This window comes from Hemicordylus capensis, chromosome 5 (assembly GCF_027244095.1).
Source record: "Hemicordylus capensis ecotype Gifberg chromosome 5, rHemCap1.1.pri, whole genome shotgun sequence".
Taxonomy (NCBI): domain Eukaryota; kingdom Metazoa; phylum Chordata; class Lepidosauria; order Squamata; family Cordylidae; genus Hemicordylus; species Hemicordylus capensis.
Window position 1 is genome coordinate 222,230,421 of NC_069661.1, and position 72,089 is coordinate 222,302,509.

Genomic DNA, 72,089 nt, shown 5'->3' on the forward strand with positions numbered 1-72,089 from the left:
AAAGGACTATAGAATGGAGAATACAGAGCATTTCTGATTTACAGGATGTTGACTGTATCTAAAATTTAATCAAGAAAACGTTTGTACTGAGGCAGAAAATGGCCTGTCAAGTGCTGTTTGATGACTTCTTAATTAAAAAACAATTATAAATCTTGGTATGGGAGGCGGAGCTCACTCATTAAGAAACCAGAGGAGGAATAAATATACATAAAAAGCAGTCCTGAAAGAAAGTTAACACACAAACAAATCACCGCTGCCCAATTAAAAAGACTATCAGACAAAAACAGCATAAATGCTAGATTTTCAAAGTCAAGTTTATTACCAAATCCTCAACTTCATCTGTTCTTGTATAACTTCAACAATGACTTCGCTTAACCTTGCTGTCTTGATCTTTTTTATTGTAAGTGATTCCATGGCTATCCACCCACAAATGATCACTTTCGAGCCTTTTAGAAAGTTCACCAATAAGGCCTAGTTCCAAGGGTTCAGATCTGCTCTACATATTTGAGGAGCTCCTCCCTCATGTTACTTAACTCTTCCTGCCAAACCTAATAAACCATGTCTCCCTCCCAGGGGCTTAACTATAGGGGGGGCAGGGGGGGCACGTGCCCTGGGCGCCACCCTGGCAGGCCACGTGGGGGGTGCCAAAAAGTGGCTCCCCCCTGCCGCCCCCCCTGGATTGCCCGCCGAGTGTGGCGGTGGGCATGCGGGCGGCAATTCAGCAGCGGGTCGCCCGCCGTGCCGAGTGCGGCGGTGGCTGGTGTGGTGGCTGGCCTGGCGGCGATGGGATGGCCTCCTAAGGATAGCTGTAGCAGCCGAGTGGTGGCGCGGAGTGCAGGCAGCGACGCCGAGCCTGCCTTCTGGCCCGGCGTCGCTTCTGCGCAGGTGCGCCTGGCACAATCAGTACTCTCCTCTCCTGTGATTTGCCACAGTGGCAGATCTGCATATGGTACAATGCCAGCCAGCACCTGGGGCTTTTGAAAGGGAGTAAAGATCCATCACCGCACCTGGTGTTTCCCCCTTCTGCACATGCAGTTGGGTTCTGACACATGGAGTGTCACAATCCCCTGGGGGTCCATGCAAGGCTTCCCAAGGGAGGAGGGCTTTGTGGTGCAAAATTTCTATCTTTAACCAGAGAGAGTGGGGGCCCACGCAAGCAGGGTCCCCTTGGTTGGATTAGCTCAACTCATGAACACGTAGTCTGATGGAAGACCTAGGGTGCTTGTCCCAATGGTCCTCCCCAGTAGGTTGGCTGTCTCATGAGAGTGCTAGTCCAGCAGCAGTAAGATGCCAACAGAGCAGGAGTGTGATTTGGTCTGCATGGACTGCTTTGCTGGGGTGAGCCCTAGCAAGAGCATCCTAGATCATGGCGGGACAGAGACTCCCCAAGATCCTTTGCCCTCCCTCATATACATATTCACTCCTAGGAAGTCAATATGTCCCCTTCCCTTTACTGAGTAACAAGGAAATATTGACTCCCCCAACGCACCTTAACACCCCACCCCCTACACCCAGAATCGTGCATGTTCAGGACAGATTTGTTGCTGGGTTCTTAGGAGGCAGGCGGTGCAATTGCTGTCAGAAGAAGCACGGCATGGCATGGGTTTTAAAGGGTTTTAAATGCCCTTTTGATGCTGTGGGTGGGCAGACCATTCCGAAAAGGCACTATCATGCTCAGTCCGCTCCCTTCAAGATCGTGGCCCATCACTGCCACTCTGGTGATGTGCTGACACTTTGCCCATAGTCTGGCTATAGAGCTTGCTGGGCTATGGCCTTGGTGGCCAAGAGCAAGGAGAGGCCAACCTGCTTTAAAACTAGAGGCTGCTGAACCCTGGTTGGATGAACGTCTGTGATGCAATTCATGGTTTCAAACTGAAACTGCGAGCTCATCAACCTCATGTTACATGCGAATTCAGCCACTGTCAGAGACCACCCAGACCTGGGGTTCAGGTCAGATGCTGAACTGAGCAGGGAGTCAGGTTCTTCAGATGAGGACCCTGAAGATGAGGCCCTAGTGGAAGAAGATGACAAGATCCTGGCCTCAGGGCCAGTGACCATAGAGCCTCTATCAGATTCTGCAGAGTCCACAGACCCTGAGGAGAAGGGCCTGGTCCAAATCATGGCTTCTATCATGGCCCCACCAACAGATTAGACTCCCACAGCAGGGTCTGACCTTGACACAGAGTAACCAGGACCCTCAGACCCCCTACAAACAGGGGTTCCTCAAACCCCAGAACCAGATCTCCAGCTTCCCAGAGAAACCCCTCCATGATCCTTGAGACGATGATGCAGCAAGGCTTGAGTGACCCTGCAAGCCTGATACTGCCAGGCATATGCCTCCCAATGGGTCTCTCAATGGGTCTACATAGGTAGTAGCTTCAGCTTCAGGGAAGTCTTTATAAGCTGCTCATTTCCCCAGGAACATTGCTGGTGACAACAGCTCAACACAGGGAGCTCTCTCTCTCTGTTGCTGCTGCTTGACTCAGGTCTTAGGGGCTGTATCTAGGATCCAACTGCAATTCCAGTTGAATTTAAGTTAAATGGGCCAGAGGTTCTGTGAGCATTATGTCCGAATGTGTAAAAATGGGGTTTGGCATGGTGACGAACCCAAAGTTTCAGATTTGTGACTCCAGTCTGAACCCACGAGTTGTAGTGAGTTTTGTCGCTGCAACCTAAGGTTAGATGCAGCCTGCATTGCATCTGAATGCGGAAATGCAGGCTGCATCCCCTGGAACCGGAGTTGCGGGAGGAAGGTCCTCAACTCTGGCAATGATTAGCTGTGTCGGCTGTCTTTCATGGAAGAAGGAATCCCACAAGGAGGGGAAAGAAGGAGTTCCCCCTCTGTTCTGCAATCTCACTGACTGCAGAGAGGGAGCTCTTTGTTACGTCCAAATTCGGATGGGAGAGCAGGGGGAGGAGGGGACCAGAGCCATGGGTCCATTGGACCTGCAGTTCTGCATTACTTGAAATGCAGCCAGACTCTGCTGCCTGGCTCCTTTGGATACCAAGTGGGGAAGAACTTTCTTCAGTGCTGTGCTCCTTGCTGCTTAACCTCCTGACCTACAACTTTGGAGTATATTGACTGGCCTGTCTGCTTGCTCCTACTGTAGCTCTTGTTGTCCTGTGCTCACCCTAGCCTGGTGTGCTCCACCTCTGCTCCTGATTAAGTCTACTATTGCTGCTTGGCATCTTGCCCTCATGTGCCCCCCCTCCCCGGCAGTATGACATTAACTTAGGCATGGATCACCCTGGACTGGAGCCAATGAATAAACCACTTTTTTCCAGCCACCAGATCACAAGGGCTGCGGCTGTTTCCATGTATGCTTATTTCCAGTGTGATCATTCGCTCTACTAGACAAATGGAAGGTCCCCTTGTGCCATCTGGTATAGCAGTTAAAGAGGGCCATGCAGAGGGAAAGGGCTGGCTTCTGTATAGACAAGTAACACCCCATGTATACAAAATTGTTTTTAGGAAAAGCTAAGGCAACTGAGACCTGTTCATTCATGCTGCCCTTCTGCTGCCATGGAACTCTGGCAAAATGAAGATTGTGCTCAAGTATAACTCTTTAAGTGTGGCAGGAGGCTGGTAGGCAGAAGAGAAGCAAGAAATCTGCCTCGTGAGTGGAGGGGAAATTGGGTGAGGGTAGTGCATGGGCATCCGGGGGGGAGGTGGAGCAGTTGACATTCTGATTGAGAAATTCCCATTGAATTCAATGGGGCTTACTCCCACTTGAGTGTATCTAGGATTGCAGCTCCCCGTCCCCCCACAATCAGAACAAACCATTCCTCTCCATTTATTTAAACTGTAAAGATGGCAGACTTCCTATCAATTTAAAGGATCCTGGAGAGGGTGGAATTGGGTTTTCAGATGGAGGCTGTTAAGTGTACATCCTGGACTTCCATTCCCTACCCCCAAATCCTTCCATATAGCACAGAGAGGAGCCCATCTACCAGAGTATTCAGGGATGGATGCTCCAGCCTCTCTCATAGCACTATTGCCCTATGTAGCGTGTACAGGCCCAGCCCTAGAGTTTTTGGTGCCCTAGCCAAAGTATGACTTTGGTGCTCCCTCCCCAGCTGAGAAGTGCAGAGTATGACTGGCAGCTAGAAATAATACCCACACAAATAAGCTCCTTCTTCTCCCCAGTTCTCAAGCCCTTTCTGTTTGCTTATTTGAAAGGCATAGTAGAACTTCCCGGGAATTGTTAGAAGCAGGAGTGGGCCAGAATGACCCCTTAAAAATCAAACTGGATCCCAAAACCAGTGGGATGTGTTAGAGATGCCAGAGAACAGATGTTCAGAAGTCACTGTAATGGCAGCGGTGTGTGCACAGGGGCCAAAAGGCCTGTCATTTGTGAGGTCGGAGAGGAGTGGAATGAGCCCCCACTGCTGCCGCCCCTGCTGCCACCGCGTCCCCACCACCAGCTTGTTTTTAAAGGTAAAAGAAGGAATACCTCCCCCCACCGCCGGCAGCATCTAGCCCAGGGATTCTCAAAGTTGGGTCCCCAGATGTTTTGGACTTCAACTCCCATAATCCCTAGTCCCAGTGGCCTTTGGTTGGGAATTATGGGAGTTGAAGTCCAATAACATCTGGGGACCCAACGTTGAGAATCCCTGATCTAGCCCTTTACTTGTAAAAGGGGATCCTTGCCAGATTCCCCTTTACAAATATACCTGCCAAGCCCCTCAAGCTGGCTCATGAGGCAGCTCAACAGCAGACCAGACTCAGCCCCGGCTCAATTGAGCAGCTCGAATCTGGTCTGGATTCAAGCCAAACTGGGCAAACCAGTTCCATGCACATGCATAACACTCAGCAGTATTCTCACAGAACTCTTCTCCCACATGCAGCCCTCCTCCTGGTTGTCCAACCCTCCCTTTTATCCAGTTCCAAAGGGATATATTTAACCAATCAGAGAGTTTCTTCCTTCAGGCAGCCAGAACCTTCTGTTTCTGCCTGGAGACAACCAATCACAACACATTCTAACTTTCCCTCCAAAACTCTGCAGCAGACAACTTTTACCTCAAACTTGGCTGTAAGAGATTGCTACCTTTTAACCCCTGCAGAGCCTGGAGGGGACACAGAACAAAGTAACCAAACTATAAAACATAATGGGAAGGAGTCATTCCCAGTTGGCAACTACTTTTTTTTGTGCTGAAGAAAATCTTTACACTTAGCATTTAAAAAAAGCATTTCTAATTATCTTCTGTTAGCATCACTATTAACCTCCATCATAATGAAGGCTGTGTTAAGAAAAAGAGTGTAGCCTTCTTTTTCCTTTTGTCATGTCTGTCAGTCACAACATTTTGGACATTTGTATATTCCACGAAGAGCTTCAGTTATCTCAAGACAGGACAGATGCTACCAGTCCAGGCATATACCTTGGCAAAGGTCCATTGTGTCCTCCTTCCATTAAGCACAAGGACCAAGAAGACCTGTAATACTCTTCTACTGCTGAAGACAGGAATTTGATAATAGATGATGACCCTTGAGGTGCATTTCTGGAAACGGCTGTCTTGAAATGAGTTCTGACTTTCTCCCTTATTTCCTTCATTGTTTTCTGTGGCTTTCCCTGTGAAATACTTGGCTGTGGAGGAAATGATTTGTGTCAGAGCACCTCAGTAGCAATCCATTGTCGTAGAGGAGTCATGTCTGCTGGGAATGGTACTGCTGACCCACTGCATAACACATGTGCAAATAAACGTACCAAAAATCCACAGTTGAATGAGTTATTCTGTACTGGTATATCAAGTGGTGCATGAATTATCCACTCTGAGCAATTAATTGCTGAAGATGCCTGTATCTCTATAAATGTTTGCAGCATGTCAGTATAATTGTTGGAGAAGCCTTGTTGTGAATCCAGGTACAGAATAATTTTCCACTTAAAAAACACAAACAACAGTATTCAGTGAGAGCTATGTACATCGGTGGAAAGTAACCAGATGTCCTTCACATGTGAGTTTATGCCAAAATTATGAATGTTACTAGTATATTCACGTAGTTGCATGGCACGCATTATATGTGGGCTGAATACACTCAGAGCAGCATTTGTGTTGGTAATGGTCTCTAAGTTGGTTCTAGTAATTAGGAAGCTCTCAGTGACAGAATCAACTAGCCAGTTCTTATTCAAAAGAGACTTCATGTCTTCAGCATTAATTTGCACCCTTTGTATTGCAGTATTTCTAATGTGTGGATAGCTTTTTATGGATTCCCATGGAATATGCTGAGTAACTTCCATTCGGTTGGATTGCTGAGGTTTTTGAGGTGTACTTGACAAATGTGGGGCTTCATGTCTTTTTTTTTTTTTTCAAATTCAGTTTTTATTAATTTTAACAGTAGTAATATTATCATTCATTGCAAATACACACAAAAAGGTGGACTTTCCGCACACATCTCTTCGTGAATCATCAACTATAAAATTTACCCTTGCTATAATAATAATTCAAAACATAAATTCAAACCCTTACAAACATAGCTAATCTACCCAACCTGCAGCTTTTTTACTAAATTTCAAACCCTGCTGTAAAGTCCATAGTAGGAAAGTAATTCTTTAGATACAACTAGAATGGTTTCCAATCTTCTTTAAATTTCCAATCTTCTTTAAAGGGCTTCATATCTTCACCATTCAGGTGGACCTCAATATTTACGGGGGTTCCATTCCTGGCTACAGCTACGGATACCAAAACCATGAATATCAAGCATTGGGGGCTATGGGATCGCGGGGGTTAGGTTCCCCGTTGGATTGAAAATTGCTGAAAATTGTCAAAGATCAGCCAAATTATGTGGGGAAATGTGGTGGGAGCTTCTTACCATGTTTTGCTTCTCCCCCCTGAGTCGTGCTGTGCCCCAAAATGCCCACAAATTGGCCAAAAACCAGCAAAAAATGGCCAGTTCTTTCCCTTAATTTGAGTAATTTTGAGGCTCCAAGAAACAAAATGGGGGCCAGAAATGATCTCTGTGATCTTTTCCAGCCACTCCCAACCTGCAGATAGTAACATAGGAAACCTAGGAAGCTGCCATATACTGAGTCAGACTATAGGTCCATGGAGGGAATTTGGAACCTTCTGATCTTCCCAGAGCAGCTCCATCCCCTGTTACAGTGCTCAGACATCATCTCCCATATGCAACCAGGGCAGACCCTGCTTAGCTAAAGGGACAAGTCATGCTTGCTACCACAAGACCAGCTCTCCTCTCCATGATATGTGAGGTCAGTGCGTTTCCCCTCCTTTTCCTGTGTATGCCGAGATTGGGTGTCTTTTCCCCAGCTGCAGATATGCGAATCCACAGATAATGAATCCACGGATAACAAGGTTTCCCTGTAAGTTGCACCCTTTGTAGTACAGTATTTCTAATGTGTGGATAGCTTTTTATGGATTCCCATGTAATAAGCTGAATAACTTCCATTCAGTTGGATTGCTGAGGTTTTGGAGGTGTACCCTGCTAACTTGGCAAAGAGGCACCTTTTAACATGGCGATTCTCTTTATTTAGCAGGGGGAGAGTAACTGGCCCTATCCACTCCCAGGACAGTACCTCCAGTGACTGTTGCTGGTGTCTATCTTGTGTTTCTTTTGAGATTGTGAGCCCTTTGGGGACAGGGATCCATCTTATTTATTTATTATTTCTCTGTGTAAACCGCCCTGAGCCATTTTTGCAAGGGCGGTATAGAAATCGAATGAATAAAATAAATAAATAATACTTGACAAATGTGGAGCTTCTGCTTCACAATCAAGGCTGGAGGAGGAGGACTGCCTATCCTTGACAGCAGTTTGATTTTTGTTTCCTTCCTCTCCCAGGTGTAAGACATCAGTTGTGGTACAAGCACACAACAGGAGTGTTTGATGCAGCCAGGATGGTGACTTCATCTTTTTGTCTTGGTTTCTTTCTTCCTGATTTTTCTTTTCATCTGTTGATCCGGAGTTTTTTCAAAGAGTATATCACCTTTGTCCGATGCAAGCTTTTTCCAACAGACATCTGTACTGCCATTATATGGTAACATATCTGGGTCTGTTTTCAGAGCATGTTTCTGCTGGGGATAATTTTACCACATATTCCTTTTCACGCAACCCTCTGATAATGAAACAGCAGGATTGTGCTTGTAGAAATATACAATTTTGCTTTACTATTAAATCGGCCAAGATCTTCCATTGTCTTTGACTTGTGAGCTCCTCTTTGCAAGTCAGATGTATGTTCTGTCTTTATCTTTCCCTGCTTTATTAAATGTACAGTGTCATCTAAAGGAACACAAGTCCACTGGAAATGTTGTACTATAAATACTCAACTTCTTGGTCTTGTGATCTGCTAAAAGGTGATAGTTCCCAAATCCACACAATCCTCTAATAATTTCATTCAGGTAGAATGTCTGAAGAATGTAAATAGCCAGGACCAGGCGCGTGGGAACAATTGAGCAGGGGGGACGAGCATCCTTGGGCCACCTATCCCTGAGGATTCGATTCAGATTGAATTGGGGATGATTCCCTTCAACCCCAATTCGGGCCCTTTATTTTGAGGGCAATTTGATTTGGTGTTGAATTTGTGGATTACCCTCAATTTGACTTGAATTGATTTGACAGTGAATTGAATGGAATACCCCTAGTCTGCAGTCCATTCCACTATTTTGGGGGTGCTGCTTGTCAGTTGGGGGGCCATTCCAGGCTATTCTAGGCAGTTGCACCATTCCGATACATTTTTGGAGTGGAAGGAATTAAGAAAAGTGTAATAATGGAAATATTTCAGTGCTAAAATATTGTTCTCTATTGTCTCTAACACATCCCTCTGGTTTTTTGGATCTAGTTTAATTTTTAAGGGGTCTTCCCAGCCCTACAGCAAGTTACAGCTTTCACCCAGACTCGAACTTCCCCACTGTTTATTCCCACCCCCATTATTTCTCAGATGAAGGTTCTGATTCTCTATCAGCAGATTAAAAAGATGAGCTACTGCATATTAGAGAAATCTGTGGAACACAAGTTATTCAGAGTACACAGGGAGGCAATGCATGAAAGACATAAAGCAATAACTTATCATAAACAGCAAAAACAAAATTCAGCCTCAACTAATGCAAATCAAACATATATTCAAATTGCAATGAAACAAACATTTTAGGATAAATAAGCTGCAGAAACAGATTACAAGCCAGAGAGGTAAAGATTTTAAAATAAAATATATACAAAAAATTTCAAGGCACATTATCTTGGAAAAGTCTTCCAAAATAAATAGGTGTTAAAACAAGGTGTAAAAGACAGAGGGGAAATGATGTGTTGTAATCATTCTAGGCATCTGGAAGAATATTCTAATAATGGCTAAAGGCGACAAAAACACTGAGAGATAACCCAATGCAACAGAATTTGGAAAGTTTAAACACTGATCCCTACCCGATCTGCTGTCACCATTTCTTTTTACATGATTTTCAGAAAGAAGATGAAATGTTACAAAAAGAGACATACTGCGACAGAGCCTGGATTTCTTCTGCTTCCTCCAGAGCTGCAAGGAGGATCAAACAGACTTATCTCATGTTATCACTTTCCTCAGATTGCAGGGGTTGATGGACCTTAGTCCTATCTGTCACTTATTTCTATGGTTACCTGAAGATATCTGATCTTTAAGAAAGCCTCCGTTATAGAGAAGGAGACTTGTGAGTCCTTTTTTATTTCTGACCCTCCTGTTTTGCTGTGCTCCTTCTCTTCCTGTTCAGATCCACAGAAGGGCAAGAGGTGAGCAAGAACGCTGAAATCAACCTCCCAGCCCATCGTTAAGGGAAGTAGCAGTAAACTATTAAGATTTGAAGATCAGTTGCCAAAATCTCCCAGTTATCCAAATTGACTGTGACATTTCTCCATCAATCTGTTGCTCTGTGACAATATAATAATACCTTTATTAGGACATACCAATGTTCACAGTGTGCTTTATGAGCATTGTTACTGTCTGGCGTGGCCGGCTGTCCTTGCCTCCGAAGATGGAGTGGTGAGAGGGCCCAAGGAGACAGGGACGGGTGGCAGCCAGGGAGAGGCGGAGGAAAGACTACCATCGGGCAGGGACTCAGCTCCAGTGGAGGAGGAGCAGAGCCCTGATAAGACCGAAGGGGAGGCGTTGCGTGTGCAAGGATAATATTAGCAGCATGCCTCCCGAAGGGAGGCGGTCTGAGCAGGAGAAGGTGGAGAGGCATTGGCAAGAGCTGTAAGGGGTAATCAATTACAGGTAATAAAGAGGGGTGTTGGCCCCATAATTGAGGGTGGGCGATGCATAGCCTGTGAGGAGGCATATAAGGGGCTGGCCAGGGATGAGAGGCTGGCTGGTGGAGAGTGTCAGCGCTCCTGTAGAGGGGCAGAAACAAGGTGCAAGCAGCCTGGGATGGAGGAGGCACAGGGTGATGCACAACCCCCTCCTTGTCCCTGCTCTGAGGCTGGACCCAATAAGCCTAACCAGGCTGGCTAAAGGAGACAGGAACATGTAGCCGGACAGTTACACAGGTTGGATGTTAGAAAGTTAAAAAGTAGGAAGTGTAAAAAAAAGAAAGTGTTAAGTCTTGTCTGAAGTAGGCTTCAGAATTCTGATAGAGGAAGCCCTTGCAGACTAATTAGGTTACACCTGTGCCCTACACATGTTGCAGATACTGGCCAGAGAATAACCTGGTTAGCTGTCTGCATAGCAAACAGATTTTAAAAATTAGTTTTCTTCCAACAGAATCCATTCCTTCTCTGCACCACACCTATTTGGGAAGCCACTTTTGCAATTAGCTGAATCCCTCTTTAAGAAGGCACAGTTCCAGCCTCTGCGCATCCATGGAGGCCGGAACTGTGCCGCTGCCACATGTACAGCCTGCTTAAAGAGGGATAGGAACATAGGAAGCTGCCATATACTGAATCAGACCATAGGTCCATCTTGCTCAGTATTGTCTACACAGACTGGCAGCAGCGTCTCCAAGGCTGCAGGCAGGAATCTCTCTCAGCCCTATCTTGGAGAGGCCAGGGAGGGAACTTGGAGCCTAGATGCTCATCCCAGAGCGACTCCATCCCCTAAGGCAAGTATCTTACAATGCTCACACTTCTAGTCTTCCTTTCGTATGCAACCAGGGCAGATCCTGCTTAGCTTAAGGGGACAAGTCATGCTTGCTACCACAAGACCAGCTCTCTTAGCCAGCACATGGGCTGTACTGGGGGGTGGCAAGCAGCAGCACCGGCAGTCACACTGGACTGGTAATTACCATAGACTACCTTTATAATCTCTCCCCCACCATTGCCCTTCGATTTTGAACTGGTAAACTTGTACCGGGCTTCATTTGGTTCATTCACTGACTAAAACAGCTCCAGTTTGGTTCACGATTGAGCCGTCGAAACGGTTTGCCATTTAATTGTTCGTGCACACCCCAACACACATGGATGGACACACGCACCGCAAGGTGATCTCTCAAGGGTACTAATCCCTGCTAACTGAGCAAAGAGATGCTTTTTAAAGTGGTGATTCTCTTTTATTTAGCAGGGGGAGAGCAACTGACCCTATCCAACCCCAGCACAGCATCCCTCCATCCAGTGGCTGTTGCTGGTGTCTGCCTTATGCTTCCTTTTTATTTTGTGAGCCCTTTGGGGACAGGGGACCATCTTATTTATGTATTATTTATTTTTCTATGTAAACTGCCTTGTTAACTTTGGTTGAAGAGAAGTATATAAATATTCATAGTAGTAGTAGTTGTAGTAGTAGTACTTTCCATGTGGTGTGTAGGATAAAAATGGGCAGAGAGTTGAACAGAGGGAGGATTTGCCGCACCAATGGAGCAGTGGAGAGAAGATACCAAAGCTCCTGAAGCTGGGAACGTTGGTGTTAGCCTGCCAGCCACCTGAAGCAGCAGCACAGGTGGTCAAAGTTGTTCATACCTGATTAGACACATGATAAGCTGTTTGCCCCGCTTCTCTAGTCCCTGAAATGACTTTGAACACTGGAAATGATTCCAAGGTAACAAGCAGGATATAAGGCAATCTGCCAGTAGGTTTCTGAGGGCCTCTCCAAAGTCCAGGTGAAAAAGTTCCCGAGGCGGTGAATCTGATCTTCATCAGGATGCTTGAATTAGACTGCTTCCCACTGAGCTTGCAACACACCTGGCATCTGAAAGGGAGATTCATGGGTCCTGGGAGAAAAGCAGAGTGGGGGGAAGAAACACAGAAAATGCTTTCTGGGCCTGTACAACTCTTGGGAAAATAATAGCTTTGTTCAAGCCAGATGGAGTGGATTTCATGTGCCATTAAATGCCAATCCTCCCTTCTGTCAGAGAACAAAGCTTCCCAATAATTTTTTCCCATCTAAACTCCTGATGTCCCACTAGATCATAAGTCATTGGCAATTCCATTAGAAAGTAAGAGAAATGGAAGATTGGGCCCATCTGCTCCCTCCTTTACTCCTCCTTTATGGACCTGTTGATAAAATGTCACTCTGCAAATTCTTCCCCCTCCACCCGCCATTTCTGTGGCAGAAATACTGATGTGCCGGCACTATATATTAAGTTTGCCGGCATCTTCTTGACTGCAAAGATAGCCCTTCTCAATCAGGAAACATGGCTAGGGTCAAAGGTTGTGTCTTCCAGTCTCAGCAATCATTTCTTCCTGACAGGGTATTGCAGTTCTCACCTATTCATTGTTTTGACTTTGAACATGCCCAGAGCTTTCCTGCCAAAAATAACTGCATCAATATCCATGGCAACATTTGCTAATTGTGTTAATAAGATTTTCAACTGTGCTGTCCCTTCCAGCCCACACCCATGTGATGTTTAAATTGTCAGTTAAAGGCATTCATTTAAAAAAAATGAAACTTCAAAATGAATATAGAAACAGCTCTATATTCCAGCTGGACTTGTGACATCACTCTACCCCAAAATACACCACCCCTTGTTACAGAAGGGATTTTCAATGACTCAAGTTTGGCAGTGCTTGCCAATGGAAATTGCTCAGCGGACAGTCCCTGCGAATGGGATGTAACTATACTACATATTTAAATGGGTTTAATTGTGATTTCCTCTGCCCTGTGACCTCTGGAACTGCAGTTGTATCTCTAATAAAGAACTCTTCATCAAACTGTAATACTCATGATTCTTTGAGAGAAGCTACAAGAGTTAAACTGGTTAACAAATGATAGACATTTGTAGTATAAGCAGGGGTGAAGAAATGTTGGCTCAGTTTCTCAGCCAGATAAAACATTTTACTCACCAACCTATGTTGGTACATTGCTCATCAGGACTTTTTTCACTCGTCACAGACTAGTAGACTAGTGGATTTCTGCAGCCCTGAGTATAGCTATTGTAACCAAAATATGGAATGCATATCTTATGCATTTCCAGCGGCAGGCCTTAGCAGGTGGGATGTTTGTGAAGATACTGTTCAAAGAGTGTTCTAGAAACCTGAGGGCCTAGAGGTGTGTGTGTGTGTAGGAATATTCTGAAGACAAGGTCCATGATGAGAGTTACAGAAAGAGTAGTCTAGTATTTGTAGTTCATATGAATTGGATCACTGTTTTCTAGGGATGTTTAGGGAACCAGTTCAGAGGCCCTTTATGGGCCTTTGAACCAGTCTGAAGAACCGGCAGTTCTGCCGGTTCAACGGTAGGGGGTGTCTAACTTTAAGAGCGGAGGAGGGTGAGCTTACCCTTGCCGGAGTCCATTTTATTCCAAGCCCATCGGGGTGGCCCTGATGCCCCATTGCCCCCGTGGTCCGAATATGACCGGAAGTCTCCAGTGCAAATGTGCGTGCCTCTGCCAGCACACGCAGGCGCATCGGGGACTTCCGGTCATATCCGGACAATGGGGGCAATGGGGCAGCAGGGAGGTATGCTGCTGCCCCAATGGGATTGGAATAAAATGGACGCCGGTGGAGGGAAAGCAGTGGGAGGGGAGGGTGCCCCTCCCACTGCTCTTAAAGCAGTACCCCCACCGCCTTCAAGACTCCCTGCTGTGGTTCCGTGCACATCCCTACTGTTCTCTAGAGCAGGCTTCCCCAACCTGCGGCCCTCCAGATGTTGCTGAACTACAACTCCCAGCATCCCTAGCCACAATTTATTGTGGCTGGGTATGCTGGGAGTTGTAGTTCAGCAACATCTGGAGGGCCGCAGGTTGGGGAAGCCTGCTCTAGTGGAATAATCTGCTTGAATGAGCTGCTGGTGTAGATCACAACACTATATAAGATGTCCATAGGCTCTGCTAAGCTAAGGAAAATATTTGTTCCTTCTCTCAAAGAGCCTGGATACACAGGTGTGGTCCTTTAATGAGGTGAGGTAAAGCAGTTACCCAAGTGGTGGATTACTGGGTGTGCTGTGGGAAAATTCCCCATCACCTCACCTGCCTCCCTCTGCTGCCTGCTACCCTCTGCAGCAAAGGGCCACTCCGAAATGGTCCTCTTCCTCTTCGCTGTAGCAGCACCTGCTGTCACTTCGCTTAGCATGCATTCTTCTGCACCTTCCTTCTGTGCTGCTGGTATGGTTAAGAAAAGGGGGATGGAACACAAGAGGAAATGCTAAAAGGTAAATAGAGTACTGGAGACACTCTAAACACTCCATATCCCTTTTCCCAACCAGCCCAGTGGTGTGGGAGGGAGGCACTGAAGGGCATGCATCGAGTCAAGAGGTTGTACCACAAAGGAGGCAATGGAGGAGGTGAGGTGAAGGTGGGAACCTGCTAGTGGGGGCAGTGGCATTTGCCTCAGGCATGTTGTGGTCTTGGGCTGCCACTGTGCCTACATGTTACACTCATCATGGGAAAAGTAGGCAAGTGTCAGTGAGAGACTGAATCACAGATTCTGAAAGCTCTCCCAGAGACAAATGGAGAATGCTGGAGATTATTTAGAGCAGCATTTTCCCCCTCTATTTTTTAAATCTGTGCTTATCTTATCTAGCAGCTAACTCTTCCGAGGGGATTGGAAGGTGGAGGAAAGAGATCTTCCATGTTTTCCTGTGTTATGCTACAGTTGGGGAACCAATGCAACATAGTACTGCAAAACAGGGAGCTGCAGCAAAGTTGTCTCAACAGTCGGGCCACACATACCCTTCTTCCACTTCTTCAGGCTGAGGGCAATGCAGCTGGCTTTGCTTTCCCTCAATGATGTAGTCAAATATCAAATCCAACTTGTTACATGGCACAACAACATGACACAACGTAATGTCACTCAACAAGATCCCTGGGAATGATGTGAGAAAGAAGAGAGTCTGTGAACAAAATGAAAGTGAATGAGCAATAGAGAAGGGGAACACAGTGGCTGTAATATGGCCAAACAAATGTGAAAAAGGTACACATGGTTTTTTTTCAGTGGATGCTCCATGTTCCTGGAAGCTTTTTGCCCCTCAAATTTCCAGGGATGAAAATTCAGCATAGCACAAATCTACAATCTTATAGAAATACATATTCACTAGCAAATCAGAATGCTTCCCCAAACTTGATGATAAAGTTTCTTTTTCTACAGGCCTGTCTAAGGAACAGTTTCACCTGTCTTCTCAAACTAAACAGGGTTGGGCTTTGGTGGGCCATATGGAGGAAAGTCTCACTCCAAGAGACAATACCTCTTGCCTCTTGGAGTGACCATTTGGCCTCAATGTTTATACCAGAGGTACTCCAGATGATGCTAAACTACAACTCCCATCATCCTCAGCCACAATAAACTACAGCTGGGGTGATGGGAGTTGTAGTTCAGCAACATCTGGAGTACCACAGGTTGGGAATCCCTGATTTATACAGTAAATGTGTCAGTATTTAAAGTACTACAAGACTTTGTGTTTTCTATAACTAGTAGAAGCCCCTAGGAATTTGGGGAAAGGATTGAATTGAATTCACTCAGGCCATTGGTGGTCTCTTCAGGACCAATGACATCAGCTCCCTTGCCTGGGCTTCTCTTCCCAATTGTCCTCATCTCAATGGCATTGCAAGTAATATTCTGCTGAAAAAACATCACACGATTGATCATGTGACCGGAGGTACTTCCTCAGACAACACAAAAAACCGGGGGATCAAAGCAGCTGCAACCCAGAACATGACACAGAAGAAAAGGATCAGCTGCTAAGTCTGATATGACTGACAAACAAATGGGTTAGAAGTCTTCAGAACTGGTCTGGCAAGAAGCACAGTAAGCATTCACTTGAAAGAGATTTTCATTTGAAGTACATCAGGAATATCAATAACGGAGGCATACCAGTCATGGCAGCTGTTCTTCCTCAGGCCTCTTTCAGTACAGGTCAGAGAGAACATGTCATATTTATTCAAACAGTTGCTGCTTTCTGGTGATAGCTTCACTTGATCTGATAGCAGATGTCATATAGCAGAGGTGGCTGGCCTGTGGCTTTCTAACTGTTGGACTACAAAGCCCATCATCTCCAGACACAATGGCCATTGAGACTGGGGGTGATGAGAATTGTCATCCAACAACAGCTGGAGAGGCTCAGGCTTGCCAGCCCTGTGTTATAAAGTGAAAGCTACTCAGTCAAGAGTCAAGACACCTGAAGGTGATTCACATACCACTGGGAATGGGGGTGGGGAGGCCTGGGGGGAAGGCAGGATACTACCTACCTCCTCCCACATGATCTGGAACCAGACCAAGGATCTGCCATTTATGCACCAACATGAGTGGTGGGGCGGTGAGGCGCATAGCAGGCAACTGGCGGAGGGAGCGAAGCCTGGCCGCCAGTTATCCCAGATAGGAACATCTCCCAGTTGCCAGGCTGCTCCTTCCTCCTGGCTCTATGGTGAGTATGGCTGCTGGCAGCCCACTTGTCCACATGATTGGGCAGTGGAATAGGAGGTGGTCCCACTGAGAAGGTGAGGCAGTGGGATAGGAGGTGGTTACATTGAGGAGAGCTGGTCTTGTGGTAGCAAGCATGACTTGTCCCCTTAGCTAAGCAGGGTCTGCCCTGGTTGCATCTGAATGGGAGACTTAATGTGTGAGCACTGTAAGATATTCCCCTCAGGGGATGAAGCCACTCTGGGAAGAGCAAAAGGTTCCAAGTTCCCTCCCTGGCAGCATCTCCAAGATAGGGCTGAGAGAGATTCCTGCCTGCAACCTTGGAGAAGCTCCTGCCAATTTGTGAAGACAATACTGAGCTAGCTAGACCAATGGCCTGACTCAATATATGGCAGCTTCCTATGTTCCTATGTTCCTATGAGGTGTGCACACATCCTCCTACCTCACTTTTAGCCCAGATTTCAGACATAGTCTACCCAGTGGAGAAGTGTCAGGATCGGGGGTGATCCTGACAGTTCTCACAATCAGCCCTACCTGGCACTGCTCTATCACGGGCTGATCGTGATAATTACCTCATTGAGTACTGGTTGGTAAACCAGGGTATGACTCTCTAGCTTGGTTTCCAGACAACTTGTGTGAGCAAACTTCGGTTAGTGACTTGCTGACTGATTAAGTGCAGGTTTTAACACAGGCATCCTCAGCAATAGTACAAGTGAAGAGATAAGCTGAACTGCTACAAGCTTGATCTTAAAACCTGGCAAATGAATTGATGTTGTTTGCAAAAGATGAGCTATTATCTCTTAATATAAAAGCAAATACCCCAGTTTAAAAACAAAGAATAGCTTGTCATTTAAAAATCATGGGTCAGCTGCTTATTTGATTAATTCCTCCCCACCCACAAACACACACACACACACACACACACACACACACACACACACACATATTTTGATAGCTCAACCAACCCCATCATTTTTTAAACAAACACAGGAATTGAAGTCCTTCAAATGGTCCTCCTGTTCTCAGAAGTGTGCACAGAAAGAAACATGGCAGCAGCCCCCAACTATTCCTGAACCCCAGATTTGGCTTGGATTTGTTGAGGCTAAAGTACAAGAGGGTAGGGGACAGGAGAGTGTCATTTGCACAAACATGCCCTGAACTGCTGTGTCAAAGTTAAAGATCTGGCCCTTCGTCAGTAGCAGCAAAAAGACTTCGAACATTTAGTTCCACAGTGGCCAAGGGTGGCTTGGGAAGAGGGGAACACAAGCGACCCCTCAGAAAAGCAGTTGCCCTCTAGCTGCCTCCCACCATTTCTGTTTCAGGGATCTAACATGTGGGACACAGCTTTAGTGCTGCTGTGCACACAACGGTTTTCCTGGGCTATTTGCTAGTGCTGCAATAATCTGCTGATTGAAGCCACTGCCTCACCTTGCCTCATGAAAGGACTGCCGCTGAGCCTTACTGAGCAGTGATCTCCCCATTCAGCAATCCAGAAGCTGTGTCTTAAACTTCCCCCCGCAATCTGAAATAGAATTTCTCTTTTCATAGAGGAAAGAAGAGAGAAGTATTATCTCCATCATTTGCTCAAATGAGCACACCTCTTTGAAGTGTTCACACATGAACACATGTGTGTTCAGTCCTCACATACACAAACACACAGCTCAGAGCTTTTGTTCCAAACAATAAGGTCATTCACACGACCAACACTTATTTTATTATATATTTATTTAACACATTTATATACTTCCCCAAACCAAAGTCTTCCAGAATAGCGGGCAGTAAATGCAATTCCCCAGGCTCTTGTGGAGCTGTAGAACCTCCACCTACCCTGCTGCCCCAGACCAGGGTTACCCGACATTTATATCCTGGCCTTTACCAAGGCAAATGAGGAAAAGCCCCTCCTACCACACAGTCTCAATCTTCTGCATGATTGGGCTGTTCGCAGTAGCTCCCAGCAGCCTGGTGCAATCTCCACCAGGGAGCAGTATTCCCTCTAACAGGGATTCCCAGATGTTGTTGACTACAACTCCCAGAATCCCCAAGCAAAAGCCATTGCATCTGGGGAGTCTGGGAGCTGTAGTCAACAACATCTGGGAATCCCTGTTAGAAGGAACACTGCCAGGGAGTGCTGCATACTAGGGATGTGCAAACAGGATCGACATCCAAGTGTTTGGGGTCAAACCGAACCACTCCCTATTCAGTCTGACCCCAGACCAAAACCCACTCTGCCAGCTGTTTGGGGAGTTTGTGAGTCATTTTTTTTTTTTTAAATAGTACTTTAGTCATGACCCAGGCCATGCAAGGGCCCATTGCGCAAGTGCAGTGGCCTCCAAAATGGAGGGGGAAAGGCCAAGAAAAGGCCTGAACTGGGCGATTTTTGGCATGAGGAACGGCAGGGGGAGTGAGAACCACTACTGGTCTGGTTTGGACTCAAACAGTTTTGTGCACACCCCTACTGCATCCAGAGGGGGCAGGAAACTGGGAGCTTCTACATTGACACGGGCAGCCTGTGCAATGCATTCTGGGACTCTGGAGGATTTCTTTCTCCGGATCTCTGCTCAAGACATAGCTGTTGTGCTGCTCCTGCTGGCACGCTAGTGGCAACAGCAGGAACAGGCTTAGGTTGACTGGTGTGGGAAGGTAGGATCCTGCTTCCCCCCAGCCAATCTGAGTTTGGTCATGTGCATGACCTTAATATTTAATCAAGTCCTGCAATGCCAACAACTGAATACTGTAGCTTTAAACTAGAATCCAGGGTCCTGTCTAACTCCAGGGTGAGTTATTAATATATCACTGCAATGCAATAATCTAGTCATATCAACATAGAAAGTTTTTTTTTTTTTTAAAGGACAGAGACCAATTATTCTCATTAGCCAACAAGGACAGAACAAGATGTAATAGGCTTAGAGGGACACTGTCAACTTGAATTTCTAAAGCTAATTAAAGAAATTCCATTTTCTGTTCTGATAGATCACTCTTTAAATAGCATGACCTGATTCTAAAACAGTTATTTGTTTAAAAAAAAATTAGCAGTTTTCCCTGGCTTTTATTCATGTCCTTTTGAGGATCTTTCAAACAAAAGAGGAAGAGTGGCACGGCACACTGCGGATCAGTGGCAATTAGTGAAAAACAAACACGCTGCCACAAGCCTAGAGATAATAGATTCTAAAACAGAATGGTATTTCTTCTTGTTTAAAATGGAAACAGCCAGGAAATCTGCTAATGCTGAACTCATTTAGCTCCCATTAGAACCTGAAGCTGAAAGTTACCATTCTAAACAACCTTATTTAGGAGGGAGGTCAGTTTGAGACTTAGGATGGGTTTAGCAATAGCAATAGCACTTACATTTATATACCGCTTTATAGCCGGAGCTCTCTATGTGGTTTACAATGGTTTAGCATATTGCCCCCAACATTCTGGGTACTCATTTAGAGAGGCAAAAGAATGGAATGGAATGGTAGCATGGACTAGACCAGAGGTTCCCAACCTCTGATCCTCCAGATTAGGAATTCTCAACGTTGGGTCCCCAGATGTTATTGGACTTCAACTCCCATAATCCCCCACCAACCACTGGGGCTTGGGATTATGGGAGTTGAAGTCCAATAACATCTGGGGACCCAACGTTGAGAATCCTTGCTCCAGATGTTGTTGACTACAACTCCCATCATCCCCAGCCACAACTTATGGTGGCTGAGGATGGTGGGAGTTGTTGTTCAGCAGCATTCGAAGGACCACAGGTTGGGAACTCCTGGACTAGACCACTTCAGACTTCAGGTGCAGAGAGGCAAATTATTGAACTCTCATCTGTTCACTCCTTACATCTAGACAACCGGCATAGCAGGCTAAGGCTGCCCTAGAGTTTTTCTGCCTGATGGGTTAGTTTTCTGCTTGCATGTTTATTTTTAGTTTTCTGTTTTCAGGTTTCTCTGTTTTGCACAAGAGAGCATTCAGCAGTGGTAGACCTGTGGTCTGAAGTAGTGCGGTCCAGCCTACCGGCTCAGGATTCTACCAACTCATTCTTATCCCATGCAGGTGTATGTGTAAACCAGGTGTTCTTTATTTTATTTTTATTCATTTTTATTATTGTTTTATTTATTTCATTTATATACTGCTCATCCAAAAATGAGTTCTGAGTATGTGTGTTTTAGGACTAGAGTGCAAACAGAGGCAGCTCCCTAATGAGGTGAGGTGAGGTGATGACCTCAGGTGGTACTCACACTTTGGGGTGGCAAGTATGGGCCTCTTGGCCCACTGCCACTGCCCACAGGAATTGTCTAACACTCCCAGTACAACCCACCATCTTCCCTTTCTCCCTTCTCCCAGCACCGTAGTTTCTGAGCACATTCAGCAATGGATTGAGTTTTAACCCCATCCATCCACATGCATGCTCAGAAGTTACAGTGTTGTGAGAAGAGGTAGGGGCAGTGCCTCACGTGTCTCCTTCTGCCACCACTGTAGGCTTTGAGTGAATGCAGAGATGGATGGATTTAAAATCCCATCCATCCCCACACTTGCTCAAAAGCTACAACAACGGAAGCCGGGGGGAGGCGGGGACGGAGGTGAGATGGAAGTGGCCCAGTTGGCCCAATCCATTGACACTGGTACCTGCATCAGGGGACATGGCCAGTAAAAGGGGTGTGGTGGTGTTGTGCTCTCTTCAGTCACTGCTGAATTTTGCACTCAGTGCTATTAAGTGGGATTGCTTCCTACTACCTTACAAAAATAAAGTTATCTGTGTGCCTGCATGGGTAAAAGCTGAGGCGGGGCAGGGGGTGGTGGAAAGCTCTTTCTTTAATATCACATTTGTAATGTTATAATATTATGACACTGTAGAGGATCCACTGATTTGTGTTCTAATTAAGAAAAGAAGAAAGACCCTGCAGGAACAGAATAAAGGTCCGTTTCATACAGTATCCTGTTTCATACACACAGTGGCCAATGAGATCAACATTAAGTTACAGGAAGGTAGATTTTGATTGTTCATTAAGAGATTCTTTGTAATGCGAAGAGCAGTTCAACAGTTGAACCAATCATCTGGAGTTGGGTCTACCTCACCGTAGGTCTTCCAGTAGAGTGTAGACAGCCATCCTTTGGGAGCGCAGAGAGCCATCCAGAAAACTATATTGCTGCAGCGGCCATTGTGGCCACCAAAGGTCAACAGACAGACATTTCCAAATCCTTCCACTTGTGCACTCGTTCCATTTATTCCTCCTCCTCCTCCTCCTCTTCCTCCTCCTCCCAGAATCAGGATTATTGAAAACAATTTTTAAAAAACCAATTATACGTACCACTGCCTATTGAACAAGCTTCATTAAAAGAGATCTCTTTTCATGTTTTCTCCTCCACTCTTAGCCATTGTGATTTTTTAAATAGTCTGCAGTTTTCATAGTTTGCATTTTTTTTTAATGGAGATGTCTTTTCAAAGTCACCTTACACTGTTCTTCTGATTTTGTAAACAAACGGCAAATTCTACAGAGTACTAAAGATGCTGTGTGCATATCTAGTGTGAATAAAAGAAAAATACTAAAACTGTACCCAAGGGGGTACAATCTAGTTCTTGCAGGAGGAGGAAGTCCATAGGAACATATGAAGCTGCCTTATACAGAATAAGACCATTGGTCCATCTAGCTCAGTATTATCTACACTGACAATACTCTCCAAGGTTTCAGGCAGGAGTTTTTCCCAGGCCTATCTGGAGATGGCAGGGAGTGAACTTGGGACCTACTTGGGGTCCAAGCAGGCAGATGCTTTCCCACTGAGCAATGACCCCATAAGGGGAATATCTTACAGCACTCACACGTTGTATCCCATCCAAATGCAAACTAAGGCAGATTCTGCTTAGCAAAGGGGACAATGCATGCTCCTTACCACACCACTACCTACAGACCCACCTCTCCCATCCAGTTACATCTCATCCAGTTAGATAATCTCAGATGGCCCTTTTGTCGGTCCCTGATTTTCGGGAGGTTCGGGGTGCTGGGACCCGTGAAAAGGCCTTTTCGGTTGCTGCCCCACTTATTTGGAACTCTCTTCCCCTTCAGCTTCGTTTAGCCCCTTCCTTACTGATTTTCAAATCTCTATTGAAGACTTTTCTTTTTTGCCAGGCTTTTGCCCTGTAGTTTACCTATTTGTTTCCACCCCCCTTTGTTGTTAGTTACTTTAGTTTTTAATTTGGAATGTAATTTTTAATGTTGTCTTGTTTTGCAAGTTTTTGTGCACTGTCCAGAGTCTTCGGAGGGGGCGGTATATTAAATGTTTCAAATAAATACATAAATACATAAATAAGACCAGCTCTCCTCTTCAAAATGGTTTTGAGAAAGAGCTTGTACTAAGTCCACATGTACCGTAAACAGCAGGATGCAACACCCATCACTCACAACATATACATAGCGGCTGACATGATGTGCAGGCCTCCATTAGTGGTAGATACCTGCTGTGCAACCTAAAAGGCAGCCCTGATGGCATAGCTATGAGTCTGCTGCAGAAAGACTATAAACTATTTCTGGGCTCCAGCACCGTGTTCCTCCTTGGGAAACAATGGCAGGAGTGCTGTGCTGCTGCCTGGAAATGGTTTATTCTCACAATAGATCTGGTTGTACGTACAGAATAGCTGCAGCTCATCAACTCAAACATATTCAACAACAAATTCCAAAGGGGCAGGCATGCTGCAGGAGAAAAAGAGTTTTGCAGCACCTTAAAGACTAGCAGATTTATTGTGCATCTGATGGTGTGGACACTAGTCCAAAAAACCTTATGCCATAATAAATCTGTTAGTCTTTAAAGTGTCACAAGACTCTTTGTTATATTTACATTCAACAACATTTACTATTTTGATAGGCAGCTCGGGAGAGATGAAAGGGAAGCAGGACACTGGTGTGTTTTTTGTGTCTATGTGGATCCAGTAATATGTATATATAACGTAGCCTAGGCACATTCACCAACACTAACACCAATCAGAGATTTAAGACTTATGCAGAGGAAGAATCCCAAAGAATAGCAAAACTACCAAACACACTAAGGGGGGGGGAAAGAGAGGCAGAATTTCTACAGAAAACTCAGAGATAATAATTTTATAATTTTTCAGGCAGGTGCCAGAAATAGGGGCTGTAAAGCAGGGACAGTTGGGGTGTTTGATGCTTACTAAGGGTGTGCAAGAAGTATTTTGTGATGTGTTTCAATCTGTCCATTGTTAACAGGAATTCACCTAAGTAGTACCAAAAATGTGTAAAAGAGTACCCCAAACATTCAAAAAATGCCCACATGAGTGTCAACTGGGGTCCCCTTGCTAGCCTGGCCCCTCCTTCCACCACCCGCCTTCACCGCCACTCCCTTGCCACCTTCACTGCCATGCTGCCACTTGCTGGTGGTTCTTCACACCTTTCAGAAGCAAAAAAGACCCAATTCTTCTCTGCAGACTTGAACAGGGCCCTACCCTTTTTGAGTGGCTGGTAAGCCATTGGGAATGGACAGCACACAGTTCATTCCCTGTGGCTTTCTGGCCACTCAGAATAGAAAAGGCATCGTTCTTGTCTGCAGACAGGAATGGGGCCTTTTCTGCTTCTGAAAGGCCCAGGGAACCACTGGCAGGCCCTGAGAACTGCTGGCAGGCCCCCAGGGCGGCGGCAGCACTGAGGGTGGTAGGAGCATTGGCAAGGGCTGCCCATGGTGAGTGAAGGTCTGTGCCATGCAAGTGGTGGAGGAAGAGGAGCTAGTGAGATGTCTGATATTTGTGAGTACCAAACCCTTTCCTCTGGTACTCACTTGTTAACCTAGTCTTAAAAATTATGTGAACTCCTGATTATTAAACCCTTTATTTGGTTTTATTTCTTTCAGAACCATTTCCATTTCAACCTTTTTCTTCATACCATTTTCATAATGCAGAGGCTCATATGTTTTTTTCCTACAAAGCCTCAATGTTGAATTAATCCCAAGAACTGAGGTGGGGGAAGAAACATGGCAGCTGCCAAGTGGCAACCATTAGGAATAGCTTTTACACTTTATAGTGCTGATCCAAAATGTCCCTCTCATTTTCTACACCATATTTACAGGCAGCAAAAATGTGGGAAAGAATTTTGACCATTTCTTGGGATGACCTGAAAAGCCTGGAGACATTTCTCTGCTGGCTGTCAGCTACTATTGTTTCTTTGAGAATCTCTCAGAATGACACGTGACATCACCACTGCTTGTAGATGTGCAAGTGTGAACTGTAAAAAGGAATGACACCCACTGCTGCTGCTGACACCACCACCACCACCACCACCACCAAAGAACGGTAAGCTGTCCCCTTTAAATTTCACAAAAAAATTACAAGAAAGGAGGGTAGGGCTTCTGAGCCATAGTTCAGTGGTAGAGCACCTCAGTTTCAGTCCCTGACATCTCCAGGTAGGAGAGAAACCTCTTTCTGAAGCCTTGGAGAGTCATTGCCAGTTCGTGTAAACAATGCTGAGCCAGATGGACCAGTGGTCTGACTCAATATAAGGTGGCATCCTATGTTCCTATGGGCTTCCCAGAAGCATCTGGTTGGAAACAGGTTACTGGACTAGATGGGTCATTGGTCTAATCCCAAAGGATTCTTCTGCAGCTATATCTGTTGGGTATTTGTTTGTTTGTTTGTTTGTTTATGTAAATGGCAATTTTACTCTAACTTTTAACTTTCAGCTTTTAAATCTGGATTTAACTGGGTCCTGTTCTTATTTATTTTATTACTGTTATGCTCTGTGATTGTTTTCTCGTTTTTTGTGAGCCACCCCAAGCAGTATTGCACTGGAGTGGCAGGATATAAATATTTTAGATAGATAGATAGATAGATAGATAGATAGATAGATAGATAGATAGATAGATAATTGTGTTCCTTTTGCACCCATAAGCCTTACTATTAGGAGTATGCACAAACCAAAAATCATGGTTCAGCTCAAATTTGAATTGAATTTGAGCTGAACTGCATGCCGCCGAAATGGTTTGGTCAAACCAACTGGCCAATCTGGCCCATTTGACTGAATTGGTTTGATGCTTCAGGTGGTGGCTGGTCAAGTACAGCCAGAGAGGTACCGGGGCTTTTATCTGGCTGGAGCTGCTTCCAGCACTGCCACTTGCCCCACTGGTGCGGCCCCAAGTGCATGTTTTGTCTTGCTTAGGAAAATGCTCATGAGGCAGTGGCACAGTTCTGGCCTCCATGGATGCACGGAGGCTGGAACCATGCCACTGTCTCATGGGCAGCCTTCCTAAACAAGGCATTGTGTGCACTTGGGGCTGTACCGGGGAGCAAACAGTGGCTGGAGTTGCCAAGCTGGAAGGATAAGAACCTTACTACCTCTCTCACTGCCCCCACCCAGCCACCTGCCGCTGCCGAACCGGTTTGCCCAAACTGGGCTTGGTTCCGTTCGGTTTCCAATTGAGCCGCCGAACCAGCCCAGTTTGAGGCGAACCAGTTTGGCAGCAAATGGTTGGTGCACACCCCTACTTACTATCAGCCATGAAATGGCTCTAGGCTTAGTCTAGCATTCCTTAGTTCCTGATTCAGCAGGGTTCTTCATACATTCTGGTGTCCTGGTTAGAGAAGAAGAATTCAGAGGACAAACCCACGGTGAAGCAGATAGAGAGGAGATTTAAGGAGGAGCGAAATTCCTCCATTCTTGTAAAATGTATTATCTTTGATATTTGAAGAAGGCAGCGTCCTTTCCTCTAATTATTCTTCCCTGCCACATGACAACTATGCCTATTACAGGAAAGAATCCTTTGGCCATGGAGATCCTCAGTGAATTACAGATGCTGTAGATCTTTTCCATTTATAATTTCTCTGAGAGCACTAACAAATAGCCACACCTGGGAACATTAATCACATTTGGGGTGCAATCTTAAATTAGCAAAGGAGGTAATGGATTGTGCATGCTCAGCGGGCAGTTTTCTAATGTTTATAACACAGTAATTTCCAAACCAAATTTCTTCACACAAGGCCGTTTATCACACAGGGATGAGAGGCACTCCACAGATGGAGTTTTGAAATAAAGTTGTTTCGAGTTAAGGTGGGTCTAAAGTGGTAAAATTAAATATCTCCTCTCCTTTATTTATTAGACAACTTTTACAGATAAAATCAAAACCCAAGCCAATTTATGTCTGGACTGAGGACCAAGCATGAGGAATTGCACCCCTAAAGGTTATAATTTGGGAGGGGAACATAAATTAAGGTAATTTAAAACAGAAAAGCCAATTCAGCCTTGGGAAGGTCTGCATGACCACAGGGCAACATTAATTTGCATTGAGTGAAATAGTGAGAGTGAGATTAAGTAGAAAGCTAAATGAGAAATGAAAGATTAATCCAAAATTTTAAAGTTAAAGCTCTTCCTAATCCACACAGACCCCCATTATGGTTGCCAATGTTCAAAACTGACCAATCTGGCAATTTGCCATCATATTCTGGATTTTAAGAACACACCCCTTTCTGGACAAGTAGATACCTTGTACTTTTGAGGATAAGCACAGTGGTTAAATTCCTTCAACGTCATTATGAACCACCTAAACAATTTAAACCAAATTTGGAACAGTTGTAGTGAGTGACATGTAGGGACACCTTGATGATGTAGTTTGTAATGATATCATCCACCCCGATCCAAGATGGTGGATGCGTGAACATTTGAGGCACAAGACGGCTAACTTGTGGACTGCCTAATAGGGATGTGCATGAACTGGTTCAGAGGTCCTTTTACGGACCGCTGAACTGGTCCGGAGATCTGGCATTTGGACCAGTTCGGAGGCGGCGGACTTACTTTTAAGAAGCAGGAAGGATGCCCTTAGCCCTGCCCCCCAGCTGCATTCCCCCCACTGGCACTGTATCAAAAAATGCTGGTGTGGGGCTGCTGCGTACCTCCTTGCAGCCCCGGTCAGCATCGTACCGGAAGTGGCTGGTGTACATGCGTGACGTGTACATACACACCAGCCACTTCCAGTACAATGCTGACCGAGGCTACAAGGAGGTACACAGCAGCACTGCACCAGCATTTTTGGAGACAGCGCCGGCAGAGGAAACACGGCTGGGGGGAGGGGTAAAAGGCACCTTCTCTGCTTCTTAAAAGTAACCCCCACCTCCCGGGAGTGCACAAACCCGTTCATGCACATCCTTACCACCTAACTGATTTGAAACAAATTTGGCACAGTTGTAGTGAGTGACACACAGGGACACCTCAATGGCATGGTTTGTGATGATGCCATACACCCCAGTTCACGATGGTGGACATGTGCACATCTGAGGTGCAACTGGGCTAACTTGTGAAACGCTAACTGATTTGAACCAAATTTGCTAAAGGTGTAGGGACACATAGGGGTGGCTCGAGGGGGTAGTTTGTAATGATGTCATCCACTCTGATTCAAGATGGTGGACATGTGAACATCTGAGGTGCAAGTAGAAACCAATTTGAACCAAATTTGGTACAGTTGTAGGGACACATAGGGACACCTCAAAGCATAGTTTGTGGTGATGTCCTCCACCCCAATTCAAGATGGCAGATGCATGAACATCTGAGGTGCAAGTAGGCTAATTTGTGAATTGCCTAACAGTTCTGGACCAAATTTAGTCCAGTTGTGGGGATAGTGAAGGGAAGGCTGGCAGTTTGTTTATTTGTTTGTTTGTTTGTTTAACATATTTATATACCGCCCAAAATGCAAGTCTTATGACAAGATCAACTTGTGTCTAGATTGTTATCCTTCCTAAATGTTGCCACTCCATATTGAGCCGGTACTGTGTTTCAGGACAGAGTGGCTCTCCAACTCTTATTCCTCCCATCCAGTTACAATAATGCCACTGATGAAGAATCAAGAAAGTATACCTCAGCAGATCCTGTGAATGAAAAGGTACTGGTGAAAGTAACCTTAAAGAAAGTACTTTCTCTCTCTCATATAATAGGCATGAGAGGGCTTAATAAATTAGAAGGATAAATACGTGCTGGACTATTTAATCTCTTGTACAAGGCTCATATAATCTTAGTTAAGAACTGAAAGCAGCACTTAACGTCACAGAGGAATGGAGCAGAAGATGCTCATTCCTTGAGAGGAGTAGCAGATGTAACGGCAAGAGGAAATGACATCAGGATAAGAGCAAAGGAAGAGCACAAGGTGGAAAAGAAGAGGAAAGAAAATTGGGGGTGGGGGTGGAAACCATTCTTTGCTCCATCTCCAATTACAAAGGCCAAACTTTGCCTTCAGATTCCGAGAATGTGATCTCCCGCAGAGGCCAAGATTTGTCTCAGTGTGTCACTCTAATTGAAATACATAATTGTTGTCTCTCTTACATTGCCCAGGATGCCCTTAGCTCTTTGAATCAGCTTGGTAATAACAGACAGAACTGCTGCCCAAGTTCCGTGAAATGCTCTTGGCTTCCTGCCACTAGGAGATACTGCACTGAGCAAGCAGGCAGGTTAAAGGCTGGACAGCTCCCCAGCCACTGTCATCAGCTGCTCCCCTCCCCTCCTGTCGGCATCTGGTTTCATGGCCTAACAAAGAAGAGAAAGGAAAGAGCCAGGAGAGCTTCAGCCATCAGTTGCCGTTCAGCATCAACTTCGGGCATCAGATTCCTGCACTGAGCAGGGAGTTGGCGCAAAAGTCCTCCATACTCCCTTCCAGTTCTAACATTCTATGGTTCCCACATGACAAGAAGACCAGAAGATCATGGATGAGCCATGGCAGTAATCTTTTCCTTCACTATGAGTTCAGATGAATAATCATTTCAGTACCCTTATCCCCTAGACCCGTGTCCTTCACTGCAAGGCCCAAGAGCCAGTGGTGTCTCCCATCAACCCTAAGTGCGGCTCTCCGTAAAATTGTTTATTAGGCCTGTGCAAAACTTCAGCCAGAGCCAAATACACCACACTGCCCACTGACTACCCCGCCAGCATCTTGCAAAGGTGAATGTTCCAAACACATAGTCAAGTGCTTTTCCTAAAGCGGGGAGAGGGAAAGCCTTTAAGCCAGTGATTCCTCCCCTCCTGTTGGCATCTGGTTTCATGGCCTAGCAAAGAAGAGTTGAGAAAAAAGGAAGAGCCAGGAGAGCTTCAATCATCAGTTGCCGTTCAGCATCAACTTCAGTCATCAGATTCCTGCACTGAGCAGGGAGTTGGAGCAGAAGTCCTGCATAGTCCCTTCCAGTTCTAACGTTCTATGGTTCCCACATGGAGCCATAGAATGGTTCTGGAAAATGCTGGAATGGTCTAGCACTTTCCCTAGAGCTGTGGTTCAACAGGAATCTGTTTCTCTTAAAGGGCACTTCTGGCCCTGGTGAAAGTGCAGCACTACATGGAGAACATAAGAACAGCCCTGCTGGATCAGACCCAAGGCCTTTCTAGTCCAGCATCCTGTTTCACAGAGTGGCCCACCAGATGCCTCAGTGAAGTGGGAAATTCTCTTGCACTGAAGATTTATTTATTTTTGGCAAAGTGGCTCTCAGTTGAAAAATCATGAAGATCATTGCCCTAGAGCAGTGGTTCCCAACCTAAGGGCCTCCAGATGTTGCCGAACTACAACTCCCATCAGCCTCAGCTACAAACTATTGTGGCTAGGGATGATGAGAAATGTAGTTCAACTGCATCTGGAAGCTCCCAGCTTGCGAACCACTGCCCTAGAGCATAGGTTCTCTAGCTTGGGAATCCAATACACAGCAGTCTCTGAACCTGGGCCATGACAACATATCAGGCTGGGTGTCTAACAACCCTTGAAACTGCACACTAACATTGAACTCTGGCATGGAGGAAAGAGTTGTGTTGCTAATCATGTCCTATGACACACATTCAGACAGATGCTCCAGGTCATAATGGTTCCAGACTAGCTGGGGAAAGAACTGCATTTTTCCTATAACAATATAGTATGTATGGTTTGAGTGCTGGGAAAAGGAGGTACCCCAAGAAGAAGAGCTTCCTTGAGATGAGATCTCTGGATCCCAAGCCAAGAAGCTTATTTATTTTATTTATTTAAAAAAAATTGTATCCCACCTTCATTAGAATTCTAAAGCAGCTTACACAGTGACGAGATTTTAAAAACACAATAAAATACACATCAGCAAACAAATTTCAGTGTAAAGCATCAGCTAAAAATTGCATTCTATGAGTGGCAACTGTGGCAATTGTTACCCTAGAAGCTGGTCAGCTGGAAAGTCCCTTCATAAAATGTAGAATGTTAATTCCATTTGCAAAACTACCTGTACTCACAAGGTCCATTTGGTTCCAGCCACTCTCCAGATGGTTCATACCAGGCTCTCTGCCACATCTGCTCCCTGCTGTCTTGTGTGCAGAAGGGGGTGTGGTCAGGGTGCTTCATCACCCTGGCTACCATCACCCACTACTTGAGCCAAATGAAGCTGTGAGCAGCTGGCCGCAAATTAGAGCAGCCTTTTGGGCTGTTCCAATTTATACCGAAAGTTTGATCGAGACCGCCGCTGACCCCAAAATGGAATAATCAGGAATAATTAGGCCACCTCTACACACCTCTTGGGCCCTGTGCCAAATTCGACTCAGCTGAGTTGCAAATGAGGTTAAGAAGCATAATTTTGAACATACATGCATTCCCAGAGATGGTAATGTACTGAAGGTTTCATAAGAAACACATAAGCAATCATATAGGAAATTTTTATTATAAAGTTCTGGACTTCACCCAGGAACCTATATTATATGCCAAAGTTCTGTTCTGGAACTTATGAAACAATAGCCTTGGTAAAGGAGCAATCTTTTGGAAGCAAGCATGACTTGTCCTCTTAGCTAAGCAGGGTCTGCTCTGGTTGCATATGAATGGGAGACTTGATGTATGAGCACTGTAAGATATTCCCCTTAAGGGATGGAGCCACTCTGGGAATTGCATCTAGGTTCCAAGTTCCCTCCCTGGCATCTCCAAGACAGGGCTGAGAGAGATTCCTGCCTGCAACCTTGGAGAAGCCACTGCCAGCCTGTGTAGACAATGCTGAGCTAGATGGACCTATGGTCTGATTCAGTATATGGCAGCTTCCTATGTTCTTATGACATGTGCAGAATGCCTTTCTCGTATCAATCATTGGCAGGCCTTTCATACTTGGAAGAGGTCATCAAAGTCTGAAGATCTAGTTTTTAGGTATAGATAAGTGGGTTTCACTTGTTTGTTTATGATGTCATAGGTCCACCTCTAGCCAGCACTCTTCTGTTAAAAGTCAATCACCTCTCTCATAATTCAGACTATGTAATTCTTAAATCCCTTCATTGCCATCCTGTCTGCCCCTTGTCCTTAATCTCTCCGTCCTGACTGCTTGCAGTCCTTCTTCCACCACTGGAAAGCTGTGGGTCATGTGTTCAGTAATAATAATATAAATAAACACTGTATGCAAAGCAATTTGCACAAAGTTTGAAAATACAAATGCACCAGAATAATAGGGTGCATCTGTTTCACTTTGGAAAGCAGACTAGGTAATCCAAAATTCCAAAATGTGGGGGGGAATTTGGTTAGGGAGAATTTTGGAAGCACCCATACATTTCAGTATGCTTGAGAGTACTGCTTCAGAAATTAATGGCTGACACGCTATGCAGTGTTACGTGCACATTGTAATGTTGTGTTCATGCTGTAGAGCAAGAGCGTTCCTGCACAAGTGCAAGAATTGTGCAAATGCAGTTGAGCAATATTACAACCATTATTTCTAATGGCCATACTGTCGCACAACACCATTAGCACTATTTTTTGCACTCGCACAAGAATGCTCTTGAACAATTGTGAGAACACAACATTACAATGCACAAGTAACACTGTGCAGTGTGTCAGCCAATGAGCTGAGTCTCACGATCAGTGAGACCCGGTTTGGGAAGCTCAGCGGGGAGAGAGGGCTAAGCCCGCTCTCCCTGCAGACTATCAGGGCGGGAGCCCTGGGCAGCTGGATCGGCTGCCCACACAATTGCTGGCTCCATGACGGAGCCAGCGGGGGCTGGGGAGTTTGGGGGCTGCACGGCCCCCAGAAGCATCAGTATGCCCTGAGCGAATGCGAGACCCCTGAGCGGGGAGGCTGCTTTTCAGCTTCCCGCCGGGGGTCTATTCATGAGTAACCATGGCACAGAGCCGTGCTGCGGCTACTCACAATTTTTTTTAAGTGCTCGCTCCGCAAACCCGGTTTAAGGGGTGGGCTACTTGAGTGGGTTACCCGTTCAAGAACCACCGGGCTCGCAGCAGCCGAGCCCGGTGGTTCTCACGGTTGTAGAAAATAGGACTAGCGGAGGCATGTGAATAGCCCCAATGAGTGGTAATAGATCCATTAACACCAGCCTTATGACCTTCTCCTCTGCTCTTTCTCATCAGCTGTCTGTAATATGCTGAAGAGCTGGTCATGAGCGGGTTGCCATGTTTGGTGGTTCCAGCTCCCACTCCTGTCCTGCTTTCACAGACACTAATTTTGCTACTTCAAGCAGTCCCACATGTAGTCATAGGCACAGTCTGCTTTTCTAGAAATACAAATTAGAGCAGCCTTATCCCTCTGGCCCTGCAGTCTAATTCTACATGATTTCATGGCCCCCACTTGCTGATGTTTCAAGCTGACCACCTATCCTCATGTGACAACATCAGAACAAATGTTTTGTCTTCAACAAGTTTGTATCCTTGTTTTATCATTAGATTTCAAAGTTAGTTCAGCTGATCTGTGGTTCTGTTTTTACTGTTGTATTGTATACTGCTTTATACCAATGGAAACATAGTATATAAATGAATGTATGAATGAATGAATAAGATTGAAGCAGCCTAACTGTGAGGATGATAGTTGCTGCATGAAGAACCCAGCAAAGGATGCTCTAGTTGCATTCTATCAAAACCTCCCTTTACAAAGTATTGTAAATCTTAATGTCATTCCTTGAATAAATCTATAGTTTTTCTCTTAGGATCTAAACATTTGCCTTCTTGCCCACTGACTTTAACTACCATTAATCCACTCCTTTTAAGGTTATTTTTATGAAAGCCTTTACTTTTTCACATTTGTGGGAATCCAGGGAGCTGATGGGCACCATTTAACCAAACAGGTAAGAATAAAGTGAGCAACCTTTGCCTGCCTGGACTGCATGTTGCAAAAGCCAATGGTCAGAGAGACTAAGCGTGTGCCGGAAAGAAACAGACAGCTCCGACAGTAATGGGCTGTAATTGAGTTCTCAGCCTTGCTTTAACTGCCTCAGTGCGATTGCCTGTGAAAATTGCTCTGTTTTATGCTCTTTGTTAGGTTCTGTCAAGCCCCATTTAAAATAATGAGGCCCCTTCACTCACTTTCCCTCTGTAGAGTTCGGCAGGAGTCAAGAGAACTTTCAACAGGAAGAGCAGAAACTGTCATGTGTGGAGAACGGGGTTGCGGTAAATTACCAAGGTCCAGAGTCTTTACAGCGGCTGTGAGCCCATCATGACCTTGAGGAAGGGCAAACGAGAAAACACATTACACAGTTCTCTCAGCCAATCAGCTTTTGCTCCCTGGAGGTACTGGATGCCCAATAAAGCTGCCATTTTCTAACAGTTGATCAGTCTCCCTCATCAAGTGCATTAATCCAGAACGCATGCCACGCTGACAGGGCAGATAGATGGCTAGCTGCTGAAGGTCTTCCATAAAAGCCATGTCTGAAACAGCATTGGGGTTTGGACCACATCCCGAGGAATTCATTTTTATTGTTTCGGATGAAGGATTTTTAAAAGAGTTTGCATTAAGGCATTTAGCGGTGCTGCTAATAGATGATGATGATGATGATGACGACGACTGATGATAGCTGCATGTTAGGACACATTGCATCATTTAATTTGTTCTTTTAAAAGGAATTATTGAGATTCACACTTTGCTGGAAGAGAAACCCTCTCCACACCCCAAATGTGGGGTGGGGACCACAAGCTATTCTGCATATGTACAGAGGCAGACTTCTGTCTAGTCAGCCTCCTGAAGAGTTAGGTTCCCAGGCCTGATGATAGGTTTTTGAAACAAATTCCAGGACTCAAGACCCATAAACTTCATGTTTCTTTTTGTAGAATGAAGTGTGTCCAGTAATCACTATGTCCCCTTTCCAACCCATTAATACCTCTTCCTTAGCTATTAACACCTGAAAGTGTATTATTATATTTGTTTGTTTATACATTTATATCCTGCTCTTCCTCCAAGAAGCCTAGAGCAGTGTACATGGTTAGGTTTATCCTCACAACAACCCTGTGAAGTAGGTTAGACTGGGAAGGAAATGACTAGCGCAGAATCACCCAGTGAATTGCATGGCTGCAGGGGATTTGAACTCGGGTCTCCCCAATCCAAGTTCAACACTGTAACCATTACACCATACATTTAAATAGCACTTAGGTGATTTATTCGAACATATCCTGCCATTTTGCTTTACTTAGTGAAAGGACTGAAAAATTGAGGGCAGGTGGCAGGAAAGGCTGCAGCAGCTTACCTTCCTTGCCGATGATCCAGAAGATTTGCTGGGTGTGCGGATCATGTGCCCAGATGAGCGGCTGCTGCCCCAGGCAGTGTGGAGGTTCTGGGACCAGGACGCATCATCCTGGCACCAGGAAATCCCACAATGCACTGTGCAAGCACATGGTGCATTGTGGAGATCCCCCTGGCAATGGCTGGGAGCCTGCTCCTGTGTTAGCACTCGTAGGGAGCAGCCAGTATTGACACATGAGCAGTCCGCCTGGGTTAAGGGCACGCTCGCACCCTTAACCTTGCCTAACCTAGGCGGGTTTGCCACTGAGACACTGCTCACTTGGCTGCCCTAGACCAGTCTTGGCTGCTCGTAAGAATAGCCTCAACATGTGAACAGGGCTTCTGTAACCTTTCTTCGAGCCAAGAGACTAATTTGTAGAAGCTACTTCTCTCTCTTAAACTTTCCAAACTAAACTTAGAGAACAAAAGGGACCCAATGTCCTATGGCAGGATGGTCCTAATATCAGGTCCCACAGCCCTGAATCCATTGGTCTATGCTTTCCATTCCCCTGCCCAATTGGTGAGAGGTTCAGAGCAAGCTTCAGAAGATCAGCATGAACATCTTCAAGGAGACAGTACAAGAGACTTATGGTGCCTTTGTAATCATCCATGTATTTACAAATCTACAGGTTGAGCAGGCATTAGAAAAACAGGACACGCAGTTATACATTAACCCATGCATTCCAAGTCACAATGTGCTGCCAGGTAGCTCAAATGAATAAGTTCCACCTCACCAAGGCACCTGTCTATAGATCGTAATTAAGCGATAGGGGAATGCAAATCAGTTTGATATCGATCTGGTTTGGTTCTATGGCTTGACGTCGAGCCCTGAATCCATTGGTCTATGCTTTCCATTCCCCTGCCCAATTGGTGAGAGGTTCAGAGCAAGCTTTAGAAGATCAGCATGAACATCTTCAAGGAGACAGTACAAGAGACATATGGTGCCTTTGTAATCATCCATGTATTTACAAATCTACAGGTTGAGCAGGCGTTAGAAAAACAGGACACGCAGTTATACATTAACCCATGCATTCCAAGTCACAATGTGCTGCCAGGTAGCTCAAATGAATAAGTTACACCTCACCAAGGCACCTGTCTATAGATCGTAATTAAGCAATAGGGGAATGCAAATCAGTTCGATATCGATCTGGTTTGGTTCTATGGCTTGACGTCGAGCCGAACATCGCCCCCATTTGGGGGGGTCAGTTTGACATCAAACCAAACCCCATGACCTGTTTGGGGTGTTCAAATTTTTTTGAAAAATTAAATTTTTTAGTTACCCCCTTCAGAGTGCTTCTCTGAGGCCACGGGAGGTCCCCAGAGGTTCCCCCTCTCCCCCTCCGGCCTCCGTTATATTTCAACAACAACAAATATTTATATACCGCTTTTTAACAAAAGCTTCCAAAGCAGTTTACATAGAAAAATAATAAATAAATAAGATGGCCTTAAGTTGTGCCTTAAATCTCCCAGTTCGAGTGGTCTTTGGCCCTTTCCAGGCTTTCCCCCTCTGGCGGTGGACATTTTGGACATTATGCTAGGCATTATGCTGCCACGCATATGCAATAGGCCCCTGTGTGGCCGGGGCATGACCCAGGCCATGCAGAAGACCATTGTGCATGTGCAGTGGCCTCCAAAATAGCCACTGTGATGGAGAAAGGCCCAGAAAGGGCAGAAGACCACCTAAATTGGGTGATTTAAGGCATAGTGGAGGCCAGCAGAGGGAGGGTGAACCTCCAGGGACCCCCCACACCCTCAGAGAAGCCCCCTGAAGGGGATAAGTTTAAAAAAATTATTAAAAATCCAAGAACCCCCTCCTGCCCGAGCCGAACTGAACTGGGGGGGGTTGAGGGGGGCAAAACCAAAGTGGCCCAATCCAGTTTGTGTCCAGTTTGGACTCCAACTGAACTGGGACAGTCGGTTTTGTGCACACCCCTACTAAGCGAGTGATAGAAGTCCTGTATCACCTTGTTAGAAATCTAGGACAGGATGGCTGCATCCTGGCTAACTTTCTCTTATCAAAAAATAAAGATTTTCTGCCACTGAAAGATGAGAATTAATTACAGCTGAACACTAACTGGCTAATCCTCCCCCCTCCTCCACATACACACACAAACACGTCCACAGTCATGTCTTTATGAATCATGTAGCACTTTGCTTTGTAGAGTACTTTGGGATGCTTAGATTAAGAAAACTAACTTGTAGAAAATGAGCCCTATCTAATGGCTATTTTAGTAATACTGCATGATGGAGATGTGATGCTGTAAAAATTATATTATCTTCAGATTTTTATTGTGCCTGGGGAATGTTTAGAAGCAAGGCATGTGACTTCAGTCTCTCTGTTGCCAAGATTGGTAATCATTAACAAATACAGTCCCTACAAATCAAAAGCATGCTGTTCAAACATTTGGTACCTGCATCTAGTCACTTCCTTAAAGAGGTAGGTTTAGGCTCTGCCCTCTGACCTAAAAAGTCACTTCGGACGGACCTTAAACTGCAGGTCCAATAGATCCACAGTTTGCCTGCCAGTGCTCCCGCACTCTCGTGATCTGCAGTCTGGGTGACCGCAAAGGGGGCAGAACTGGCTGTGTGGGCCGGGATTCCACTGGCCCTTGAAGGAAAGCTGTAGCAGCCAATAGGATTTACCCCTGCTAACTTGGCAAAGAGGCACCTTTTAACATGGTGATTCTCTTTATTTAGCAGGGGGAGAGTAACTGGCCCTATCCACCCCCAGCACAGTATTTCCAGTGACTGTTGCTGGTGTCTATCTTATGTTTCTTTTTAGATTGTGAGCCCTTTGGTGGCAGGGATCCATCTTATTTATTTATTATTTCTCTGTGCAACCCGCCCTGAGCCATTTTTTGCAAGGGCGGTATAGAAATTGAATAAAATAATAAATAAATAAATAAATAAATAAATAAGCAAGTAAGGTAGGAGGAGCTTCCTCCCTCAACTCCAGTTTGAGCTAGTGTCCCAAACCAGATGACACGTTGGAGCTTCCTGACCCTCAAAGTGGAACTTACTTGCAACCGAGGGTTCCATCCAAGATTTGGGGGAGGAACCAAAACCATCAGAGGGTTGTGGGAGGAATCACATTGGGTCTGGGAACGGCAGTTCCAATCATTTAGACATCATGAAGGGCCAACTTGGGTTTGCCTCAGGTTTCCTGTGGTGTCCAAAGATGGCCATTCCCTCTCCACCTTCTGACCTGGGTTGAAAATAAAGCCATTGGTTGATTGTTCAACTTAGAAACCGCTTTTCATTTAGATAACCTCAAAGCAGTTTACAGTATAATTAAAACAATACACAATTAAAATACAAAAGAAGAGATCACATAAATATAAAAACAATATCTCTATTTAAAAATTTAAAAAACCTATAAAAACAGTACTACATAAAACACAAAGCAGCAGCAAGGAAAAAACAAACAAAAACTTTCATTAAAAACCTTTGGTGAAGAGCCACATCTTTAATTGTTTCCTGTCATAGAGGCTGAGGAGCGGGGGGCCGAGGGGACCTTTAAAAAAAACACAACTAAACCTAGTTTTTAAAGTACATTTCATTCAGATCACACTCCTAGGTAGGGATGTGAAGAAACCCTGGGAAATTTCATTTGTCCTAGAGAAGTGTATATGTCCCTGTAACTGGAGACGTCTATTAGGTGCCACCGTTGTTGCCCAGATGAAGTGATGTTAAGCTGCTCCCTTGTATATCCTGCACTGCAGGCTGCTGAAGTCCCTGCTCTTCACAGCTATTCTGTCCCTCAATATTCTACTGTTTCAGACACTAGAAACTGGGGTGGCCAAACTGAGGCTCTCTAGTGTTGGACGATGACTCCCATCATCCCCAGATGTAAAAACAGCTGGAGGGCTCATGTTGGCCATCCCTGTGTATATACTCCTGGCCTCCTTCTGCTTCCTCTCCTGTCTCCTTCCTTCCTCTTCTTCTCACTCCTGTCTGTTTAAGCATCACTTGATTTGCCTTTACCCTCAGCAGTCCCCATGGCAACCATTGCTTGGAATTATGCCCCCTCTACTGAGCCTATCCAAGGTTGCATAATCCAAGGGAATCTTTCTGCATCTGCAACACTTTTCTTTAACATTTTCAGATCTTTCTCCCCGAGAAGAACTCTACCTTCAAACTTGTATTTCTTTTTAGATTGTGAGCCCCATAGAGCTTACAATATAAAAAGAAAGGTAAGGTAGAAACTAGCAACAGCTTCTGGCGCAGTGCTGAAAGTTGAATAGTTATTCTCCCCCTGCTTAATATAAAGAGAATCACCACTTTGAAAGGTGCCTCTTTGCCCAGTTATGAGGGGATTTGTTTGGATGGATTTTCCAAATCGGCCCTGTATTTTGTGGATTTTCTAATAAATTCTGCTTTTAAAAAATGAACAATCAATGTCTTGTACCTTTCAAAGTTGAGATGGGCAGAATGTGCCAATAACATGCCAGCTACAGAGGCCATTATTTGTGTGGTTGGTGTGTGTGTGTGTGTGTGTGTGTGTGTGTGTGTGTGTGTGTTCTTAAAATAAAGTAAAGTTGTGCTGTCGAGTCAGTGTCAACTCCTGGACCACAGAGCCATGTGGTTTTCTTTGGTAGAATATAGGAGGGGTTTATCATTGCCATCTCCCGTGCAGTATGAGATGATGCCTTTCAGCATCTTCCTGTATTGCTGCTGCCTGATATAGGTATTTCCCATAGTCTGGGAAACACACCAGTGGGGATTTGAACCAGCAACCCCTTGCTCCCTAGCCAAGTTACTTCCCTGCTGCATATTAGTTGGCTTTTGTGTGTGTGTTCTTCTTAGTATAGCCTTAATCAGAAAAGGACTCCTCTCCAAGACAGTCTTTATTTCTTCCGTCCCTCAGAGACACAGGAAGTGAGACTCAGGATTCTGAATGCTTGCCTCCAAAGCCATCTTCCCTTATATAATTAGCAATTTATATAATTAGCAATTTCCATTCAGCATTTCCTTCAGGCTTCATGGGAGGAAATGCAGCTTATTATTTAGTCATAAGTATATTTTTATGGTCCCTCAATTGGTAAGGAGACAAGAAATGTTTGATGTTCTAGATCCTGTCTCAGCTAATGTCAGAGGGAAAAGGCTGAGGGGCTAAGTTGTCAAGAAAGACTGACTAAAACTCATCATGCCCCGCAGCAGCAGCTGCTGCTTCTCCCCATATTCTTACTTTTCATATTTGAAAAACACCCTCTTCTAATGCTCTTCTTTCCTTGTCTAGACACCCCTCCTCTCTTATCTTCTCCCTTTGCTTTTCTGTGGCTGACCACCAGAGTAGATAGATACTTTATTTACGGCCAATGGCCAAAACAAGACCACCAGAGTAAATATTTTCTCAAGTAGTCCTATTCATATCCATTCATTCATTCATTCATTCATTTGATTTCTGTATTGCTTCAGAGTTACTCCTGATTGGTTCTATTGAGTAATTTAGTGTGGAGGTCAGGGTGTGTTTATTCTATGTTTATGTTTCCCCCCATCTCCTGCTGTGGCTCAATTTCCTCAAATACAGTGGTCGGTGGAGTGGCAATGAGAAAATGAAGGTTTTTAGTCTAATGACACTTCTTTACATTTAGCAGAGGACAGAGCTTTTTAAATCCCTGATAGAATTCATTATTTGCTATTTTCTTCCCTTGCATTTTCTCAACACTGGTTCTGAAATGTCTTTTATTCCATACACTGACCACTCTGTGAAATTTACATTTCCTGCCCTTCCATAATAATAAAATGGGTGTGTATCTTATTATGCCACTTAACCTTTTAAATTTATTAGCAGCTCAGAGGATTCCTGACAGAATCCCATAATTATTGCTAGACTTAAGATACAGGAGAGCATTTACCACACGATGGCAGATGATTTTTACATTTCACATTTTGCTGAGTAGCTTCTTGCCAATTGCTTGGTTGCTTTTTATTAAGACAGTGTTTTGTTCCGTTCTTTTTTATTCCCTTTATATTGCCTTGCAGAAAAGACAAAATGGGCTATGCCTTTTAAGGCTGTCATTTCTCTTTCTGGTTTCCGGTTTAAGGCTCCCATAAGCAATGAATTATGGGATTTTCTTCTAGAAAGTGTCAGTTGTGTACAGCACTGAATACTGCAAGGCAACTATCAGAAAATTCCTTTAATTCTGAGATCTGCTGATTTCTGTCAGCATTCACCTGTTCTGTGTAGTTAGGGAAATGTCTTCTCCAACACTTTCCCAATGTCTGTGGTATGGCTGCAAGATTATTGAACATAAAACATATCTCACAAAATAGTGAGATAATCCACCAGAGTTTGCTCTTGTTCAGCTTGCTGAGAACACTCCATCTCACCCTGGCAGTAACTATTTACAAGAGTTAAAATAAAGAGTAGGGAGGGAATTAAAGCAAGGCACAGGAGGCCTGCCAGGAAAATGACAGCAATACTAAATAAGAAAAGAAATACAACTCACAGTGATGTTTTCTCTGGTGTTATGACTGGTATCCCTCCCCGCAAAAAAAAAAAATTCAGATGTGGCAAACTCTGTAGCCTGTTTTGACAATATTCTAGCTAGTCCCCTTCAATACTGCGAGGGGGGCGCATGGGCACATATGTCTCCCGCCCCACCTGGCATTCTGTTGCCAGCACCTAAGTACAAGGGGAGATGGTTTGTTTGAACCCCTCCTCTACACGTAGGTAAATGCTACTTTAAAGTAGCATTTGAACAATGCATAGAGGGGTGGTTCAGAGGAATGGCTTCCTTGCTTAGGTAATGGTGTGCCAGTGCAGTAGATGAGCAAGGAAACAGGTGCACTCCTTCCGCACACATTTACATGGGTTGACTGATGAATAATCTGAAACGAGCTGACCAGGAGCATAGCATCTGTGCCCCTAGTTCTACTCTTCCCCCCACTTCAGCCCCTTTTACCTGACTCTGTCTTCCGGCGGGCGTCTCCGGCCCGCTTCTCCACCCCCCACCCGCAGTTTCTCCTGCTTCCTGCCAGTTTCTCCATCCCCTCCAGCCACCGCCTCCTCGCCGCAGCCACCACCATTTTTCCCGCAGCAGCTCAATGGCCTCCAGCTGCATGTGAGCTCCTGCCACCCAGCCAATCCGGTGCCTCACTGCCCAGCCAATCCGCTGGGTGCCGGGATGCATCCCCACGGGCACATTTTCAAGGATTAATTATAAAGATGGGCCCGTGGTTTTTTAAAAAATGATTTATATACCGCCTTTTGCTAAAAATAACCCCCAAGGCGGTTTACAAAAGTTAAAACACATAAAAATGAATTAAAAGTATTTAGCTAAAAATATAAAAACAATCCGATATTAAAATATATAATATACCAAATACAAAAAACTATACATGGATAAAAACACACAGAAGCAGCAATAAAACAATCATGGAAAGGCCTGGATAAAAAGCCAAGATTTAAGCAGCTTTCTAAAAACAGTAACGGAGTCTGAGGAGCGAATGGCCACAGGGAGAGCAGGGAGAGTCATTCCTCTCCAAACCCACAACTGAACACAGACCCTGATTAGCTAAGAAGCATTTCCTGCTATTCATACTTCACAGGGTCCTGCTAAAGCCCTGGGTGGAAGAACATTTCTGGAAGAAACAGAAGAAATCACAGTGGGGTAGGGTGGGGAGGGGAGACATACCCATCGAGGTATAGATAGCGGTGTCAAACTAAGGAGCTACCTACTCGGAGAGATAGGCCTTCATTCCTGTAGTGGTGTTCATAATTCACTGAAAACATTTAAACAGCCACAAGAGCTGCTTTCCGGAAGTTTATATTTGTCAAAGAGCTTCAGAATAAGCACTCACAGACAACCAGAAAGGCTGCTATAAATGCATACAGGACTAAGCCTTGCCCCTGATAGGGGAACTTCCTATTTTAGAAATGATTTTTAGAGAAGACAGGTCTTCAGCAGAGAGCTGTGACAGCCCCATGCTAAAAGGGATTTAACCTCCTGGGATCTTTCAAAGAGGCATATTTTAAAGTGGTGATTCTCTTATATTTAGCGAGGGAAGAGCAAGTGTGCCTATCCAACACCAGCACTGCATCGCTTCAGTGGCTGTTGCAGGTGTCTGCTCTATCTTTCTTTTTGGACTGTGAGCCATTTTGGAACAGAGAATCATCTTATTTATTTAATATTTATTTTTCTCTGACAACCACTTCTGTTGAAAAGCATTGAGCTCATTCTCAGAGTCACGACACAAGCTATCTGGGCAGGAAAGAGCTAACCCAGGCCGCTCGTTATCGTCTGAACCACCAGGAGGCCTCCCGACCCAACTGCTCCAGACCTGGGTAGCCCCAGATTGGCAAGTCTGGTAAAAAAAGTGGGGTAGGAGGGAAATGGAGCCTGCCTTATCTCACTTTGTGGTTGTTTGGAGCACCACAGTGGTAAAAATGGCCAGCCATAGAGTGCTGGGGAAATCGAGGCCAGGGAGAGGAGTGTGTTGTTCTGCCGTGGACTGCCTCTCCACTGCTTGCATGGTGCATTGTGGGATACGGGAAGACTTCCTCCTTCCAATCCCACTTTGGGAGACTGCCGCCACAAAAGTTGTGTGAGTGCACAAGTGGTGGAGCCCAGAGGAGGCTCTGATCATCTGGAAGAAGGCAGGTAGGAGCCTGGCTTTCCCCCCACCCAACCCCACCCCACTGCACCCCACTTTGGCCATGTGAGAGGCCTCAGTATATAAATATTCATAGTAGTAGGATCCAGTGTATTCCTCACTGAAGTGAATGGTCCTAGAGTGCAACTCTCTCAAAAATAAACATCTTTAAAACTGCATCAATACTAGCAGTCACACAGAGACACATTTATTTAATAAACAGGCTTCCAAAGGAGCATCACCACCACTTCCCTGCGTATTATACAAATATGCAAACAAGCTGTCAGAGCTCAGCCATTCTAGTTATCCGGCAGCTGGTGCAAGGCAAGCCATACAGTATGTTAGTCATTTGGCAGAGTCACTAACACAACTGGGAACTTTCTGGCATGGCGTCCAAGGAGCTTCTGCAGCGCCAGTGCCATCTTATACCTGAACGTGTATTCATCATCCCTTGAATATTTCATTGAGTTAGAATTCATGAAGTAGAACTTTTATATGGAGAGGGGGTTTTTTGTTGTTGTTTTTTAAAAGGAATAATGTATGCACCAGAATCAATGCAGCTTTAGTTCCTCCACATTTCATTTTGTCTGGGAGACTCAGAAGAGATCAGTACCCATCAAAAGCACTGCAGCAGTAAGAGAGACCAGACTGTAAGCACAGACAGACATGTGCACATTTGCAATGCTCTGTTGACTCATGATCCAAAGGAAATATCCATTCGCTTTTCTTGCACATATTTCAAGTTTTTCTGCATTCTTGGCACACCTTGCTCTTACCTAGAACACTGGAGTCTCTCATTCCTATGTTGCTTATAAAATATACATGCTTTAGTTAGTTAGTTAGTTAGCTAGCTAGCTAGCTAGTTAGTTAATTATTGTAACCTCTCTCTTCATTGCTGCACAGACATAGCTGCCAGCTCCTTCCAGAAAGCAGCTATTGTGGCTTCCTTGAAGTCATGGACTCAGCTGGAAGTTTTCACAAATGTAATAGTTCAATAGGCAGAGTTTTTGCAGTTCATATCAGCAGTACCTCCAGCAGAAAGTTCCCTGCTGTTATAACAGGAGAACAACCCCCCTCCCAAAAAGGCATTTTTACCCACAAACACCCACACAGTTGTCAGCAGGTACTCAAAAAAACAAAAGTAGATAGATCCTCCAAAGCCCCTAACTCCTTTTGCTTTATCTTCCTGGAATACTTAAGGTCTAGTTACATGGTCATTTGGGTGCAAGCTAGCCATGTGAAATGTCTGCACCGTGTTTGTTCCCTGCCTATGGCAAGCTGGTTGTGCATCTGCTGGATTGCCCTTCTGACATGCTTCAGCAAATACAGTTTTTTCAACAGGGCTGAGCCAAAATCATTTTGCACATTTTTATCCATTTTAAAAAATGAATGTTGGACAAGTGCCTCTGGCATATTCACATAGGCTACATTCACACGTAACATGAAACTGGAGTTAAAGGGGCCTACAGTTGAAATGTGGTTATGTCCAAATGCATGCAACTGCAGTTCGGACAGAAAATGGACCCAGGGTTTCCCTCCCCAGACTCCAGTCAGTACCTTCAGTTTCATAGTGAGTTCCACCACCTTTAACTCCAGTTCTTTAGTGCCAGCATTACGTCTGAATGCAGCATCGCAGTCTCACTTGTAAAAAGAGCTGAGGGAGGATGTTCCTCCCTTGCTCCAGCTGCATTTGGCTGCTGGGGCCATCCCTCAGCTTCGAAGGTAGCCCATGCAGCCACTTCCTCCCTTCTCTCTTCAGTCTCCATGACTGTTGTTCACCTCCTGGCCATACATGCAAATACGGACAGGAGAGCAAGGGGAGGGGGAGCGGAACCATAGGTCCATGGAACCTGCGGTCCCATGTTACATGCGAATACAGCCACAGTCAATGCCAGGAATGTAACAGCCTCTGAAGGGGGCCCATGTGCAAGACTTGGACTGCAGCCCCGCTTTTTTCCAGTGCTATAGGTGCACCAGATTTGAGGGAGGCTATTTCAAACAGCAGGCAGCAAGCTGCCATTGCTGCCATAGCCCCTGCCCACTGCCTTTGCTCCCGTGGCCACAGCTGCCTCCCTGTCCAACAGCCACTGGCCTCCTCTCAACTGACACTGGCCCCACCATTCACTGCCTTAGCCACCTGCCTGCTTGCCCACTTGTCAACAAGCCAGCCACTTTGTGGCCCCTTCTAACCATCTATTATTATTATTATTATTATTATTATTATTACATTTATATCCCGCTCTTCCTCCAAGGAGCCCAGAGCGGTGTACTACATACTTAAGTTTCTCTTTCACAACAACCCTGTGACGTAGGTTAGGCTGAGAGAGAAGTGACTGGCCCAGAGTCACCCAGCTAGTATCATGGCTGAATGGGGATTTGAACTCGGGTCTCCCCGGTCCTAGTCCAGCACTCTAACCACTACACCACGCTGGCTCAAGAGGACCTGGGTGGGTTAAACCTGATGTACAAAAGTGTTGGGAATTCTCTCTGGCAGGAGAAACCCTTTTTCATTATAGCAGAGTGCACAGAGGCACAACACAGCGGAATTTAGTAGGCATGTCTGTATGCTAAGAGTAAAATAACTTGGAGCCAGTTCATAGTTTCAAATCAATATAAGGAGTATTTATTAGAGAACTCCATTCTAGATAGGAAAGTGAGGAGTTAGGATCTCTAATCTAGCTAGCTAGCTGGATGCAGATGGATTCCGCATCTCTGCACACATGGTGCAGGGGAGAGGAACTTGCAAGTTGCAAGGTAGAAGGAAGGGAAGAGAAGGGAGAGAGGAAATGACAAGGCAGGCAGGAAGGAAGTGTCCCTGAGAGTAGCAATCTACATTCCAAAGGGATAGTGTCAGAGCAGTAGAGAAGAGATGACCAGTGTCTTGACCCTCTAGCCCTCTGACTCACTAGTCTGTCCTCCTATGTCATTGAGACAAGAGACAGCATATAGTCCTTCACTTCCAACAAAAAGGACCCCAAAAGAACCCACCACCACAAAACAGCCTTAAAGCTTAAGTTTTAAAAGTATGCATGGAACATTAAAAACTATCTATTTTATAAAAGGTGGAAACATGCAATGCTTCCAAATGCCATGGAATAAAAAGATAGTATAAAGATGAATATTTAATAAACACTCTCTTTTAACACATTAATGTGGACAATATATCTATATAAAGGTTAAAACATGTTACAATATAAAACAAATGTAGAGCAACAAATTGGTAAAAAGATAATTAACAATCAGCCTTGTTGCTGAGATCCCCAGAATGAATATGCAAAGAGCACTCAATATGCAGATCAGTCCTCCTAAAGTCAACCTTCTAAGTATCTGGAAGTCCAATATGAACTGAAGGAGGATCCAGTTGTCCTTAAATCAGATGAAAATGTGAATCCCATATCTTACGGGGCATTGAAACCAATTGCAGGTCACATATAGGGAATGTCCTTCCTTTTCTACTATAGCCAAATGCGTTTCAGCCTATAATGGGCCTTCCTCAGTGGCATTATAAAGGAATTCGTGTAGTTCCCCAAGTAGCAGCTATGTTCTCATGTGGAGCCAGGTATTTGATTTGCAATTAGTAAAATTTTGAACTTTCTTATAGATTTGGGTAACCTGCCAGCATGGCCAAACAACACAGTATAATGATGTCACCACTTGGTGCAAGCCCAGCGCAACCCAATCCCAAGCGCTGGGCAGTGACATCATCTTACTGCACCAGCTGGCTGGCAAAGGACGGCAGTGGTTAGTGGGAGACATGGAGTGGCCAGCTGTTTGGGGTGTGAGTGGCAGAGGAGGTGACAAATGGTGGGGCCTACAGTGGCACTCCTCAGCAGCCCCAGTGGCCCATGTTCATTGGATGTGGTCCCTCAGTTCTTTCCCTGGTAAATGCATTTCTTCTTCATGCAATTCGCCTCCATCTTCTTTGCCCTTGTTTCATTTGGCATCACTGCCATTTAATCTGGCTGGCTATGATGAACAATCCAATTTTGTTGATGACATCCAAGTGCTGTGTTTGCTGTGATGATGTCATGGATGCCTATAAAGAAAATCGCATGAGTTATGTGATTATAGCCTATCGGACTATAATCATTATGTGATTATAGCCTATCAGATTATAGCCTATCAGACTACTACTACAATGAATATTTATGAACTGCTTTTTAGCAAAAGTGCTCAAAATGGTTTACATAGGAAAATCAATAAATAATACATAAATTAAACAGCAAGACAAGCAAACAATGGCGGCAAAGATGAAGATGAAAAATTGTGCCAAGAAGCAAAAGCAAAGACAATGAACAACAATGAAGCAACACGGATATTTGGTGAGAAGTGTGTGTGTGTGTGTGTGTGTGTGTGTGTGAGAGAGAGAGAGAGAGAGAGAGAGAGAGAGAGAGAGAGAGTGTAAGGGGAGGTGTAATTTATATTATTTATTTAGTATATTTAGTAAGTTAATATATTTATACACCACCTATAACAAAAGTCTCAAGGTGATTCACAATCCATAAAACAGCCAAAACATTAAAAACAAACACTTAAAACAGATATAAAATTCAGTTTAAAACAATAAATCAATAAAGACTCAACTAAAAGGCTGGCCAAGCAGGTATGTCTTCAAGAAATTCCTAAAAGCTATCAGGGATGGAGCCGCTCTTATTTAACAAAAGCTGCATTCCACAACCCTGGGGTGACTATAGAGAAGACTCACCTCTGAGTTGCTCCATGGCGAACTGGTGGCACCCTCAGATGAATCTCCTTTGACAATCTTAACAGGTGGCAGGACTCATAACAAAGAAGGTGTACTTCTAAATACCCTGGGTCCAAGCCATTAAGGGCCTCATCAGTAATAACCAGCACTTTGTATTTTGCCCAGAAACCTGTTGGCAGCCAGTGTATTTCCTTCAGAACATGAGTAATATGGTGGCTTCAGGAGAGACCATACAACCCCTTTTAGACAGAATGGCAAACCAACAGACCCACAGGTTGCATCTGTTCCCTCACCCCCATCTCATGCTCCCAGATCACAGTCTTTAGTCTGGGAGCTGGCAAAGGTGGTGGGACTAACTGCATGGGCTTCCTCCAACCCTGGAAGAGCAGCCTGTGCCAGCCAATGGGATTGAAGCCTGCGGCAGGAGCTTCTTCCCTGAACTCAGGTTTGGAGTTAATTCAGAATCTAGATGACATGCTGGAGGGAACAGACCCTCAGTTGGGTGAGTGGAACTTACTACAGACTGAGGTTCATTCCTAGATTTGGGGGTGAAATTGGAACCATGGTTGGATCTGGGGACTGTGGTTCCGATCATTTGGAGATTACCGGGGGTGAACCTAAGGTGAGTTCACCTCAGGTTCCCTGTTATGTCAGAAAGCGGCCTATTATGCTTTTGGATACCATTTGTTTGGCTACATCAGATGTGTCATTTGCATCAAGATGTTTTGTTTTAATCTGAAGATCCTTTTTTTCAGACATGGGAACCATTTATTCGATAGAATATATCACAGGGTTTGGTTTCTCACCCGAGATTTGGTTTCTTTTTGTAGAGAAATTTAATGCTGAATGCTCTGTGTAGATAACAGGTACACTAATTATTGACCTTACTGTTAATGTTTTTAAATTTGCAGCCATATATCTTTTAGATTAGAAAAGGGGAGAGGGAGGTGATGGTGTAAAGAACTCAGGTGGAAGAACTCATGTGGAACTCAGGTGGAAATAAACAGACTGTAATGAGAATTCTTGTAACTGTATCGTTTGATCACGTCTTGTGTTTTTTTTTCTTTTTATCTTTATTCCTGTTTTTTATGTTTTTCTGTTTATATTATGGATAAAATAATAAAAATACTATTTTAAAAAAGATTTTGTTTTGTTTTTATATCTTTGTTTGTTTGTTTGTTTGTTTGTTTCAATTTATATACTTCCTGACTCCAAAGGCTCTAGGCAGTTCCCAAAAATAAACACAAGAAAAACACAATAAAACAAACTTTAAAAACCAGCAATGTAAAAATTTAAAAACCTTCAGAGATTTCTAAAAGCCTGGCAGAAAAAATATCTCTTAAGGGCTCTTTTGAAAGCTGACAAGGATGTTAAACCACGAATGTCGAAATGGAGCACATTCTACAGCCTAGGAACAACTAGAGAGAAGGGCCACTCCTGAGTCTCCGCCAGACGAGCCAGCAGCATATGGAGACAGACCTCTCTTTATTACCTCAATGAATGGTGAGGATCATGCAGAAGAAGGCACTCTCCTAGGTAACCCAGTCCTACATCGTTTAAGGCTTTAAAGGTAATCACCAGCACTTCGTATGCCTGGAAACCTAATGGTAGCCAATAAAATTCGTAATATGGTCTCTCCGAGTCACCCCAGAGACCAATCTAGCCACTGCATCTTGAATCAACTGAAGTTTCTGAACAACTTACAAAGGCAGCCCCATGTAGAGCGCATTGCAGTTGTCCAGCCTAGAGGTTCCCAAGTGTGCACCACAAATATGAGATCACCATCTTCAAGAAATGGATGCTGCAGTCGTATCAACCAAAGTTGATAGAAAGTGCTCCTGGCCATAGCCTCAACCTGAGAAACCAGAGTGAGGCCTGGGTCCACAAGTACTCCCAAGCTGTATACCTGTTCCTTCAGGAGGAGTGCAATCCCATCCAGAACAGGAAGATCTATCATGTCCCTCGAAGTATGACCCCCTTACCATAAGTACCTCTGCCTTGCTTGGATTCTGCTTCAATTTATTTTCCCTCCTCCAGTCCATCACTGCCTGTAGGTAGGCATTTAAGGGGGTTAAGCCATTTCCTGATGATGATGTCATAGAGAAATAGATTGGGCTGTCATCACTATGTTGATAACACCCTGCTCCAAATCTCCTGATGATCTCACCAAGCGGTTTCATAAAGATGTTGAAAAGCATCAGAGAAAGGATGGAGCCCGAAGGGAACCATACAATAACTCTTGTTTCAGAGATAAATTATCTCTGAGCAATTCAATCTGGAATCTACTGGAGAGAGAGGAATGCAACTACTGCAAAATAGTACCATCTATTCCCAAATGCCTCAGATGATCCAGAAGGATGCCATGGTTGATAGTATCGAAAGCCACAGAAAGGTCCAAAAGAACCAATAGAGTCACATTTCCTCTGACCATTCCCTAGTAGAGATCATCCATCAGGCTGACCAAGGCTGTCTCCCCATAGCCTGCTGTAAAGAGACTTTGAAATGGATCTAGATTGTCAATATCTTCCAAAACTGTCTGGAGTTGATCAGCCACCACCTTCTCAATTATCTTGCCCACCCAAGGGAGGTTGGTCTATAATTATCCATCACTGAGGACTCTAGGGCAGGCTTCTAAAGCAAAAGTCTCACAATTTCTTTCTTCAAACATGGAGGCATCCTGCCCTCTCTCAGTGAGGCACTTATGATGTCATCTAGGCCATCTCTAACAGCCTCTCTGCTAGATGTTTTAAGTCATGTTGGGCATGGGTCCAAAGGACAAGTGGTAGGCCAAACACTTCCAAGGAGCTTGTCCACATCCTCAGGAGTCACAAATTGAAAATGATCTATTTGAATTAAGCCAGAGGAGTTAGTGGACATATCTACATTGACCCTGCCATAACTGTGGAGGCCAAGATAGCTCAATTGCTAGAGGTTTTATCTGCAAAACAGTTGTTTAAAGCATCACAGTGGGAGAATGAGAAATCTAGATCTAAGTTCAGAGAGGAGGGAACCTGAGTCAGTGCCCTCACAACTCTGAACAACTCTGCTGGACACAAACTTGTGCCGAATAGAATCACTTTTTTTGCTGCACATATTGCCACTTAACAAGCCTTCCAATGTGCCATGTGCCATGTCATCGGAGTCTAGTTGAGTCTTCCTCAACTTATGTTCTAGTCTTCTCCCTTGCTGCTTCAGCTCCCATAGCTCTTCAGTACAGCATGGAGCCAGTTTTGAAGCAGAATGGAGAGGGTGCTTAGGGGCAATAGTGTCTGCTGCCCTGGTAAGCTCCCTATTCCAGTTTTCCACCAGGGCATCAACAGAATCACAGGGAGAACCAACTCTAAAACCCTCCAAGGCCTCTTGGAATCCTATAGGATCCAACAGCCTCCTTGGGTGAACCATCCTAATAGTTCCTGCACCCTTGAAGAGGTGGGTTGTGGCCTCAAAACCAACCTTAACCAGAAGGTGGTCCATCCATAACAATGGAGACACTAGGAGTCTTCACCCATGGAACACCACCTTGATCTAAGCAAAAGAAAAAATCAAGAGTGTAACCAGGAGTGTGTGTTGGTCCTGTGACCAATTGGGATAGGCCAATAGTTATCATGGCTGCTATGAATACCTGAGCTGCACGAGACAAACCAGCCCCAAAGTAAACATTGAAGTCACAGAACACCAAAAGCCTGGGTGACTCCAGTACCCACTCCACAACCAGCTCCATCAGCTGAGTTAGGGACTCCATTGGGCAACAGGGTGCTCGGTACACCAATAAAATCCCCAATCTATCCCGAGTCCCCAGGCCAAGATACACACACTCAATTTGGTCCAATTGAATCATAGGGATTCTGGTAAGGGAGATGCTATTCCGATAGATACACACACACACACACACTCCCCCCTTTCCCTAACCTGCTCCACCACTGATTACCCAGCAGGGTGGAACTGAGCCCATACCGGGCCACTTGCCTCCCCCAACAAGGTCTCAGTTATACAAGCCAAGTATAACTGTATAATATGGATTGTGTATACCACCAAGAGATGTATATATCAGGCAGTATGTAAATATGATAAATAAATAAATAAAAAGATAAAGTGATTTAATTTTTAAGCACTTTCAGTGAGGTGACAAAAGCCAGATCCAATAGCAATAGCAATGGCACTAGCAATGGCACTTACATTTATATACCGCTCTATAGCCGGAGCTCTCTAAGCGGTTTACAATGATTTTTAGCGTATTGCCCCCAACATTCTGGGTACTCATTTTACTGACCTCGGAAGGATGGAAGGCTGAGTCAACCTTGAGCCCCTGGTCAGGATCGAACTTGTAACCTTCTGGTTACAGGGCAGCAGTTTTACCACTGCGCCACCAGGGGCTCTTTCCAATGCATGGTAAGGATGTAGACCAATTCACCAGGAACTGGGAGTCAGCTTTTTTCTATTATCATGTGCCCAATTCCAAAAGTCATGTAATAGGAACCAGGAAGCAGAGTAACACAAGGCACTCCTCACAGTTTCAGCAGCTGAGACACACAGCCAGAGGGAGGTGGTAAAGGACAGTGCCTAAGGGACGAAGATGCTGGTACTTTTCCTGAGATACCTATGGGAGGGTTGACTCTACTGGAACTTACTTTTTCTTTCCCTAGTGCTGTCCCTTCCTCTCCCTCTCTCTTGGGAGGTGAGATCTAGTACAGTTATAGTCCTATTTGACCCAGCTTAAAAGAAACTTTATACTTTTATTAGTCAATTATTTCCCAGATGTACCTTCATCTGAGCCACATAAGAAACCAATCCATATAAAGCTAATTAGCACTGTGAATAGACTGGGCCTCTGTAGCAGTTTGGCTGAAATAAACAAAAACCACAAAGGTATTTCCTCTTGCATTCACTGCTAGGAAAAAAGTTGCTGTTAAATAGGGAACCCGTTCAAGCTAGGTGTGACCAGATACGAGCTAGGGGTGTGTGAACCGGGTTTGAGTCAAACCCGCCCAGTTTGACCAATTAGAGCTCAAAATGGATCGAATTGGTCTGGTCTGGTTTGACTGGTTCCAATGCTGGTAAAGGGTAACCTGGTAAGGATTCCCCCTTACAAGCATAGGCGGAGTGTGTGTTGAAAAGGGATGAGCAGGGGTGGGTGGGTAGATGGTAGGCAGGAGGTTTCCTTAGACGAAGCTGCAGCATGTGGCTTCTTGGTGGTGGCAGGCTGGCGGCAGCTCCCCTAGGCTCCACCAGTGCTTTCCCCATCAGTCCTGGCTGGTGGGTCTCTGTGCATGTGCAGAGGTCACTCTAATGGCCTCCACACTTGCACAGATGCCTGAAATGGGACCCCGTTGTCCCAGGCTGATATGGGTGGAGCACCAGCGGGGCTTAGGAGAGCCTCCCCCAGCCCCACCACCATCACTGAGGAGCCTCACTGTCAACATGCCACGTAAGGTAACCCCCACCCAACCTTTTTGCAACCCCCCCCCCCAATGTTTCTAAAGGGGAATCCTTTACAAGCATCTGAAAATGGGTTGAACTTGTTCAACCCGGTTTGACCGCTTGGACCAGACCACCAGTTTGAACGAACTGGCTTGCAAACCAGGTTTTTCAGTTGGAGTTCTGTTCGAACTTAAACCAAACTGACCTTAGCAGGTCTGTACACATCCCTACAGTTAAATGAAGGTTAAACATTGTATTGAATATTATAAGTGGCTTGAGAGGGAATTCAAGACCCCAGACTGTAGACCTTCTCCCATGAGGGTTGTCTAAAACAGTACAAAGTCCCCCCTCATTCCTGGCTGTGGTAAATAAAATCCGGCCCATTTGAGCTTTCACTGTCAGTTCCCCACCCCCACCCCCACCCCTGGAGAATCCTGGCCCATGAGCTAGTGAGTAGAATCTCTGGAGCCCTAGAAGCAGTCCGGGCAGTCTTTGAGGCGGTTCCCACGATCAGTGGGAGCCGCTTGGGGAGTGTTTGCCCTCCCCAAAGACGAGCAGACAGTCTGCTCTGGGCAGCTGAAGCGGCCACCCACACTAGGGATGGGCCCGGACCGGTCCGGAGGCTATTGAGAAAGCCTCCGGACCGGTCCGGTTCGGGTGGGGGGGTACCTTTAAGAGTGGCGGGAGGGTTTACTTACCCCTCCCGCCACTTTCCCACTTGGCACCGTAATCCTATGTGTAATTGGGGCGGCAGGACACCTCCCTGCCGCCCCTTCCTGGCGTTGCTTGCAAAAACTCCCAACAGTTCTTTGCACGCGCGTGCACGTCACAGAGACATGTGCACGCTCATCTCTGTGACGTGCGCGTGCGCGCAAAGGACTGTTGGGAGATTTTGCAAGCAACATCGGGGAAGGGGCAGCAGGGAGGTGTCCTGCCGCCCCAATTACACATAGGATTATGGCGCCAAGCGGGAAAGCGGCGGGAGGGGTAAGTAAACCCTCCCGCCGCTCTTAAAGGTACCCCCCCACCCCAGTGCCGGACCGCAGTTGGCGGTTCCGTGCACACCCCTAACCCACACAACTGCTGGCTCTGTCATGGAGCCAGCTGGGGCTGGGGAGTTCGGGGGCTGTGCGGCCCCCGGAAGCTCCAGCATGCTCTGCGTGAGCGTACAGGGCATGCTGGAGAAACCCCCGAGCTGGGAGCTTCAGCCTCCCGGTCAGGGGTCTCCTTGTGAGTAGCCATGGCGCGCAACTGTGCCGTGGCAACTCACGAGCAGAAAAACCGGGTTTGCAGAGCGCTTGCTCTGCAAACCTGGTTTAACTGCCGGGCTGCATAAGTGGGTGACCAGCTTAAGAACCATCGGGCTCGAAGCCAAGCTCAGTGGTTCTCATGATGGGAGGAAATCGGTCTAGCCTCCACTAGCCCGATTTCCTCCCATCATGTGAATAGCCTCCTTGTCTTTTATCGTTTAACTAGCTAAACATCTATCAATGTCCAATGTCTTACTTAAGACAAAATAAGGATGCTCCCTTCCTCACAATCATACTTCCCTCCATCATGACTCTGTCAGCAGAGACTAGACCTTTCAGCTTCAGGGGGACTGGACAGGCTTCTCTCTTCAGCAGCATTGTCCATCCCTACAATTGCAGTGGTTTACTGTATTTCCCCCATAAGAATTAAATGCTGCAATTCACTTACATGAAGAAACTAGAAGATACCCTCTGGAACCAGTGGCATAACTAGGGAAAACGGCGCCCAGGGCAAGCACTGAAATTGAGGCCCCCCCCGCCCCCCCCCGCCCCCCAACATACATCTGACTGACACACATGTTTCAGAAAACTTTTATTTTAAAAATTTGAAAAATTACAAAAATTACCAATATCATACATGTGGTCAAGCTCCTATCTACCACTTCAGATTTATTTTTTAAAACTATCCAAATTGTGGGGCTATCATTAATTTGTTTGGATAGCTCAGGTTAAAATGCTGGAAAACGACAAATTTCAGTATGCTGGGACTCATGAAATCCCCAAATAGTATGCGGAGTTGTACTTGGAAAAACTAAAATAAGTGCCTGTCTAATTCTCTGCTATGCATTGTAGCATCACAATTACATAAGTTTTAAAAATAAATGGAGAATTTGACTTTTCCCAGATACTCTGAAAATAATTAAACGATATGCAGAGTAAACTGTGTCACTGCTTGGAATATATTCTAGTATTTCAGAAAGACAGTAAAAATGAGAGAAAGAGCAAGAAACTCCCAGTGGGCCTTAATACTAAGGATTTCACATTGATTCAAAGACAAACTGACCATTAATAGCCATATTATTAAGACATCACATTTAACTCACTTATCACAAGAAGCAAAGTAAGAGCAAATGGATACAATCTTAGCTCATAAACTTCAGCTCAGTATTCACAAGCCCTTATTCTCTGTACATAGTGCCAATCTGAATATGTGTATAATGACATATTATATTAATTTTTTAAAAAAAAAAAAATTACCTGTAGCCCCTTCGGGGGACATCTTAAAGGCTGTGGGGGGTCTGCAAAGTTTCCCCCTCCTCCCACTGGCCTCTAGGGCCTCACAGGCACCATTTGAGCATGTGCGGTGGTCATTTTTTTAAAAAAAAAAATTTAAAAATGGCTGCTGAAAACAAAATGGCCACTGTGCATGCTCAAATGGCCTCTGCGAGGCGTGGCATGCCCTAGGGCTTCACAGAGGCCATTTGAGCATGCCCAGTGGCCATTTTTAAAAATTATTTAATTTTAAGAAATTGCTCCCCCCTTCAAGTGGCGCCCGGGGCACGTGCCCCCCCTGCCCCCCTATAGATACGCCCCTGTCTGGAACACTGCTGGAGTGGAGACTAAAAGGCTTTTCACACAAGCATGTAAAACTGGAATAAGGGAGATTGCGGGGAAGGGAAGGTGTCCAGCGAGGCCAGCTGTCCTTACCTCTGAGGACAGAGTGGTGAGAGGGCCCAGGGATGGGTGGCAGCTGGGATGGGTGGCAGCCCTGCGACAGGGACGGGTAGCAGCTGGGGAGAGGTGGAGGAAAGACTGCCAATGGGCAGGGACTCTGCTCCAGTGGAGGAGGAGCAGAGCCCTGATAAGACCGAAGGGGAGGCGTGTTTGTGCGAGGATAATATTAGCAGCATGCCTCCCGAAGGGAGGGGGTCTGAGCAGGAGGAGGGAGGAGGGGGAGAGGCATTGGCAAGAGCTGTAAGGGGAAATCAATTACAGGTAATAAAGAGGGGTGTTGGCCCCGTAATTGGGGGTGGGTGATGCATAGCCTGTGAGGAGGCATATAAGAAGCCAGCCAGGGATGAGAGGCTGGCTGGTGGAAAGTGTCAGGGGCCCCGGAGAGGGCCAGACACAAGGAACAAGCAGCCTGGGACAGAGGATGCACAGGGTGACGCTCAATACCCTCCTTGTTTTTGCTCTGAGGCCGGACCTGATAAGCCTAGCCAGGCTGGGTAAAGCAGACAGGGACGTGTAGCCAGACATAAGGTAAACCCTCCTTCCCGACAGTTAGCCACAAAGCTCTTCTCACTGATTGTGAGAAGAGCTTCTATCTCTGTTCCTTGTCTCTGTTGTCCACAGCCATTAAGAGTCACACTTGCTCCTCTCCGAGAAGGCCCACTGTGCATTGCATTCCTTGGTCACATTGAAGTGTGGCAGAATTCTGGCAACTGGCTTTATGCAGAATTGATGTGGAATTCATTTTTAATGGATATGGCTGCAGTTTAAACAATGAAAATTAACCAACTAGAACCACTAGGCTCCAGAGCTCAGAGCACATGCTTTGCATGCATAAGGCCCTTGGTACCGTTCATTCCTCAGCATTTGTGCTTCTAAGTGTTGTAGGTAGCAAGAGCTGGGAAATGCCTGTGTGGTGAACAATTGCTAATGAGGACTGATAGTACTGGGGCAAGTGGGCCAAAGAACTGACTTTCCGCTTAATACGTTCTTATAAAATCATAGAGTTGTAAGGCACAAAAGGCCATTGAGTCTACCCTGTCCCTCCCTGCTCATTGTGAGGTAGGACCATCCTTTTGTTGTGAGGTAGAACTACCCCTCACCAAACTATATGCTGCCAAAAGAGAGCTGGTTCACTGCAGAATGGTGCATCCCTTTTGCTATTCTCTTCATAGGTACCTTCTGCACACAAGAGGCCAGTTTTGAGCAGGCTGTGGAATACTTTCATGATGGACATAAGGCTGAACCTAACCAGGGTTGGAGCCATGCTGGCTGCTTCATCTGTAATTTCTATTCTTCATTCACACACTTGTTAGGCAGAGAATAGACAAGGACATTGCCAACTTGTTACATACGGTGTCTTCAGAGTTCTACTTGTGGCTTTCCCCCCACCCTAGGCCTGTTTGTGGAGGCTTTACTGTCTTTGACTGGAATTGAAGCATGAGTCTGTCCAGAGTGGTATGGCAAACCACTATGCCTGGTGAAGAAGTAGTTTGTGATGCCCCATTACTGACACATCCTGAATTAGTACAGAGAAGGGGAAGGCAAGCAGAAGCTGGGAATGAGGAGATTCTAGGCACAGCAGTAGAAGGTGCTCCTGGCACTGGGTGGAAGAGGGAAGATCAGGCTGTTGCTGCCACCAATACTTTGGCAAAATTATCTCCATTCAAAAATGGAGGAAGATGTCTGTACACTGGTACTAGGGATGTGCACGAATCAAATGTGATTAGATTCTAATTCAAATCAAGTTGGTTTGAAACAGGGTCGATTCAATTTGACCCTGTTTAGGCACCTTTTTTAACCAATCAAAGTGCCTGAATGGTTTTTAAAAGGCGCCAAACCAGTTGTTGAATCAATTTGAATTTGAATTGGGTCGATTCTATTTGGATCAGAATTGAATTACTCTTTTTAGGGGTGGTTCAATTTGAATTTGAAGTGCTCAGATCACCTAGATTTGAGCTGAATCAATTCAGATTCAAATCAATTTGTACATCCCTAAGTGGTACATGTTTTTGTGTGAATGACAGTACCTGCATTCATTAATCTTACCTGTACCTGCAAAACTTTGGTACAGGCATCTCAAATGTGTGGTACAGATAGGAGATGCACTGCAGTACCTGTGTTCAGTCTAATGTGTGAATAACTGTACCTTTGTACAGGTCTGTACCCACGTACACTGTACACTCATTGTGCAAGTTTTGATAATAATGTGTGAATAAGACTATTTCTGTTCTAGCATTTCAGCATCACTCACTTTGGCCTGGGAACTGCAATATGTTAATGCTCTATATAAAGTTCAATGTGGATCTACCATTTTAATTGTGCTTCCATCTGATAGTGCAGGGATGTGCAACCTTGGGTCCCCAAATGTTGTTGGACAACATCTACCATCATCATTGTGGCTGGGAATTATGGGAGTTATAGTGCAACTACATCTGGAAACCCAAGGTTAGGAACCCGTGTGAAGAGCAAAACCTCTGCAGCATTTAAGAGTTCAAGTGTGAACAATCCCAAGTTGTTGCCCTCAAATCCTGGAGGAGCATTTAAAGACAGTGGCTGACATACTACGCACTGTTCCATCTACTTTGCAATAGAAAATGTGCCCAGTTGCACAAGAGTGCTCATGCATTATTGGAAATAATGGCTGTTGATCATGCAATGGCATTTGCACAATTTCCCACATTTGCACAAGAGCACACTTTCACAGCTGGGCACATGTTCCATCACACAGCAGATGGAACCTTGCACAGTATGTCAGCCAAAGTATCTAGAGATGAAAAGGGTAGACTACTAAAACTGCCTGTTCCCTGCAGCCTCCATAAAAATGCTTTTTAATCATTAGTTAGGGTTTGTAAAGCATGATTTCCCTCCAATTGCATCCAAATAGACTGGAAATGATGTATGACTGCAGCATCTGATTCAGTCTCAGAAATAACACTGCACAAAGTACACGTTTGTGCACTGTTAAAAAATTCAGCAATCGGATCCGTGCATCCTCCCAAGGCAAATCATCATATACTTTGACGAAGTGAAGAGTGACTCGGATATATATGAGGGGCCAAGCAAAGAACAGTTGGGACAAATAGATATGGGTAGAAGAATTGCACTTTATATGGCTAAGGGATATGAGTTAAAGGAAGGCTTAGGCCAGGTATGGGCAGCAAGGGGATTAGGACCTGCTAGATCAGCAAGCTTTCTGACTCCCAATTGTTTAAACAGCAGCAACAACAAAGATTCACCTCCCCACAAACACACAGATTAGACTACTAAAATGAAGAAAGCTTGGAGGAAAGCCAGGAATAGACTTTAGGGTAAAAGGACCGTGAGCTCAGTTCTGGTACTGAAAACAAATTACGTAAGAACATAAGAAGAGGCCCAGGGCTTATCTAGTCCAGCATACTGTTTCCCACAGTGGCCCACCAGATGCTTCTGTGAAGTTCCCATCCAAGAGATGAATGACCCATCCTCTCCTGCCATTGCTCCCCTGCACCTGGTGTTCAGAGGTATACGGCCTCTGAACCTGAAAGTAGCATATAGCCATCAAGACTAGTAGCCATGAGTGGACTTGTCTTTCATGAATTTGTCTAACCCACTTTTAAAGCCATGAAGCTGGTGGCCATCACTTATGACAACAAATTCCATAGACTAATTATGCACTATGTGAAGAAATAAATTCCTAGGCTCAGCTTGTGCTCAGAGGCATCCCTTCCATATTTAAAAAACAAACAAACAAACAAACAGGTTGCAGAGAAATTACTTATCCTTTATAAGTCATTGAATAGGAAGCCAACTTTAACTGAGAAACAAGAGTTTCACATGTATTACTTCCTAAACATAGGCTAAGAAAACAATAAATAGGCCAACAGTCTCTTATGCGGAGAGAGGGAGAACCTCTCAGTTTGAATTAAAGTCAGCCAAGTGGAGAGGAGACAAACACAGTGACTCCCCTCGAAAGCCAGTACATAGACACATTCAAATATATTGTTATTTATTTATTTATTTGATTTATATACCACCCTTCCAAAAATGGCTCAGGGCAGTTTCACCCTGTGTCATTTATGGAAGAGCAGTATATAAATCGAATGAATGAATGAATGAATGAATGAATGAATGAATGAATGAATGAATAATATCTTTGGATGTGTCTATGTACTGGCTTACGAGTGGAGTCACTGTGTTTGTTTGTCTCCTCCTCACTTGGCTGACTTAAATTCAAACTGAGAGATTCTCCCTCTCTCTGCATAAGAGACTGTTGGCCTATTGTTTTCTTAGCCTATGTTTAGTAAGTAATAAATGTCAAATTATTGTTTCTCAGACACACACACACACATACACAAGCATGTCGTAGATCAAGAACAGAGACAATGTCTATAGCAAATCCCAACATGCATAATACTTTCAAGTGTTCAAGCTGTTTCAAATGTATTATCGTGTAATCTTTTCAGCAATAGGGATAATATAAATACGTACTATTATGCCATACTGCAGCTGGAGGTGTTGAGGCTGAGAAGAAGTGGATTGCCTAAAGCCACCTAGTAAGTTCATGGCAGAAGTAGGATTCTAAGCATATGTCTGCCCATCTGAGCCACTATTTTGCACCTGGTTCTAGTTGATCCACCTCAGAATTCTGCTAAGAAAGAATATAGATACTATGAGTCTGAAACCTACCCATTCCTAGCCTAGGCTATTTATGTTCGGGGTAAGGTGGAAGGAATTATTGACCCCCTTCCTGACTGCATTTGCTCATTTAAAAGCTAATCAATGGCAACATGTGCTGAGGTGCTTCACATTTTTTATCAGTTTGGTAGAGAACATGAGGCAGTTAAAGAGGTTTATGCAGATAGTGATGGGATTATCCTAAGGAGTGTTTTAAAAATAAAACCAACCATTCTGGGCTAACGACCCCTAAACTAATGTATAGGCTGGTGAGTAGGAATGTCCTATTCCAATAAATGTGTACTACCAATCCCAGTGCCATGATTGTCTTACTAATCCATTCTCCCAGTGTGGCTAGCTCCATGCAGTGCCTGCCTTTTCTGGTGCTGGGAGAATCTCTTCTACAGAACTGGAGCCCACAAGGATGAACAGGAAGGTGTGCTGGGACATCTGGGAAGTGTAGTTTCTCCCAGCACTTTCTCCTGAGCAAAAGCAACAGCCCTACACATCTTCACACCTATCTCTATGTACAGACTTTGCTCAACGTTTGTACAAACCTGGAAAAATTCCTGGGGATGCCCATACTTGTGCCCAGGACCCATCACACCATTTGAAAACCCTGCTGGTAGGCAATGGAGAATTAACGAGGGGATACAGTTTTCAGGAGGATCCCTGTGACAAGCTTAACATGTGCTCTGCTCTCAGGATGGTGTTATTTATCATGTCCATGAAAATGATACGCAGAGAGCAGTTTGTACTTCCAGTCTCTGGTTTCCACTGATGTGGAATAACAGTTGTCACCATTCTGCAAGCAACCAAGTATCAAGAAAGCCCACAAAGCAATGTTGGGATGCAGTAAGTGACATGACTGCAATTTTACATGAGATACTCTCTTCCGAAGGACTAGTTTCTGGCATCGTTACTCCGTCATGCCTTATTACTTACTGAAGTGAGACCATTTGTAAACTATTTGGCTTGAATAAAGCTGTTAAAACCAGTTCCCAGCTGAACCAAGAAGTAAAACTGGCTGCACATTCACACGTAACGTGGAACTGAGGGTCCAATGGACTCGTCCCCCCCCCCCCCCCCGCAGCTCCCAGTGCTAACCTGTCCGCATTCAGCTGTAACCATCAGGACCTGAACTGCAGCCTGGGAGACTGCAGAGAGGAGGGAGGAATAGCTGTGAGGGAGACTACAGAGAGGAGGGGGAACTGGCTGCATGGGCTTCCTCCTCTGCATGAAGGACAGCCACAGCAGCCAATCGGAGCACACAGAGAGAGGAGCTTCCTTCCCTCAACTCTGGTCTCAGAGAAGGCTGCCTCCAGTTCAGCATTCAGATGTCATGCTGCCAAACGCAAACCTCAGATATGAGCAATGAAACTCACAACAACCCAAAGGAGGGAAACCTCAGGTCACTTTTTGAACGGGACAGAAGTTCCATGCATTCGGACATACAAGAAATCCAACCTCTGCCCTGTTTACATCTGATTGCTTACATCTGATATGAATGCTTACATCTAAATGTTTCCTGTTACTTCTGGGAATGCAGTCATTGTATATGTTGTGGTGATTGTATATGGTGCAGGGATTGTATGTGGTGATTGTATATAGCACAGTGGTGGGATAGCTTGCTGAAGGTGGGCAAAGCTAAAAGCAGCAGCACTTTGCTCACTTTTTCAAAAAAAAGAACACATTCTCGGCACTTCACAGCAGAACAGTAATCGCCTTTTTATACATTCTATCACTTTAGGCCAGAATCTAAAGAGCCTTTTAGATGCACACAAGTGCTTCTGCGTGTGCATTGGAGATTCTCTGTTTTTTAAAAAAATGCCGATCTTTGTCCTGCATTGGGGGAGCCCTTGGTTGAAAGCAGAGGCATTGCTAGGTACATAAAAGTGTCAGCAGTTCCAATGTACCACCTGCCCAGACTAGCCACCTCTGGACCTATATAGGATCAATGCTGCCTGTGGCTTCCACTTGCTAGAAGCTCTGCAGGAGATAGGGAGAATAATTGCTTCCCCAACAGCCCAGGGTGAGAGCCTGCATTGATGTCTGTCTGCTGCTGCCCACTAGCTGCCCTCTGCCTCCTGCCTGTCTCGGGTGTGGGACTATGGCTGCTGTAGGTTTGTGGGGTGTTTGCACAGGATTGAGGCCCGGGGTGAGTCAGCAGTTCCTGTGTACCACCTGCTGAGACTAGTCACCCCTGGACCTATATAGGAATGCTTTCTGTGGCAGCAGGCCCACCACCAGCAGGGTTGCCACTGAAGGGGTGTCACCAAAGGAGGTCATCCTTTTGGGAGATAGTGAGAACAAGGGTCAGTCTCCCTGGCCCAGGAACTGTGTGTGTGTGTGTGTGTGTGTGTGTGTGTGTGTGTGTGTGTTTTCTGCTTGTGTGGTAGAGGTGGATGGGTATTTTATACATTAGCTTATGTTTTAAGTCTTAGGTGAGATTGGTTCCTAATGTTCCTAATGTGTCTAGGTTTGTCTGGAGATGAGGAGGCGGGGGCATATCCATTGATTATGAGGTGTCTATTTGGAAGTCAGTAGGCTATTTCAAGGAAAGGGAAATCAGAAATCAACTTGCTTTCCCCCCTTGCAGCTTTCCTGCTAACTCCTTGACCTTGAGGAGCAGTGCCAACCACCCACAGAGCCTCATCTTGTTCCATGTCAGTCCAGAATAAATCAGAAATCATCCATGATCTGATCCTGGATGAAGGGGCCAACCAGGTATGCATCACAAAGACTTGGTTGGGGGAGGCTGGTGGTCCAGTCTGGTCCCAGCTCAGCCAGTGTGCTGTAGTGGTTAGAGTGCTGGACTAGGACCAGGGAGACCCAAGTTCAAATCCCCATTCCGCCATGATACTAGCTGGGTGACTCTGGGCCAGTCACTTCTCTCTCAGCCTAGCCTACTTCACAGGGTTGTTGTGAAAGAAAAACTTAATTATGTAGTACACCGCTCTGGGCTCTATGGAGGAAGAGCAGGATATAAATGTAATAATAATAATAATAATAATAATAATACTCTGTTGAGGAGCAGGTGAGGGGACATGGGCAGGGACGTGGAGTGGCTGTGGTCTATAAGAATAACCTCACCCTTACCAGGTTCCCTGTTGAGGTGTCTGACCATATCAAATGTCTGTACCTAAGTTTAGAAACATAGGAAGTTGCCATATACTGAGCCAGATCATAGGACCATCTAGTTCAGTATTGTCTACACACACTGGCAGTGACTTCTCCAAGGCTGCAGGCGGGAATCTCTCTCAGCCCTATCTTGGAGATGCCAGGTCTTGGAACCTTCTGCTCTTCCCAGAGTGGCTCCATCTCCTAAGGGGAATATATTAAAGTGCTCACACATCATCTTTAAGGACCAGGGATAGTTTGGGTCTTCTGTTGGTATACTGATCACCCCGCTGCCCAACAGAGTCCCTAACTAATCTGATGGACTTTATCTAGGTCATGGCATTGGAGACCCCATGGCCTGTGTTGGTGGGGGACTTCAATTTGACCAGAGTGACTCAGGAGTTCATAGCAGCCATGACAACTATAGGACAATCCTAAGTGGTATCAGGAGCAATGCATGTTCCTGGTCACATGCTCGATCTGTTTTTTTACTCTGATCAGGGTGGTGTTCCATGGTTTGGGACTCTTGTGAGTTCCCTTTGTCATGGATGGACCACAATCTAGTTAACGTTTGACTCACAACCACATCCCACCTCCACAGGGGTGAGGGCCTATTGGGATGGTCTGCCCGAGAAGGTTATTGGATCCAACAGGATTCCAAGAAGCCTTGGAAGGATTTTATGTTGGATCGGTCAGTGATCCTGTTGTTGCCCTGGTGAAGAATTGGAATAGCAAATTCACAAGGACAGTAGACATGATAGCTCCTAAGCATCCTCCCCAACCTGCTTCAAACTGGCCCCTTGGTACATGGAAAAACTACAGGGGCTGAAACAGCAAGTAGGGATGTGAAAACTGGCTTGAGGTCAAGTTGCTTCACCATCGAACTGGTCCAGTTTCGCTTGAAGTTGAGCCAAACCTCCCCCCTCCGCGGGAGTTCTAATTTATATATATTATATATATAATCTGATGGCCTCGGGGGGGGGTGCTGGTGTGGCCATATGGGGAGGGTCTCTGCAGTCACCCTCTCCCCCTTCCAGCCTCCCCCTGGTCCTCTAAGGGCTCTATATTGTCTGATAGAAAGCACTTCTGGCCACCTCCTCAACCTGAGACACCAGGGAGAGTTTAGATCCAGAAGCACCGCACCCCCGCACACTGCATACCTGTTCCTTCTGGGGAAGTGTGGTCCCATCCAGAACTGGGAGATCAAAACCATCTCCCAAGTTCCAACCCCACACAATAAGTACCTCTGTCTTATCTGGATTCCATCTCAGTGTTATCCCTCATCCAGCCCATCACCACCTCCAGGCAAGCACTGAGGGAGGTTATGCCTTCTCCTGATGATGTTGACATAGAGAAATAGATTTTGGTGCCATCAGCATACTGATAACACTCTGCAACAAATCTCCTGAAGATCTCTCCCAGTGATTTCATGTAGATGTTAAAAAGCATGGGAGACAATATAGAGCCCTGAGGGACACCATATAAAAGTTCAGATTTTGAAGAGCAACAGTCTCCAAGGGACACCATCTAGAATCTACCTGAGAGGTAGGGGCAGAACCACTGTCAATTCCTGAAGATCATCCATCAGGCCGACCAAAACAATCTCCACCTCATAGCCCATCCAAAAGCCAGTTTGAAAGAGGTCTAGATAATCTGTTTCTTGAGATAAATGACCTCACAACAGTGGTACTTCTGCTGGTAACCTTCAGTCTTGACTACTGCAATGCGCTCTATGTGGGGCTGACTTTGTATATAGTCCAGAAACTGCAGTTGGTACAGAATCCAGCAGCCAGGTTGGTATCTGGGTCATCTTGGAGAGATCATATTTTCTACCTTCTTAAAAAGTTTAACTGGCTACCAATATGTTTTCAGGCAAAATACAAGGTGTTGGTTATAACCTATAAAGCCCTAAACAGCTTAGGCCCTGGGTATTTAAGAAAACATCTTCTTTGCCATGAGCTCCACTGTCCATTGAGATCATCTGGAGAGGTTTGTCTACAGTTGCCACCGGATTCCCTTTTCTGGGTCAAACTGAATTGATCCAGTTTGACCTAATGAATGGACTATCAGCTGGTTCAATCAAACTGGCTCGTGGACCAGCAATTCGGTTCGAATTCTGTTTGGATTTGAACTGAACTGCCTGAACCAGTTCCTTGTTGCACACCCCTAGAACCTATGAGTGGAGCTAGTCTTTAAGAGCACGTTGATGCAATCACATGACCAATGTGGTAGATATTGGTAGATATTGTGGTAGATATTGGTGGACACATCCTGATATGATGATGTAGTCGCACCCCAATTTGTGAACTTCTTGAGTACAGTGCCAACTTACTCAGGTAAATGGGACAATTTCCTATCACCACCACAAACCTTTATTTGCAGTAATGTGGTAAATATGACCCAATTCATGCAGAGAAACCACTGCACATGAACAGCTGACCACAGAGAGCAATTTAAAGCAAACTCTGTACAACAGTCCTGATGAAAAGCCTAGCTATAAGAGGGAGAGATGAAAAGAATAATTTATCTGTAACATTCAAGAATTAAGACAAACTAAGACTGAACAGCAGTGATCTTGTGTAAAATACGTTTACTCTTCTTGGCCCGCCTTTCCTTATTTAATGCCATTCTCGGTGAGATTTATTTCTGAGCAAAAGGCCTGAATTACAGCTGCACTATTGTGCCCTCTCAGACCCGATATTTCATGAACCTGAGCTGCTTCACTGTCCGGAAAGCTCTTTACCCGGGATGTATTGCTAAGAGTATTTTTGCAAACACTTCAGCTGCTCCATAGTGATTTATTTATGCCATCACAATATATCGAGCAATTCATTGTTATTTATGTGTGTGAATATCTGCCCCTTTATTTTCTCTTCAAGCCTTTTCGTTACTAAGACAGACAAATAGTTGGCGAACTTAAACTTGAGAAACTGGAGCCTCTTTGATGACCATTTGTCATAAACAGTTTTTTGCACAGTTGGGAGAAAAGGGAACATATGCCCCCAAAACTGTCTTATAAAACCATGGCTGCCCCCATCTTGAAGGATCTTCAGGACTTAATCTGAGCCATTGATTACACTGGGGCTCAGCTCTGGAACTTGTCATACAATGAATATAAAGATACGCAATATACTTTTCCTCGTTGCTGAATGAACCAATCTCCATTCATCCAAGCAGAAAGATGTGACTTGCATATAGGGCTGAGTCCTGGGTATATAATTTCTAGGATACCTGATGCCAATAGGGAGGCATCAAGTATCCTGGGGGAACTGAATTTCCCAGGGCCCCTGCCACCTGCAATGCTGCCATTTCAGTCTTCAAGGTACCAAGGAAGGAGGGAGGGAAGGAATGGAAGAGGAGAGCTGGTCCCCTTAGCTAAGGTCCACCCTGGTTGCACATGAATGGGAGACTACATGTGAGGAGTGAAAGATATTCCCCGTAGGGGATGGAGCCACTCTGGAAAGGTTTCAAGTTCCCTCCGTAGCATCTCCAATTTAGGGCTGAGAGAGATTCCTGCATGCAACCTTGGAGAAGCTCCTGCCAGTCTGTGTAGACAAAACTGAGCTAGATGGACCTATGGTCTGGCTCAGTATATGGCAGCTTCCTACAGGTGAAACTCGGAAAATTAGAATATCATGCAAAAGTCCATTAATTTCAGTAATGCAAATTAAAAGGTGAAACTGATATATGAGACAGACGCATTACATGCAAAGCGAGATAAGTCAAGCCTTAATTTGTTATAATTGTGATGATCATGGCGTACAGCTCATGAAAACCCCAAATCCACAATCTCAGAAAATTAGAATATTACATGGAACCAAGAAGACAAGGATTGAAGAATAGAACAATATCGGACCTCTGAAAAGTATACAGTGTACTGTGGTTGATTGGCCAGCAAACTCGCCTGACCTGACCCCATAGAGAATCTATGGGGCATTGCCAAGAGAAGGATGAGAGACATGAGACCAAACAATGCAGAAGAGCTGAAGGCCGTTAATGAAGCATCCTGGTCTTCCATAACACCTCATCAGTGCCACAGGCTGATAGCATCCATGCCACGCCGCATTGAGGAAGTAATTGCTGCAAAAGGGGCCCAAACCAAGTACTGAATACATATGCATGCTTCTACTTTTCAGAGGTCCGATATTGTTCTATTCTACAATCCTTGTCTTCTTGGTTCCATGTAATATTCTAATTTTCTGGGATTGTGGATTTGGGGTTTTCATGAGCTGTACGCCATGATCATCACAATTATAACAAATTAAGGCTTGACTTATCTCGCTTTGCATGTAATGAGTCTGTCTCATATATCAGTTTCACCTTTTAATTTGCATTACTGAAATTAATGGACTTTTGCACGATATTCTAATTTTCCAAGTTTCACCTGTATGTTCCTATGAAACCGCTTAGGTCCTCAGTGAGACCTCCTTGGTGGCACCACTATCATGTCATGTATGTGGGAAGAGAAATGGTAGCAGGGCTGAGTAGGGAGTTCCTGCAGAGGGTTGGAGAGCATGTCTGGACCCTGTCACACTCCCAGTGATGTTATGAGGAGTGTGGCAGGGTCCAGTTTTGAAACTGGGCTTAAGAACAAGCTCTGTTTTAACTTTCAGATTTTGAGAAAAAGGAAATACCTCATTTTGACAAAACACCTAAAAAGAAACAAAACCTGTACATATGGGCTGCAACAGAGTAAAAGGTGCTAGAGATTTATTTTACATGTCTAATTGCAGGCTCTTCTGCTCCTTTCAGACCCAGAATATTTGAACAAACCAACCTGAGAGTAAAACATTAAAAAAAAAAAAAAGCATAAAGGCCTAGAAAGTTGACTGATTGTCTGTGCTCGCTCTCTCTCTCTCTCTCTCTCTCTGCAGAATGGCCATAGAAACAGAAACCAAGCTTGGAACTAAAACAACAACAACATCTAATACATTAACATTTGCATCTCTGACCCTAGGATGCTGAATGGAAAAATCAACGAACAGCAAATCAGTTATGTGTAAATGAGTAAAGCGGGAAAAGAGCCAGGCTGGTTGGCCAGCTTGTTTTGTTTTACCATCTCCTGCAGCAGTGGATATGATACGCACATTAGTCCCAAATGAATTGGTAATGATAAAAAGTCATTACACGACACACCAAATGAATTATTAATCACCGAAGACAGAAAGGGAAGAATCCCCTGGGCCGGCATGGTGGGTAAGCTGGGGTTGGCACTTCTCACTGCCATAAAGCGGCATCAGCTTCAGTTACTGCTTCTCAGCTTCTCTGCTCCCCGGAGGCTAGGAGGAAGTCAGAGTCAATTGTATATGCTTGGCCCATTCTCTACATGGAAGGGAGGCTGGATGTGGGAGGAAGCTGTTCTTGTGCTAGCAAGCATGAATTGTCCCCTTTGCTAAGCAGGGTCTGCCATGGTTTGCATTTGAATGGGAGACTCCATGTGTGAGCACTGTAAGATAGTCCCCTTAGAAGATGGAGGCGTTTTGAAAAAAGCACCTGCATGCTTGGATGCAGAAGATCCATCCCTGGCTTCTCTAAAACAAATAGTAATTAAGAGAAGAAGCAGAGCAGAGAGAATCAGCATCCTTCCTTCAGTGTCCTTAACCAGGACCCCTGGCTTCTCAAAGATAGGGCTGAGAGAGACTCCTGCCTGCAACCTTGGAGAAGCCACTGCCAGTCTGTGTTGGCGATACTGAAGTTGATGGACCAATGTTCTGACTCAGTATAAGGCAGCTTCCTATGTTGGATTCATTTGAGCAAGTGAGGTGGGGAAGCCATTGCGGGGGGGGGGGTTCCACTGGCATTGTGAGTGTTCATGTGGACACTTGCATATGACATAAGAAAATGGCAAGAGGATCAGATCCTTGCCACTTGTAAATCATTACACATGTCAGGTCCAACTCACACATTACTGGAATAGTGTGGGAGTTGCTTTCCCCTGGTGTGGTCAGAAGCTGCTCCTATAAAGTCCATAGCAAGGAACAATATGGCTCAGCCACATGGCATAGTTCCCCCAACACAGGTTTGTTGGTCCACACAAAAGAGGCAATGTTGGCCAGAGCATTCACATAAACAGTAACCACATTTTAAAAAATTATTTCATGCAGGGACTTCATCACCTCAAATGGTCATCTGAATCCACCCAGAGTCTTCTCTCACGATGTCACGTGGACAGATCAACAGACACAAGGTCCTTACTGCAAACAGTACTCTTGGCCAGATTATATTGGTCATTTCTTCACTATTAACTCATCACTCTCATGATTCAACTTCAAAGACATCTTCAACATCCATATGTTGAAGACTGGATGCACTCATCCAGTGGATTTGATTGTCACATTCTACACATCTGGAGCATCAATCGATGCTAGTGTGCTCCCTTCCAGCCCAAACAATTGGTGGAATGATTAAGATTGTGTAGTCAGCTTCTTACTATCACTATAGTAAGAAGAGCAAAAGCTGCCTGTCTTTATCAAGGCCATGATGCATTTTTCCACATGGGCACTGTTTGCAATAATGAATCAAGAATGCATACAGCTGTGGATGCAACCTTTGACTGAAGCTGGGAGAACAGTAATGCAGCAGAACATTCCTGTTTAAACAGGAACAATGGATCATGGGACAAACCTGTACCAACACCACTCCTTGCCAGGCTCCTGTAGAGCTGACACTGTACTTGATCATGACTGAAAGAGCCTTAAGGGGTTATGCGCCAACATAGATCAGGCAGATGTGCCTGACATTAATAGTACAGAGACACAGCCGTAGGTTTGCTTGCACTTTGCAACATGAAATCTCCAAGATCAATGGGTGTTTGTTTTGGGGCTTTAATCTGTATAAGGTTTGCATTTTCTCTAAGCCCTAGTGCATTGTGCTTGTTCATGTCTAGTGCCCAGCTCTTTAGAGATGCTGGCAAAATATGTATTTGTGGTACTCATATATGAATTTTGGAAGCTAATAATGCTCACCTCAAAGGAAAGCCTAGTATTGGGAGCCCCCCCAATTCTTCTCCAGTTTGGATTAAAAATCATGCTGGAGAAAAAAATCTCATCCAAGTCCCAATTCACCCCAACCCCTTCCCTTCCATCTTCACTCCTGTAACCACCTCCCCCCTTCCTTTTAAACTTAATTGTTTTGGCTGACTGCATTGCCTCCAGCACCTATAAACAGTTTCAGTTTCAATGTTTCAGTTTCAATGCCTCTCCCTTCTCTCTGATGATGAGATTATCATCCACCCAAGGAGGAGGATGCAAGGCTCCAGTCGCCCCAGTAAAATGTGACATTGCTAGGGTCTCTGGGGCAATCTCCCATTTCCTGATGTGATTATTGTTGATGTGTTGTTGCTGTTGTTTATATACCACTTTTCAACATAAAGGTTATCAAATAAGTTTAGATAGCAATAAGGATACTAGAAAAAGATGGTTCATTGTCCCCAAAGGATTTACAATCTAACAAGAGATCAAGGTAGATATCAGAACAGCCACTGTAGGAATG

At 45.0% G+C, this 72,089-nt stretch overlaps 2 long non-coding RNA genes across 3 annotated transcripts; one reads left to right on the top strand and one right to left on the bottom strand.

Moving 5' to 3' along the window:
• The first annotated feature begins 4,682 nt into the window (after positions 1-4,682).
• LOC128326777 (uncharacterized) lies at positions 4,683-11,677 on the top strand. Of its 2 annotated transcripts, XR_008308266.1 has the most exons (3): positions 4,683-5,953; positions 7,793-7,988; positions 9,407-11,677. It is a non-coding gene; the product is annotated as an uncharacterized LOC128326777 (long non-coding RNA). The 2 variants fall into 2 exon arrangements; XR_008308265.1 differs by having other exon boundaries at positions 7,793-11,677.
• Positions 11,678-46,721: 35,044 nt separating this feature from the next.
• Positions 46,722-62,676, bottom strand: LOC128327766 (uncharacterized). Its single transcript, XR_008308776.1, has 3 exons — positions 62,586-62,676; positions 61,293-61,449; positions 46,722-47,754 (listed from the first exon to the last, which is right to left on the bottom strand). It is a non-coding gene; the product is annotated as an uncharacterized LOC128327766 (long non-coding RNA).
• Between the last annotated feature and the right edge of the window lie 9,413 nt (positions 62,677-72,089).